Genomic DNA, 72,089 nt, shown 5'->3' on the forward strand with positions numbered 1-72,089 from the left:
GCATTTTGTTCTTCCTATTTTCTTTTCTCTTCTATAAGATTTCCAACCCCCACTCATGATTTGGAGTTAGTTCCCTAAATAGATCTTAGCAATTTGAGACCACAGAAAATAGTCAAAAGCTATATTGCTGTCTGAAAACAATTATGGACATCGAAATATTCATGTAAATTAGGGGACCCAAATAAAACCACACACGTTTCATTTGCTTTTCCATAGTAACATAAATTTCTCCTCATTTCAGAGATAATGACTTTTCCAGTTAAAAAATAGAAAATTTTCAATTGGAAGGAATCTTAGAGATAATTTTATGCATTGTTCAATTGCCTATGTTTTTACCGAGGCTATTGAAATTCAGACAGATTAATCCCAGATCTGGCAATTAATCTTGTCTGGCTTCTATTATAATAGTCTTCCAGAAGACTTGTTTCCTGATGTCTGACTATACTACGTAAAGTTATATTCATCATGAACTTGTTGAAACTTCAGCTGCAAGGCCTATCATTGGAATAGTCCTTCTCTATGGTAACTCTATTGATTTTGAAGTAGTGAATTTACATAATTTTATTAAAGAGTACTCTTCCAAATTGTGTAAGTTTTAAGTTCCATGAAACCTGCATCCCTCACATTGATATGCATACAATATAGAATTTAATTTTGTTATAACTTTTAACTTTGGGGGGAAGGCAAAGGTCCAGTCAATTAAAAAAGCATAGACTGGATCATTAGGGACTTATCTGTTTTAAAGTGTCAGTTTCAAGACATTTTATTACTTACCAATTAAAGTTTCTCTGTGTTTCATAGGAACTCATTTCTCACCATCACTCATTAAATAAAATTAGTAATATCAAGATAACTTCAGCATTCACAAATGTGCAAGTTTATTTAAATAGAAACAGTAGTTTTAAACGAAGAATAGCTTACATTTCTCTCTCTTTTTAAATTGATATGGCATAACTGAACCAAGGATCTTGCCCATGCTAGACAAGTGTTTTACCACTTAACTACATTCTCAGCCCTCTTGAATTGATTTTGACACAGAGTCTCTCTAATTTGCCCCAACTGGTCTCCAACTTGCAATCTTTCTGTTTCAGTCTCCCAAGTAGCTGCAATTGTATAAGAATATATACTTCAAGATAAAGAGCATGTTTTGATTATTTTATCACATTGAAATTAAACTTTAGCTTCTGTAGAAAAAGAGGTATTTTAATTCACTTTCTGGTGTTTTTTCATTGTTCACATGAAAGGAAATCTAGAAGACATTTTAGTATGGTGATCTTGAAATGTTGCTCTATACGTGCACTGAAAATACTTCTACTTCTTAACTACATACACATACTTAACTTTTAGTTTTCATTTCATGATTGACAGTAGGAATGAATAATGAAATACTTAAATATTTAGTGCATTGTGGTATGATTAGTGTACAATATCAATAAAAGCAAAAATAAAAACCAACAGGCAAGTATCAACATACATAGGTATAAAAATTTCAACATAAGTCACCACCAGCACAGCAGTGCTGCACCGCAAACACCTGTTCGCCCGCCCCATCCCGTCCGCCCAGTCCTCGGACTTGTTCCAACAATCTGTTAAAACATGGTGGGTTACCATGCAGTTATAGGCATGCAGAGACATGCCTCACCGGAGGATATCAAAAAGGCATATTGGAAACTTGCACTAAAGTGACATCCAGATAAAAATCCTGAGAATAAAGAAGCAACAGAGAGAAAATTCAAACAAGAAGCTGAGGCATATGGTGTTATAAGATGCTAAAAAAATGGGACATCTATGACAAGTATGGTAAAGAAGGCTTAAATGGTGGAGGTGGAGGTGGAAGTCATTTTGACAGTCCATTTGATTTGGCTTCACATTCCGAAACCCAGATGATGTCTTCAGGGAATTTTTTGGTGGAAGGGACCCATTTTCCTTCAACTTCTTTGAAGACCCATTTGAAGACTTTTTGGGAACTGAAGGGGTCCCCAAAGAAGCAGAAACTGAGGTGCAGGCTCGTTTTTTTCCACTTTCAGTGGATTTCCATCATTTGGAGGTGGATTTTCTTCATTTGATACAGGATTTACTTCATTTGGGTCACTAGGTTACGGTGGCCTTACTTCATTCTCTTTTACGTCATTTGGTGGCAGTGGAATAGGTAACTTCAAATCTATATCAACTTCTACCAAAATAGTAAATGGGAGAAAAATCAATGAAAAAAGAATTAGGGAGAATGGTCAAGAAAGAAAAGAAGTTGAAGAAGACGGCCAGTTTTACTCAGCCACAAAAAACAATGAAATCATGTTATTTGCTGTTGAATGGATGGAACTGGAGAAAAACATGCTAAGTGAAATAGACCAGGGCTGGGTATGTGGCTCAAGCGGTAATGCATGCTGTGCGGGGCGCTGGGTTCAATCCTCAGCACCACATAAAAATAAAATAAAGATGTTGTGTCCACCGAAAACTGAAAAAATAAATTTAAAAAAAGGAAGAAATAGACCAGACTCAAGAAGTCAAGGGCCAAATGTCTTCTCTCATATGCAGAAGGTAGGCCAAAATAAAGGGAAAAAGTGTGTGTGAAAATCCCATGAAAATAGAAGGGAGATCAGTGGAATGAAGAAAAGAATTTCCGGGAGAGGGATGGGAAAAGGGATAAATGGTGGAATGAAACTGACCAAATTATCCTATGTATGTATACAAATATACCAGAGTGAATTTACCTTTAAGCATATCTATAATGCCCTGATTAAAGGGAAAAACTATAAATAAATAGAAGAAAGTTTGCTAGAACAGAGAAAAGGGAATGGGGGAGGGAAAAGGGGAAATACTGGGGACTGAATTGGAGCAAATTATATTCCATGCTTATAGAAATATGTCAAAATGAATCCCAATGTTATGTACAACTATACTGCACTAATAAAAATTTTTAAAAGTTATTCTACAAGTAAAATAAATAAATGACTCTGGTATATTAACTTTAAAACGTAAGAATCTCAATTTCCTATGGCAGTTCTATGATTGAATCTTTATGTATAATGAGAGTAATATTCATGTAGTGTTTCCTAAAGCTTTGAATGTCAAATCGTTTGATTGTTTGAGTGGATTGATTTGAGGCAGAGGCATTGCTTAGAAATGTCAGTGCATGTCCTCAATCAATCAACAAGTACATGAAAAAATGCTCAACATCGCTAGCAGTCAGAGAAATGCAAATCAAAACCACCCTAAGATACCATCTCACTCCAGTAAGATTGGCAGCCATTAGGAAGTCAAACAACAACAAGTGCTGGCAAGGATGTGGGGAAAAGGGTACATTTGTTCATTGTTGGTGGGACTGCAAATTGGTGCAACCAATTTGGAAAGCAGTATGGAGATTTCTTGGAAAGCTGGGAATGGAACCACCATTTGACCCAGCTATTCCCCTTCTGGGTCTATTCCCTAAAGACCTAAAAAGAGCATGCTACAGGGACACTGCTACATCCATGTTCATAGCAGCACAATTCACAATAGCAAGACTGTGGAAGCAACCTAGATGCCCTTCAATAGACGAATGGATAAAAAAAAAATGTGACATTTATACACAATGGAGTATTACTCTGCATTAAAAAATGACAAAATCATAGAATTTGGAGGGAAATGGATGGCATTAGAGCAGATTATGCTAAGTGAAGCCAGCCAGTCCCTAAAAAACAAATGCCAAATGTCTTCTTTGATATAAGGAGAGTAACTAAGAACAGAGTAGGGATGAAGAGCATGAGAAGAAGATTAACATTAAACAGGGATGAGAGGTGGAAGGGAAAGCGAGAGAGAAGGGAAATTGCATGGAAATGGAAGGAGACCCTCAGGGTTATACAAAATTACATACAAGAGGAAGTGAGGGGAAAGGGAAAAATAATACAAGGGGGAGAAATGAATTACAGTAGAGGGGGTAGAGAGAGAAGAGGGGAGGGGAGGGGAGAGGAGGGGGGATAGTAGAGGATAGGAAAGGCAGCAGAATACAACAGACACTAGTATGGCAATATGTAAATCAATGGAAGTGTAACTGATGTGATTCTGCAATCTGTATACGGGGTAAAAATGGGAGTTCATAACCCACTTGAATCAAAGTGTGAAATATGATATATAAAGAACTATGTAATGTTTCGAACAACCAACAATAAAAAAAAATGTCAGTGCATCATCAAAAAGCATTCATTCTGCACTTCATGTAGTATTATTTTAGAGACTATACGAGTGAACTATATTAGTACCCAGAGGAATTTTAAAATCTAAATTTAAGAATATTTCTTATAGCTAAAAAAAAAAATTGAGATAAAATTTTTGCCGCAGCCCGGATGCAGCAAAATAACCGGGGGGGGGGGGGGGTGACATTGATACAGCAGGAGTACATTGATACAGCAGGAGTGGGAGAGCCCTTTATTGTAGGACAGGAGGGGTATATATACATTCCACACAGCTTATCTTAATTAACATAAACTAGATACAGCAGTCAACAAATAAGGAATCTCCATACTTAATGGCTCGCTGGCATTACTTCACAAACCACTCCCTCTGGCAAAATGCCAGGCGCCATCCAGACTTGTTTACAGATCCTAACAAATTTTCAGTATGAACCTAATTTGAACAAATAAATTCCATTTTTGTGGAAATTTTTTTTTAAAAAAATCTAGTTAGATAACAAATAAGTTATTTGTCTAAAGGTTCCTTAGATGGTAGGATTTTATTTATTTATTATTTATTTATTTGGTATTGGGGATTGAACCCAAGGGTGCTTAACCACTGAGCCATATCCCCCAGCCTCTTTCTATTTTTTTATTTTGAGACAGTGTCTTGGTAAATTGCTTAGGGCCCTGCTAAGTTGCTGAGGCTGGGCTTGAACTTGGGATCCTCCTGCTTTAGTCTCCTGAGTTACTGGGATTATAGGAATGTACCATCACATCTGGAGATGGTGAGATTTTACAAAATCGCTTTTGACTATTGGTCTTTTTTTCACTAAACACCTCTAATTGTAACAGTAGTAGTATTCTATCTAAAAAAATTCAAGCAGAGACAGAATTGAAGGATATTAAGCGTTCCTCTAAGTCTCACAAAGTAGATTCTCAATAAAGTTTGTTCAATGAAGAAGTCAAAGCCAGATATAATTTTAGAAACTAGTTTGAACATTGTGAGAGATTATTTTATTTATATATTTATTACTCAATTTAGTAGGCAAAGTGTTGATGACATGGATAAATTACTTTTTCTATTATTTGATCACAGAGAAACATGGCACTCTTATTTTGTTTGTAATAAATATGCACAGTAAATGCTACTAGTGTACTCTGAAGGTATATTAGCTAGGATAATACTAAATCTTTCTAAAACTGTGAATGTTTTAGTTATAATGCTCTTAAAAACTTTTGACAATTCTAAACAATGGATTATCTACTCCTAATCTCAACTTTTTGAAATCTTCCCAATCAATTCAGAATTTTAGTGGGCATATGTTCTCCAAGACAAATTCAAAGTTATTGTGGACTGTTATATCAGGTTGTATATTTTCACTTAGTTTTTTTTAAGTCTGTTTTGTAAGGTTTAAATTCTACTTCTATAGGATTCTGTTACAATTAAACAACATATTTATCTCAGATTCGTGCTCTTGATTTTGATCTATTTAAAACGAAAAAAGAGGGTCAGAAAGTGAGAAATTGCCAGTGTTGTGAATTCTGCCTTTGACATTCTTTCATATGAAATAATGAAAAATATTTTCCCAAAGTTCAGGTGGGCATGGATTTCACTTTCTCACTGTAGTTTGCCCAAAATACAACATAATATGACTCATATGTGAGTACTTCTGCCAATAGATAAGCATATATTCCATGAGAATAAGTCCCTGTGAACTCTAGAGATATACTGAAGCATCTCCCATATCCAAAAGATGCTAGTAGCTATGGTTTAATAAGAGCTAACTTTACAGTAGGCACTGAAAAAAGATTAAAAAACCATTTAAATAGTTCCTATTTTATCATCATCATCCCTATTTTGCAATTAATAAGAGAGATACATGTTTTCTTTGGTTATATTGGGTCGAGAAATTTCAGTAAACCTTTATTGAGAAGCATTTAGAAATCAATATCTGTATTGTACATTGTTCCTCTTTCAGAGTATTGATTTAAAGTATGCCTGTTCCACACTCCCAAATTCAATGTACAGATTCAATGCAATCCCCATCAAAATACCAATGACATTCTTCACAGAGTTAGGAAAAAACAGTCCTAAAATTTATTTGGAAGAATAAAAAATTCAGAGTAGCCAAATTACTTCTAGGCCAATAAAGCAATGATGAAAGAATCACAATGCCTGAATTCAAATTATGATACAGAGGTATAGTAACAAAAACTGCATGGTACTGTTATAAAACAGACACATATCAATGATTCAGAATAAAGACACAGAGACAAATCCACACATCTCTAGTTATCTGGTCCTTGACAAAGATGCCAAAAACATACAATGAAGAAAAGACAGCCATTTTAATAAATGGTGCTAGAAAACTGGCTATCCCTATGTAGAAAAATGAAACTACATCCTTACCTCTCACTCTTAAAAAAAACAATTCAAAATGGATCAAAGACTTAGGAATTAGACCAAAGACTGTGCAACTCCTAGAAGAAAACATAGGGTCAACACTCTAGCATATAGGCACAGCCAAGGACTTCCTCAATAGGACCCCCAAAGCTCAGGAAATAATGCCAGGAGTTAATAAACAGATGGCATCATATTACAAAGCTTCTGCACAGAAAATGAAACAATTAGGAATGTGAAGAGAATACCTACAGAATGGGAAAAAAATCTTTCTAGCTACTTTTCTGACAAGGATTAATGTCTAGAATATACAAAGAGTTCAAAAAACTTTATACAAAAATGTTAAATAACCCAATTAATAAATGGGCAAATGAATTAAACAGATACTTCTCAAAAGAATAAATACAAATGATCAACAAATGTATGAAAAAATATTCAACATCATTAGCAATTAGGAAAATGAAAATCAAAACTACACTGAGATCTCATTTCACACCAGTTGAATGGCAGACATCAATAATACAAAGAATAATAAATGCTGGAAAGGATATGGGGAGAAAAGAACACTTTTACACTGTTTTTGGGAATTAGTACAACCACTATGGAAATCAGTACAGAGGTTCCTCAAGTACTAGGCATGGGACCACCATATGACCCAGCTGTACCACTTCTTGGCATTTATCTGGAAAAATTAAAGTTAGCATACTATAGTAATGCATGAATACTTAAGTTTATAGCAGCACAATTCACAACAGTCAAACTGTGGGACCAGCCTAGGTGTTCATCAATGGTTGGATGGCTAAAGAAAATGTGGTATATATAAACAATGGAGTTTTATTAAGTCAGAAAAAGATGAAATTATGTCATTTTCAAGAAAATGAATGAAACTAGAGACCATTATGTTAAGTGAAAGTCAAACTCAGAAAGTCAAGGGCTGTATGTTTTCTCTCATATGCAGAAGCTAAAGAGGAAAAAGGAAAAGAAAGGTGTGTGTGTGGGGGGGTAGGGATCTCATGAAGATCAAAGGGAGATTAGTAGAAAAAAGGGATTAAGGTGTGAGAGGAGTGGAATGAGGGGTAAGTTCTAGGGAGTAATATTGGCCAAACTGTTATATTGTGTGCATGTACAAATAATGTATAACTATTATCATTATGTATAACTGTAATGTACCAATAAAAATTAGGGAAAGATAAAAAATAATAAAATAAAAATAAGAGTATGCCAATTAGTTTATTTTAACAAAATTTTGTCTTGTATGGTAGGTTCCAAAATATGACCACAAATTCCTCCCAACCCAGTATGCAATTTCTGTTAAGAGATTTTGCTGTTTTGCTGTTCTTGTTAGAAATAGAATCTATGTCCCCATTCTTCCATTCGGGCTGTAATTGTTCAACAAAATGAGATGAAGTGATGTTACAGCACCTCCTTAACCACCTGAAGTAGCTTTGCAGCATTCCTCTTGCTTTTTTGGAACACTGTCCTGAGACCACCATGGGATGGAGTCCCCTAGTGTGCTAGAGAATTAAAGGGAACAACAGTGTGTTATTTTTAAAACCAGGAAATTTCTCATATGTTTTGCCAGACTCTAAGTTTTTAGAAGTCTTAAGTAATTATATGCTCTTTCATAGGCCATTAAGCAGTAATAAAAGAGTCATCCCTTCCCCTGGGCAAATTTAATGTGTTAGTTGTTTTGTTAGAATTACTACATCCAATGGACATCATAGTGAAAGCAGCTGAAACTGCACAGATTATCATACCTCTTTTCTCTGTTTTTATTTTTCATGGGAAATGTTTGTTGCTGTAATATACAGCTCCCATCCCTGGTTTATGCATAGACCACTGGTTTATGCATGCCTACCTGCTGAGGTGGCTGTGCAAAACACAAGAAACCTATGCCCTGTCACATTGAATGTAGGAATGTAGGCTTCTCCGCTGATTCCCTCCACTCTGCCATCTCTGACTTGTTTTCCTCTTTTCCAATATGCATAGAGAGCTGCTTAACAATTCTAGGCATAAGAAAGTGTATAGATGCTAAAAAGGAATCCATTCTAGTGCCTAAACCCCTAAACCCTTCTTTCAGTAAGGGGGTACCAATTCTCTCTTGAGGAGGGAAGAAAGCAAACAGCCATAGGGTTCCCTCTTCCAGGTCCAAGTCTCACAACTCTGAGGACTGATTATCTATTCCTCTCTTCCTTACTTCTTAGTCTTCTGTAATGTGGACTAGGACTCAAGGAAGCACAGGTACATTGTGGGCAGAGGGGCCAGTGGGCCTCCAATTGCATTCATTTCTCTCTAGAAATGTGATACTTGATACCTTTATGTAAGCAACCAATTTTGGCCAAAGGAAAGTTCTCTTCAACATTATCTTACATTGTGAAGGGCAATTCTCAAATGACATTTTTGTTTTTGCCATTGCACTAAAATACTGTAATTAATGTGATGTTTTTCTTACTTCTAGACTTCTTTCACAAATGACTGATTCCCAAGTGTTTATTTCTATACTTTGGTTTGTATTTTAAAGTTCAAAAATCTTTTTAAAATCCTACTTTCAAATATTTATGAACTTCTGCTTAAATGACTTTGCACTTGTTGAAATATTTGCTATATGTGTGGATGCCTAAATAGAATTATTAAAAAAAAAACATATTTGAGATATAGCTTAGGACAGCTTTATTTTAGCCTATAGGATGGCTCAGTTTCCTAAACTAGGCATCTATGTGTATTAGCACTCAGGAACGCAATGACAACAAAAGCCAACCACGAACTATTTTAATCATCATGAATCCTTTGTAGTTTTATATGTTGCATAAATAGAAGTGCAACTAAATATCATTAATTCTGATTCTGATCATATTATCCTGTAGTAGCAAGTTGGTTTAAGTAAACACTATAGTCAAAATGTTTTGTTGCTCCAGAGAGAAAACTGTTAAATTATTAAGCTTTTTGATTTTTTGGTTGCTAGAACAGTGTGGTTTATTCAGTGATCTCAACTTCTAAAGAACTGATTCTTAAACTTGAATATTTAATAGAACACTTCAAGAAGATGAGCAGCCACATCCAAAGTGTTTGCTATTTTACTTTCAGGGCCTATGCTGAGTGATGCTTGAGTCAGTCAATCAACCAACCAATCAATATTAGAATAATTATCTCTTTCAATTTTGTCTAGTCATTATTTTTGGTTTGTAAGCAAATAAGCTACAAATAAGCAAATAAGCTACAAAAGGAATGATTACATTGGCCAAACTTATTTGTTCCCTTTTGTAGATGACATTTCTTCAATTCCTCATCTATTATTCATTTATAGTTTTCTTTCATATCAGAATGCTTTCGCTGGGTTACAGGAGAGAACAGAAAGGCAGTCGCTGGGTTCGTAATATTTGTCTTTACCTAATTATCCCTGGTAATCATAACCATAACCAGAGAAACCAAACAATAAATACAATGATATATAATAAGTGTTAAATTCTAAGAAACTGAAGGAGTTACATAGTATCTTGGGGTTTGGCAGGAATTATTTTTTTCTGCTTTAATGATCATAAAGTAATCACACAATTTTAGTATCTTTATTTCATTAATTCAACAAGTAATTATTGAAGACAAGCCTCTATCAAATATTCAAGAGACAACAGGGTGCAAATACAGGCAACTTCTCTGCTTTCAAGGTGGTAATAGATGAGTTTGGAAGAGAAATCATAATCCAACAATATCCTAGATATGTGCAAAAACTCGTAATGATGACAAATGGTTTTCATCCTGTGTACATTCATTTTCATGGTGTCTCACATTCAAACGCTATGTCCTTGAGATGGATCATAGGGGCTTTGTGCTTACTCCTATAACCCTTTAATCAATCACCCAGAATATAAGAGACATTCAGAGGACTTAGTAAACCTAATGAATTCCAGTGACAAAACCTCGACTCTGTCATCAAACTAAATCTACTGTTCCCTCAATTACACGGATCATTGCTTTGGCTCTCCACCTAGCTAGAGTGGCAGACATCTTTACTACTTAAAATAAGATAAAATCAGATGTAGTCATTTATTAAAGATTTATGAAAGAGATCTTTCTTATATACCCCCAAATCTGGATTAATTTTGCAAAAGAAAAATTAAAGGAAAAATAAATATGTTTCTTAAAAACTAAGACAGTTTATGACAATTCGTAGCATATATTAAATTGTGGCATACCTAGAGCAGTAACTTGTTTGAAGTAAAATGGTAATTTTGGATAATAAGAAAATGTTACTTATAAAAATATTATAGCCCTAAGATTTCTCATTCTTTGAATTTGTTAAGCTATTAGTGTCTGTAGTTGAGGTGTCCATCTCCACAATTTAAAAGTAAGTATGTATGAATCTGAATGAGGAAAAAATACTTGAATAGACAATTCTCAAAAAGAACACATACAAATGGCCATCAGGTATATGAAACAATGCTTGTCATCATTAATTACCAGGCAAATCTAAACCACAAGAAGATTTCTCCTCATATCCCTCAGAATTGCTGTGACTAAATAGACAAAAGATAACAAATACCGATGAGTATGTGGAGAAAATGGATTCCTTACATAGTGTGTACCTTACAATGTACCTAGACTTACTGTCATGATTCAGCAATTCTGTTTCTAAGAATATATCCAAAGGAAATGAAATCAGAATCTCAAAATGATATCTGCACTCCCCTATTCAATGCAGTGTTATTCACAACAAGAATTTTCAATCTACTTAAGCGTCAATCAATGGAGAAGTGCATCCATATATCTATATTGGAATATCATTCAGTCTTAAAGAAGAACATTTTGCCATTGGTGCCAACATTTGTGAACCTACAAGACACTAATGCCTAGTAAAATAAGTCAGGCAAATAGGTCAAATTTTACTGCAGGATCTCACATAAATGTAAGACCTCAAGAAATCAAATTCACAGATTTTGTGAGAGTAGAATGATGGTTGCCAGGGCCTGGGGACAAGGGAAAATGGGTATATTTTTTCAAAGGATACAAAGCTTCAGTTATGCAAGATGAATAAATTCTAAAGTTCTAATATAAACATGGTGACTGTAGATCATACTGTAGCATATACTTGAAATTTGCTAAGAGAGTTGATCTTAAGTGTTTTCACCATAAAAGAAGAAGAAAGAATGAAAGAGAGGAAGGAAAGAGGGAGAGAAGGAAAGAGAAAGAAGAAAAAGATTAGGGAAGGCAAAGAAAAGAAGAAAAAAACAGAAAATGGTAACTGTGTGGTGATACACGTTAGTTTGTGACACTAACTTTGCAACATATATCCATATCAACATCAAGTTGTACAACTTCATTATATACAAATTTTATCATTTATATCTCATTAAATCTGAAGAAAAATTAGAGAAATGGGTTCAATTCATATTGAAGTGTAGATGGTAGAAACATTTTACTGTGATTGTTACTTGTGTGGATAGATGCATTTGCATTCTCTGTTTTTACTGATTAGGTGCTATTTTAAAGAAATTGTCATGTTAAATTTTCCAAAACAAATAGAGCAGCAGACTTAATTCAATTCCATAATTTCTAGAAAAATTAGATTCAATTTCAAGAACATTGTACTTTGGCCTTTCTTAGTTATTAATCTTTCTAATTCATTTTTAAAAAAAGCGTTCTGGTTGTAGGAGAATACAGTCACTCAATTAGAAATGGTTTTGAATGTTAATATTATGTGATGGATTTTAATTTTATATGTAATTATAAAGCACAACATGTAGAGATTTCTGAGGAGAGAGGGGCATTTCTTGAGCGCTCCACTGGCTTCTCGAGGAGAGAGAGCTGCGCCTTGGCTCCACTCCGGATAGGGCCGAACCTCCAAGGGCCAGGTCTGGAGCTGAGGACTGGCAGGGGCTACAAGCATTCCGGAGGCGCTGAGCAAAGTGAGAGGGTGGTGGTGGAAAAGAAAAGTGGTCCGTGAGATGAATTGGATTTATCCTGAGTACCCGCAACAGAAAGAAGTCAGTAGGGCTTATAGAACTCAGAGCACTGGAATACTATTGAAGTCGCTTGAAGGTGTTACAATGAAGGAAAGACCTGCTCCTGAATCTGCCAATTTCCCTCTGAAGAGACTACCAATTTCTGTCACTGAAAAAGTAAACTACTGTTTGTCAGCTTCCCTGTGGAGAGGACTCGGTGACAATTCACTCTGGAGTAACCCAGCTACCATGTTGTAGAAATCCTCGACAATCCTGTAGAAAAGCCTTCATGCGAATGTCAGAATTTTTAACATCATATGATTTTGTTGAAGAAGATTTAAATGTCATAAGAAACCTCCTCCACCTTCCCTGGAATTCAGTGCTCTTTGTAAGGCCAATTTTCTTTTGCTCTGATTATCTTAGCTTCTCTCTGCTCACCAATAGCCAGATTTGATCCAGACAATTGTAGATAATCTAGGATATGCAGAGGAAGTAGACACCACATTTTTTAGACTTTAATGACTTTCCTCAAGCGTAAAATGTCCCTTTCTGGATTACTGAGCTCAGTTCCAAGTAGCATCATGGTATTGGGGAAGGTTGGAAATGACAGGAAAAGAGGCTGAGCGAGTTGCCTTCTCCTTGCACTTTGGGTTCCTAAGCTTGCTCTGCCTGTAGAACAGTTCTGAACTCTCATGCTGACTTCCTTATTCTTCATTCTAATCTTTGACCTTGCTTTTTTACTTTTTACCTCTGTTTTCTTTGTTTACAATATTTCAGTAACATCATCATAGAACTATTTTTGAAGAGGAAATGTACAATAATTAATGTGAAAAATAAACAACATGTTTTTCTTCTAAAAAAAAGTACAACATGTACACAGTAAAATTGTAAAATTTTGAGCATTCTAAGAATGAAAAAACTCTATGTTCCTCTCTTTGTACCACTTTATTTGTAAGAGGTAATTATAATTTATTTCTAAGAGGTAACTATAATTAGTAGTTTAGTGAGTAGTATGTTTCTAGACCTTGTTCTAAATATTTTACACACATACACATACACAATTTTGTGTTAACTCTTTTTGATTATGTAGAAATGCATAATCTTGCAACATTTACTTTTTCTTTTAAGTTTGGAGATTTGTTCATGTTATTCCTTTTCCTAATAATATAAAATTGAATACTCTATAAATTTGTCATTTTTATAAGTAATTCTCGAATAAATATTTGCACATGCTACCCTAATCATGTGATCAAATATATTTCTTTATTTAACTTTAGTTTTTTTATTAATGCATTATAATTTTTTTCCTAATAATGAGATTCATTTTGACATATTTATAAATGCATAATATATATAATTTAACCCATTTCAGTCCCAGGTACTATCCCTTTCTCTCTTCTCTTTCACCTCCCTGATCTAGAGTAAAGGTCTTTCTTCTGTTAACTTGTTTTATATTAACTGATTTTTTAAATTAGTGCATTATAGTTATACATAAAAGTGAATTCAATGTGATATATTCATACATGCACATAGCACAATTTGGCCCATTTCATTCTGCAGTTTGTCCCCTTTTCCTCTCCCTCCCTTTCCCCCCTTGGTTCTTTTCCTTCTACTTAATTCTCCTTTCTATTTTCATGGTATCTGCCCAACTTTTAAAAAATGAATTAATTATTTCTCTCTAGCTTCTGCATATGAGAAAAACTACTGGACTCTTGACTTTTGAAGTCTGGCTTTTTTCACTTAGCCTGGTGTTCTCCAGTTTCATTCATTTACCAGCAAATGTCATAATTTCATTCTTCTTTATGGCTGAGTAAAACTCCATATTATATAATACATTTTCTTATTCATTTGCTGACAGGCTGGTTCCATCACTTGGCTTTGTGAATTGTGCTGTTACAAACATTGGTATGCATGCATCACTATAAGAAAGGCTTACATTAGTACTTTTGGATAAATACCAAGAATGAAATAGCTGGATCAGATGGTGAGTCTACTCCTAGGCTTTTGAGGAATCTCCATACTGTTTTTCAAAGTGATTGTACTAATTTTCAGTCTCAACAAAAATCCATGAGTGTACTTTCCTCCTCCATCCTCACCTTCATTTATTGTTATTACTTTTCTTGATAATCACTATTCTAACTGGAATGAGATGAAATCTTGGTGCAGTCTTGATTTACATTTCCCTGATTACTAACGATGTTGGATATTTTTTTTCCATATATCTGTAGGCCATTTGAATTTTTTCTTTTGGAAAAAAAATCTCCTATTCAGCTCATTTGCCCATTTATTGTTTTTCTTTTTTTTGAGGGCGGGGGGTATGTTTTCTGAATTCGTTATGTATTCTGAAAATATGTCAGAAAAGTAGTTGTCAAAGATCTTCTCCCATTCTCTGGGCTCTCTCTTCACACACTTAGTTTTGTGCAGGAATCTTTCAGCAGGAAGCCATCCCATATAACAGCATTTTTATTATGTTTACATTATAAAGATATATTCTTTTTTTCTTTAAAGTATCAAAAATAAGGTATTTCAATTTAAAGTATTTTTACTGCCTTTTTAATGGTAAAGAATGTGATGACTCTCATTTTACAAAGTTGGGCATTATTCCTTAGCCTTTTTTATATCTTTTTATATTTTTATTTTAAGACAGGTTCTCGCTAAATTGCTGAGGCTGGCTTTGGACTCATGGTCCTCCTGCCCCAGCCTCCCTAGCCACTGGGATTACAGGCTTGTGCTACCACAGCAGGCCAGAAATCATCTTTATAATCCTAAATAAATTTGAGCCGATTTTAGAGAAATTTTTTAAAAAAGCTGAATGTTTATTTTCAAAATATTGCCAGTCATTATTTTAGTGTGGTAAATCATGATTTTCTTTTTCCATGTTCATTCTCAAAATTTCTATAGTAACATAATCTGTTCTAATTCATTCCCGAAGACTTCCCCTTTCCTACCCGGTTCCCTTCCTTTCCCTCTATTACTGTACTGATCTTTCTGCTATTTACTTATAGTTTTTTAAATTAGTGTCTTGTGGTTATCCATGATAGTGAGATTCACTTTCATTACTTTTAATATCAGCAAAATTATTATTTAGATAGTGCCCCATAAACTAAGTTTTACAACTCCTTAGCAATTACTATGCCAGTTCATAACAGTCACTCCTTTCCCCACATCTGGTTTGATATGTGAGCTGCATTATCAGAATTAGCACATTAAATTGACATCAGAGTGAATGAGGCTGAAAGTGCATAGGTTTCATCAGTTCTTTTTTCTTACTTTCTATCTGTCTTGTTCTTTGTCCTAGTTACTAGCTGATGAGTCTCCAGTACTAGCTGGCTTTTTATCAAAGGCTGAGTCATTAAACAAAGCAAAGTGATGAATAACTTTCATCAGAGCCCACTTACAAAGTACATTAGGTCCCCTCTGTGCTCATAGCATTTCCCTTCAGGCTCTACTGCATTATCCATGATCCAATATAAAAACACATTTTTTTTTTAAATATTTCTTCTACAAGAGAAACCCTCCTTCTCCTCTAATTCGATATAATGAATCCAGACTTATTCTACTGCCATATATGCTAAGAGACCTTAAGAATATAGTTTTGATAGGTTGATTCCCAAGTATTTTATTTTTTTGAGGATATTGTGAATGGAGTGTTTTTCCTCATTTCCATTTCAGAGGATTTGTCGCTGATATACAGGAATGCCTTTAATTTATGCGTGTTGATTTTATATCCTGCCACTTTGCTAAATTCATTTATTAGCTCTAATAGTTTCTTTGTAGACCCTTTTGGGTCTGCTAGGTATAGAATCATGTCATCTGCAAATAGTGATAATTTAAGTTCTTCTTTTCCTATTTTTATGCCTTTAATTTCTTTCGTCTGTCGAATTGCTCTGGCCAGTGTTTCGAGAACTATGTTGAACAGAAGTGGTGAGAGAGGGCATCCCTGTCTTGTTCCAGATTTTAGAGGGAATGCCTTCAATTTTGCTCCATTCAGAATGATGCTAGCCTGAGGCTTAGCATAGATTGCTTTTACAATGTTGAGGTATGTTCCTGTTATTCCTAGTTTTTCTAGAGTTTTGAACATAAAGGGATGCTGTACTTTGTCAAATGCTTTTTCTGCATCTATCGAGATGATCATATACAATGAAAACTACAGAACCCTAAAGAGGGAAATTGAAGAAGATCCTAGAAGATGGAAAAATATACCCTGTTCATGGATAGGCAGAACTAACATCATCAAAATGGCGATATTACCAAAAGTTCTCTATAGGTTTAATGCAATGCCAATCAAAATCCCAACGGCATTTCTTGTAGAAATAGAGAAAGCAATCATGAAATTCATATGGAAAAATAAAAGACCCAGAATAGCAAAAACAATGCTAAGCAGGAAGTGTGAATCAGGCGGTATAGCGATACCAGACTTCAAACTATACTACAGAGCAATAGTAACAAAAACAGCATGGTACTGGTACCAAAATAGGTGGGTGGACCAATGGTACAGAATAGAGGACACAGAAACCAATCCACAAAACTACAGCTTTCTTATATTTGATAAAGGGGCTAAAAGCATGCAATGCAGGAAGGAAAGCATCTTCAACAAATGGTGCTGGGAAAACTGGAAATCCATACGCATCAAAATGAAACTGAATCCCTTTCTCTTGCCATGCACAAAAGTTAACTCAAAATGGATCAAGGAGCTTGATACCAAATCAGAGACACAGTGTCTGATAGAATAAAAAGTTGGCTACGATCTACATACTGTGGGGTCGGGCTCCAAATTCCTCAATAGTACACCCATAGCGCAAGAGTTAATAACTAGAATCAACAAATGGGACTTACTCAAACTAAAAAGTTTTTTCTCAGCAAAAGAAACAATAAGAGAGGTAGATAGGGAGCCTACATCCTGGGAACAAATCTTTACTCCTCACACTTCAGATAGAGCCCTAATATCCAGAGTATACAAAGAACTCAAAAAATTAGACAATAAGATAACAAATAACCCAATCAACAAATGGGCCAAGGACCTGAACAGACACTTCTCAGAGGAGGACAATCAATCAATCAACAAGTACATGAAAAAATGCTCACAATCTCTAGCAGTCAGAGAAATGCAAATCAAAACCACCCTAAGATACCATCTCACTCCAGTAAGATTGGCAGCCACTATGAAGTCAAACAACAACAAGTGCTGGCGAGGATGTGGGGAAAAGGGTACACTTGTTCATTGTTGGTAGGACTGCAAATTGGTGCAACCAATTTGGAAAGCAGTATGGAGATTTCTTGGAAAGCTAGGAATGGAACCACCATTTGACCCAGCTATTCCCCTTCTGGGTCTATTCCCTAAAGACCTAAAAAGAGCATGCTACAGGGACACTGCTATATCGATGTTCATAGCAGCACAATTCACAATAGCAAGACTGTGGAAGCAACCTAGATGCCCTTCAATAGATGAATGGATAAAAAAATGTGGCATTTATACACAATGGAGTATTACTCTGCATTAAAAAATGACAAAATCATAGAATTTGGAGGGAAATGGATGGCATTAGAGCAGATTATGCTAAGTGAAGCCAGCCAGTCCCTAAAAAACAAATGCCAAATGTCTTCTTTGATATAAGGAGAGTAACTAAGAACAGAGTAGGGATGAAGAGCATGAGAAGAAGATTAACATTAAACAGGGATGAGAGGTGGAAGGGAAAGCGAGAGAGAAGGGAAATTGCATGGAAATGGAAGGAGACCCTCAGGGTTATACAAAATTACATACAAGAGGAAGTGAGGGGAAAGGGAAAAATAATACAAGGGGGAGAAATGAATTACAGTAGAGGGGGTAGAGAGAGGAGAGGGGAGGGGAGGGGAGAGGAGGGGGGATAGTAGAGGATAGGAAAGGCAGCAGAATACAACAGACACTAGTATGGCAATATGTAAATCAATGGACGTGTAACTGATGTGATTCTGCAATCGGTATACAGGGTAAAAATGGGAGTTCATAACCCACTTGAATCAAAGTGTGAAATATGATATGTCAAGAACTATTTTGAACAACCAACAATAAAAAAAATAAAACAACAAAAAAAAAGAATATAGTTTTGATTGCAACCTTCTTGTATATGTGAATTTGAACATTAAGGTTTAGTATCCTTATTGCATATCTTTCCTCTGCATATCCAATGAATCATGTCCAAAAGCCTGTTCTCCTGAAGTATCATCTAACTCCATTCCACTTTTTTTTCCCCTAATACCATTGTGTCTGCTTAGTTTCTGAATCACCTTTCACTTTCTTTGGCAGTTTCAACAGCTTCTTCAATAATCTCTTCAGTTTTAATATCACCACCCTTTCCTTCGAATTTTGTAAACACTGTCTTTTCTGAGCCATGATATAATCATGGTTATAATCTTAATTGATGTGACTCACATGGCTCCACATTTTTTGCAAAACGAAAACCTGCTGTTGGAAGGGTAGTCAATATCCCCTGTAGATTTAAATCAACTTAATTTTTTCTAGCCTCAATTTTATTTCTCATTCTTCCCCCAAACTGATATATTCTATATGGCAACTACAAGGCATGACGGATCTGTTAGTTCATACCATCTTTGACTTTTATGTTCTTCCTACCAAAGTGTAATAAATGAAATGTCAAAGTGAATTTTATTATTCAACCACAATGGAAATATGCTCAAATTATGAAACAACTACAATAAAAATGTTTCTGTTCTTAAAAGGCAGGGTTCCCATCTTCTCCTATTTATTTTTATCGAATAAAATGTCTAGCCTAATTGGAAACTTAATCTTTTCTCAAAGTAGACCGTGAAAAAAAATGAATTAAAAAAAAACTCCTTCTATTGGAAAGCATTAAGGAAACAACCAACCACAAACTTGTGAGGCTAATTACCTGGAAAGAGAGGAAATGTAATTACACTGAATTAAGCACAGAAGCGAAGTGATAGAAAGCGGAAGGCATCCTACTATCGACTAGCATGGCAGGTGTAATATGCTAAAATAGAATAAATGTCAAGCAAAATTTATATTCCCAGTAAAAATATTCTTCAAATATGAAGATAAAATTAAGGCATTTTCAGACAACAAAAATGAACTATTTATTACATGATATTGAAATAAATAATGAAGACAAATCTAAGCAGAATGAAAATGATCCAGTGTGGAAACATGGAAATACCGGATTCAATTAAGGACACAGAAAAGGATAAACATAAGGGTAAACATTATATTGAAAACCAGTTATAAGAATAATGACTATAGTGTTTTATGACATTTTAAACACATCTAGAACTAAGATAGGTAAAACAAGGTGAAGAAGAAAATAAACACAGTTAATATGTTCCATGATTTTATAATTTTTGGTGAAAAAAATGAAAAAAAATTAATTAACTCAAATAGTGAAGTATGTGTGTTGTAACCTTCTGAATATAAGATACTACTGAAATAATGCATAAATAACACATTAGTGGGAGAAAGAAAATATGGTTAAAAAATGAGTAATCTAAAGTAAGTTGAAAAAAGGAAAATAAAATCACAACACAAGTGTATTAAACTGAAAGTTAATAGCAGACAGTAGATATGAATTTATATGTTCCAATAATACGTAAGTGAACCAAATAATATGTACAAGTCAAATTTTAAGATTTTCTGCATGATAAAATACAAGATTTAAGTATAAGGACATGGACATTAGAAAGCAAAGCCTGAAAATCATATATATGGCATATTAATTATCTATTATTTAAAATATAACCCCCCACCCCACAATTTAACATCTTGTAAAAGGAAACAGTTATTGCCTCATAAAATCTTTGAGTTAGGAATCTGAGAGGCCTTGGCTGGATGGCTGGGACCAAAGTTTTCTCATCCCGCAATCAAGGTTTAGCTAGAGTTACATTCCTCTCAAAGCTTGATCAGGGGAATGTGTGCCTTTAATCTTCTGTGGTCTTTTCCACAAAGCTGCTTTTCAAAATGGCAGCTGGGTCCTCCATAGCATGTGATTTAAGAGATACTGAAAGTACATACTGTAGTCTTTCAAAAACTTAATATCAGAACAGTTATCACATCCCCTTTGCTTCATTCTGTTTTTTAGGAGTAATTACATCTAGCTCACAATTAAGAGACTAACATTACACAACAATTACTAAGCTACTGTTGAGTTTGATTAATTATTCATTTTGTGTTGTTAGTGTAGCAGGTTCTCAAAAGAGAAACTTTCAGGAAGTCTGAGCGATAATTATTTTCATTACAAAAGTAAGATATTTGCTTTTCTCTCATTTTCTCACAAATATATAGTGGGGTTTTCCAGAGGTAACATGATGTAATATATTATCACTCTGATAACTAATGCTAAAATGGGTTATTGTGTATTCTTTGCTTTTAAACTTTTTCAGTTTTGATCTTCATATGCTAAATATAAATTTATATCTATATATCTATTTCTATATATCTATATATATATATATATATTCCATGTTATCATGGATTCCCAGTAGTTGGGAAGAAAGGAAGGAAATCCTGGGGTACATTTAAACTAATATTTAGAATAATTACACTAAATGAATATAAAAAATAACTAAAAGTAATAGAAGGAATAACAAAATGATGTTTAAAATATTTTACCACTCAAAAAGAAGGCAAAAAATGAGAGACATGAACAAAGAATTGATAGAAAATAGTAAGACTTTAAATTCAAACATATCAGTAATTAATTACTGATAGTTATGTGTTATAAATCTCATAAATACAAAGTCAATTAAAATAGGACATTATATATGATTCCACACATAGGAAGTTCAAAAACAGCCAAAACTAATCTATTGTACTGGAAGTTCAAATAGTTGCCGCCTTTGGAGTAGGTAAAATTACACATAACTGAAAGTTTTGATGTATAAACTTTTATGCATATTTTATGCACATAAAAGGTGTGTTTAAAGAAATCAGAGGGTAACTCATATTTGATTACTGTATCTAAGACTTACCTATGCTGTAACATTGTACCTTACAAAGCTATACTATTTCATCTGAGGTACTAGTCCAGTATGTCACTTCTGAACTCCTGTGCATACTGAGTCAGAAAAAAAATAGTTTTAAAATTAATTTTTTAATTAAATTTTCTTAAAATTCAGTTCAGTTCTCTCAAGCAAATTCAAAATGTAGCCACGCAAGTGTAATGAGGTTTAGAGCCCTTTGCTTAATCTTGGCTTAAGTTCTAAGGTAAATTTGCAGAGAGATTATTTCCAGTGTAATTCAGATATTCACCATCCTTTTAAGGATTATTATTATTTTTGCTTAAAACTTATAGATATGTGGTCATGTGGCTAGAAAACATGATTTAATGTGAGCAAATTGAGATCCAGATGTTTAAAGAGGTTATTTAAGGCTACACATCTGGTTGACTACTTCCTGTCTTCATTTCTCTCATTATAAGTTCCCCTTATCAACTTGACCCAGGTTCCTGTCTTCCTCATTGCATTAGCATACAGTCCCTTTACCACTGGAAAGAAACTGAGTATGTATTGGCTTTGTATTATTAGTGTGGACATTTATTCTGCTCTAATTACTCTGTGTAATCTTTTGGATCAGTGACTTTGTCTCATGCTGTTTTTCTGGGATCTATCTTTATTCTTTCATTCTATTAATTAGTAAACATATTCATTAATGCATTCATTCATTTAACATATATTTGTTGAGACCTACTATGTTGAAAACAAAAAGTCTATCCCTTGTTAGAATGTAGATCTTAATCTAATTAAGTAAGAAAGTGAACTACTGTATGTTTTGTGTTATATTCTGACAAATGGCCAAATGCTTTGCAGAAAACAAAAACAGATGATTGATTAACTTTCAAGTACAGCAATTTTTATGCTGTTTTGAGATTCCTGGGCTTGTATGGAAGCCACTTTGAAACTGATGGAATAAAAGGCAGTTCAAAAAACTCACCACCACAGACTGGCTTCATTTATTTTATGTGTTTACATAAAGTGTCACCATATAAAATTCCCTGCAACAAAGCACTCCATAGATGAAAATTAGTTCAACACATCTTTTGGGTTCCAAAACATTATAGCTTTTCAGAGGGATAAATGATGTTTCCAGACTGTAAAGCTATATATATATATATATATATATATATATATATATATATATATATATATATATATATAAAACATTTTGTATTTTATCTATCTGCTCCATAATTACAGGGTATATATAAGCAGGTAAGTTTATTGTATTGAGGACGGTGTAACCCTTATTTTCTCCACTCTAATGTTTGTTGAATGACCTGATAGAAGAAAGCAGTGTGCCCTGTGTGCATTTGTCTGCATTTAAGTAATAGAGTCCTTAGATGATTAAGGGAATAACTAACTGTCTTTCAATGATGATTTATTTACCCTTGTGCAATACTGATTAACCATGTAGAACCAGGTTGGCTCTTTCTTCTGAACCCAATGCCTTCATTGGTAAGTGCTGGCTCATTTCAATAAACTTTTCTGTCACTGATCTGGAGGAGCTACTATTACAGATATGAAAGGCAAACAAAACTTACTTGAGAGATAACAGTTGTATTTTTAAAAAGGGAAGCTGTCAGGGCTGAATGACAACAGAGACAAAAGGAAAGACTCATTTTATCTATGTCTAATTGAATTGGAGCTGAGAATAGCTTCCAAGATTGATGATAATCATATCAATGATGCTGATGCAAAGGCTATTAAATGTTCAAAGTGTTCTGGGAGTCATGTGGTACATGTTGCATTGAAAGATAATATCTTTTCCATCATATATTTTTGCCTCTAAAAATAGGTTTAAAAGCGTACATTATATATATGTATTCTGTAATACAAACATATGCATATATTCTTTAAAAACATAATTGAATCTATGTTTTGTCATTGTTTTGCATAGTTGAATGACTAGAAATAGGATAATGAAAAAAGAGAAGGACATTTAAAGGGTAAAAAAGTGTGTGGTGTATACTTGGTAAATATAGTTGGAAAATGGAAGAGGATAGTATTCAAATAGAAAATGTATTTAAGAACATTTCAATTTGTATATATCACACCTTTGATTATGTTAAGTTAAATAATAATTTCAGCTCATGCATTTGAAGACAATCTACAGTGATCTAGATAGTTTTGAATGGCTACTAATCATCCGGTTTATTTATTTTTTTCTCTATTTCATCAGGTTTTTGTAGAAAACCAGAACTTATTCCAATTTTTATGATCCAAAATAAACTGTGAATATGAAGCAGGCACAAATATAGAGATGAGAGTTTCCTTTTGACTACATTTCACATACAATTGGCAAACATCATTAATTCAAATAGGCAAATGGCAATACCTAAAACTTAGTATGACCTTTATTTTTTACTTTTTAAGATTATAATTTATGATAGCATTTCATTTTTGTTGGAACCAACAACACTTGAAATGAATTACTGAACATTTGGAACTATTTTAAAGATTTAACAACACAAGGGGGAAACCCGACACGATACAAGCTTGCTCCAGAGCAGTTGTGCTCCTCAGGTGCATTCCCCAGATCAGAAACATCAACATTATCTGAGAAGTGCAAATTCTTAGGCTCCATGCTAGACTCAGCAAATCAAAATCCCTGATAGTTAGGCCTAGAAATCTATGTTTCCACAAGTTCTTGAAGTGATTCTCATGTTTAAGTTTGAGAACTGCTCTACAGCAGACCCTGGGCTACAGTACATTCTCGTAATACAAAAACATCTTGAACAACTTCCTTGAGAAGTCTCTAGATTTGTTCAAGTCATACTGAAAAATAGATACTTCACGCCAGTTCTGAGTCCCTATGAGTTGATGGCTTGAAGAAGTGTATACTAACCTTGCTACTCAACTGCAAACATCTAGAAAATGGACTCATTCATTCTATTTTCTGTCTTAATTGTGTAATCAAGACCTTAAGGACAGGATCACTATTTTTAAAATGTTTAATAAATAACTCCTTCAAATTTGTTTGGGTGAGAGGGGTAAGGGGGATAAAAAAATTAATCAAATACTCAGTGGTAACTTTTGAGGAAATGTTACAGAAACTTTCTTTAAGTAATTTCAGCTAGAATAATATTTTAGATCCTGTTCTCAACTTCTATCAGTTACCTATATAATGACAGTCAACACTGTGTTAATGAAATATAATGATTGAATCTAGTAATAATTTATTGCAATTATTCTTCCTATTACTTAATAGAGATTTCACATATTTATAATAATATTTTCTTAGGTGAACATAAAACTCCTTTCAAATCTTCTAGGGCAAATGTGAGGCCAGCCCTTTAGGCTGATAAGAAATAATAAAAAGTTCTTTAGTTTGTAATGTTAGGGAGGAAAATTATAACTGTTAGGTATTTTTGCTTTTCCCAACTATTCTTGAGTCTGGATCTGTGGGATGAAACCAAAACTACTTCATTTCATGCAGATTATTTGAAGTCCTTTTCTTTTTTGTGCTGCATAACTTAGGCTGAGTCATGGATATGGTGATTTGGCCTCCACTACTACACTGACAACACTGAAGACAGAATTGAAACAGATTATTTTGAGCACATGGTCAAGGGCTTAGTGAAAGCATAAAATTATTAGCTACTTTCTTAATATACTATTTGTAACCTATATAAGCATAAAGATTTAATAGCTGGTAACTATGACCACTTTAATGATATACTTTCATTGGGTTTTAGAAGTAAATATTGAATCTCTAATGAATCTCTAAACAAATTTCATGATAACAGTAAGGAGTATGGATGAATGATGAGTACTAACTTCTGAAATATATATATTTTTTAAAGCCAAAAAGCATTTACTATGCTGGGAAAAAAGTCATGCTGAAATTATCTTGAAACAATTTTGAAGAAGTTCAGAAGTTCAAGATTTTGATATTGGATTTTATACACTGAATATAGTCACTTCAGATTTCAAGGTAAGCTTTGAAAACTTACAGAAATGAAAACTAGAAATGGGAGCTTTAAAAGTCTGCTTAAACATAGAAAGTCCTTTTTTCCCCCAAAGTTTCATTTCTTCTTGATTTAACTGAGAATAGATTAATATTCAATCAGATAGCCACAGAAGCTTTGTTCTTTCTAATTACATTTCCCTGATCATGAGATGGTTCCACAATTATAGGCCCTTGCCTCATTAGATGAGGGTTCCTCATTTCCTCCTCTCTAGAGCTCTGAGTCACTGCAAATCACTTGGATTAGTATTTTGGTGAATCACTGTTAATATGAATTAAGTGCTCAAATAATGTCACAAGGATCTATGGAAATTAAATTGCATTAAATAAAGGACCAACTGAGCAAATTTTAATTTGTACAAGAAAATCCTCAACATGAGCCTGCTAAATAACTTTTCTTTTCAATTAATTGGTACTTCTAAAGAATCATGATACCCCCATCCTCTTGGAGAAAGAAGAATTTAGTTGTTATGTTGCTGAAAAGTAAAGAGTAACATGGATCATTCAAGTCACAGAGCATTTTAGGTCATCACTCTTGAGTTCTAATCACATCTCTCAGTTGCATCCCAAATGACTTGTTTAACACTTAAGCAATATTTAATTAAAAAGCCCTAAATATAGAAACATATTTATTTAAAATTATAAAACAAAAATAGTCTGGTTCCAGAAGCTTGGAATCTAAATGAAAATATAGCACATGTATTTGTCAATTAGGAAAATAACTGAAGGAGAAGGGGAATAGCAAGGATGGGAGAATGTGATGGTCATCACTATAAAAAATATATGTATGAAGATTTGAAGTTGGTGTCAACATACCTTACATACAAACAGAGGTATGAAAAATTGTGGTATATATGTGTATTAAGAATTGTAATGCAAAAAATGTACATGTATAATGGCATAATTTGGCGTGAACATACTTTATATACAGAGTTACAAAAACTTGTGCTGTAAATAGGTAATAATGCGTGTAATGCATTCCACTATTGTCATGTATGTAATAAAATAAATAAATAAATAAATAAATAAATGATTTTACTTAAGGGTACTAAATATATTTTGGATCCCAATGCTCGGGAATTATGAGTCACTAACTTAAGATTGCTTGAGAGTTAATTTTAACTGTGAGATTAAAAAAGGAAAATTTAACATTTAGAGTCCTATGTTTGACACTGGATTAGGTACTTTCCCACAAATATTACTTAGTCCCTAAGACACAACTTTATTAATGCAAGTGCTGTGCTTAGAGACGTGAGACCTTCCCTGACATCAAAAGTCATCTATGATCTTGACCAACTTGCTTTTCTAAAATTTTTCCTCTGTCATATGCTGCTGCTAGTCCCATATTCCTACAACTTGGTGAATAATCATCTTCATGAGTTAACACAAACTATTTTCCCTGGGAAAAGAGAAGAAAACCTTTTGTCTTTTTCTCCACTACTTAAAATACATTCTAGTTACTCAAGGGTCCCTGCAGTCAATCCTTGTTCCAATTAAATACAACTTATATGCGAATTCAGAGTCTTAATATTTGTATAATGACTGATAATGGCCATTTTTAACACTAGTTTTCATTATCTGACATTGAAAGGTAACAGATGGAAGAATTATCAATTTTATTAAGTATCTAATATCAACTTTTAAAAATAATGGAACATTATTACAGCAGTTTTATGTTACAGTAAATTGAGCAGATAGTACAAAGAGTTCCATATAACATCTCTTCAGTGCTCATTTTTCCTATCATTAACATCTTGCTTTAGTATGATACATTTGCTTCAATTAATAAACCAATGTTGATACATTATTAATGAAAGTATATAGTTTACATTAGAATTTCCTATTTGTGTTTCATGGGTTTTGACAAATCTATAGTACCATATAGCCCCCATGAGAATATCATATAGAGTACATTTACTAATCTCAAATCTCCTATGCTCCATGCCTACTTTATCCATCTTTCATCCATCCCTACTCCATTTCCCCAGACGACTGGCACCTGCTGATCTTTCTACTGTCTCTATAGTTGTGCCTTTTCCTGAATGTCATGTATTTAGAATCATATATAATGTACCCTTTTCAAACTGACTTCTTATTTAGTGATATGCATTTAAGTGTTTTTATAACTAGATGAGTTCCATTGTATGTGTGCACATTTTGTTCACTCATTACTTGGGGAAGGACATGCTTCCAGTTTTGGATAACTGTGATGAAAGTTGTTATAAATAATTTGTATTCAGGTTTTCATATGGATAAAATTTCTGGACACATTTATTTGTGTAATTATCTGGGGTACTATTTATTGAATTCTGTTAATAAGACTATGTTTAACTTGCACAAATATTGTCAAACTCTTTTCTAAAGTGGCCACACCACTTTGCACTGCCACCAAGGAGTGAAATTCAGTGTTTGGTATTGATAGTGTTTTTTTCTTTAAATTTATAATTGTAGCCATTTTAATAGACTTACAATGGTATATTATTGTTTTGCTTTACAATTCCCTAATAGGCAACTTTGTTTTTGTTCATTTTTTTCTGGGAAAGTGTCTGCTTAGATCTTTCCCCATTTTTTAAAAAAATGGATTGTTTTCTTATGTTGAATATTAAGAATTGTAAGTGTTCTTTGTGTATTTTGTTTTTTTAAATATATATATTTTTAGTGGTCAATGGACCTTTATTTTATTTATTTAAATGCAGTGCTGAGAATCTAACCTAGTGCCTCACACATGGTAGGTGAGCATCCTACCACTGAGCTACAACCCCAGCCCATCTTGGTATATTTTAAATACAAGTTCCATATCAGACATATGTTTTTGTAAATATTTTCTCCCAGTCTGAGTCTTGCTCTTTTATTCTCTTAACAGTGTCTTTCACATAACAAAAATGTTAATTTTAATGAATGTCAACATCAATTTTTTCCAAGAATCATGCTTATCATGTCATATCTAAAAATCTCATTGCCAAATTCAAACTCAGCCTGATTTTATCCTATATTATTTTCCTGGTAATTTATAGTTTTATATTTAGGTTTAAGTATTTGATATATTTGAGTCATTTGGTAAAAGATGTGAGATCTCGGTATAGATTTTTTTTTTTTTTGCTTGTGGGTGTCTAGTTGATTATTTGTTTAAAGACTATCCTTGAATTGTCCTTTTGTCAAATATCAGCTGACTATATTTGGTGTGTTTATCCTTAAGTGACTTTCTGTTTCATCCCATTGATCTATGTGCCTTTTCACTAATATACATTGTTGTGATTACAGTAGATTTTATATAATATACATGTATATTCACTAATATACATTGTTGTGTTGTGATTACAGTAGCTTTTTAGTCAGTCTTGAAGCTAGGTAGTGCAGTTTTTCTATTTATTTTTCCTTCTTCATTATTGTATTGGCTGTTCTGGGTATTTGCCTTTCCACATGAACTTTAGAGTCACCTAGTTAATATCTATAAAATCAATTGCTAGGATTTTGGTTGAGATTGCACTGAGTCAATATATCAGTTTGGAAAGAAATGACTTGCTAACAATATTGACTCTTATCTATGAATGTGGACTATCTCTCCATTTATTTAGATCTTCTTTGATTCTTCCTTCAGAATTTTATAGTTTTCCTAAAATATATCTTGTACACATTTGTTAGATTAATGCCTAAACATTTAATTTTTTAGTGCTATTGTAAATGGTACTGTTTTAAATTTCAAATTCTAATTGTGCATTACTAGTAGGTAGGAAGAAATTGGCTTTTGTTGTATCTTGAAACTACACTAAAGTTGCTTATGGATTCTATTTTTGTCAATTGTTTTGGTTTTCTACATAGGCAATCTGTTATTGGTGTCTGTTATTTTTTCCTCCTAAATCAATCTATAAAACTTTTATTTCTTTTTTATAACTATTGTGTTATTTAAAATTCCCAGTATGATGCTGAAGAGGAGTGGTAAGAAAAGATACCCTGGTCTCCTCTTAGGAGGAAAGCACCAATCTTCTCTCAATTAAATATGATGTTAAATATGTTAAATGCGATGTTAAATATGATGTTTTTGGGAGGAGTGGAGTGGTGAAGGCGATCCCCCACTCACTGTCTTGACAGGGTCACGGTGAGGATGAATGCTGGCAAAGCCACGCTGGTTGGTGGGAAACCGAAACCATGAGACCCTTTTTTATGTAATTGGGACTTTGCATTTTCATGCTTATGTTTCTGACAGGAGGCATGAGTATGTTAAATGCCAAACAAATTAAATTTCAGATGGCTAGAACATAACAGGTAGTTCATGCCTTGGAGGCTGTTCTACTACCCCTCAGCATATCAAGGACAAAGTAGAAAGCTGTTCTTCTATCTCAGTACATTGAGGACAAACCTGATAACGGACAACAACCATCCTTTGAAAGGTCATGAGAATTTTAGGCACCACATTGATTATATCAACTAGAACCCAAGCCCATATTTCCGGCCTCTTAGAAAATCTAATCATTATGCTTATTTCACAAAGTTCACCACATGCAGTTTCATTTTTGGTTAAGGAAAGTTATATTATACACTTAGGAAAGTTAAAACATATAAAGATATATTCTTCTCTTTTTATAAACCCTTTCTTACTTTACATAGGGATATATGATGAGCATAGTTAATATTGGTGGAAAGTGGATTGATGTTTAGAACTTACTTTCCATTGAGAAAGATTATAAAGATATGAGAACTAGTGCACCTTGACTGAGAAACAAAGAAACTCTTTGAGAAAGCAGCTCAACCAGTTTTATGAGAATAAATTTAGGAATTAATTAAAATAGCTTTATAAGACACAGTTTTAGAATAATGTTAGAAATATTATTTTATTTAGATTCTTAAGTTTAGAAATTCTTAAATTTTAGTTGTATAGGTTTCTGATATGTTTTAAGAATGATTCATAAACTTTAGGATATTTTAAATATAAGATTTAAAGGGACTTTTTTAGATGGGAATTTTAGATTAGAAATAAAGTACAAGTGTACTTTAGGTTAATGATTGGTTAGGAGACTTAGAGTCTGGTTACGTAGTTTGGCATTAGTTAATAAGAAAATAACATATCTTGGGAAAAATAGTAAATCTTGGGAAAATCTGAAAAATGTAAATTAGTGACATATTTTATTAATGATTCTGTACTTTTAATAATTACATAACTGAAGGACATATACTGGAAAAATGTAATTAATGTTACATTGTTTGTACCCCCAATCATGGTTAAGGAAATGTCATGTCTTGGCAAAGTTTTAAATTATATAATTAATGACGTATTCTGAATCTATAATGATGAGAAAAATTGTAATAAAAGATGACCCAGAGAAAGCTGCATTAGCTCTCTCTCTGGAGATTGCTCGAACAGAACGACTCCTGTCTCATCTTTTCGCGGACGCCACTCATCCTTCAGGACTCTCTGGACCCCGCTAGGGCAGGACTCCGGCAGGGGAGTTTTTAATATTCTTAATTAAATTGAAGAAATTCTCCTCTATTTTTAGTTGCTGAGAGTTTTCATGATAAATGTATGCTGGTTTTTGTCAAGAGCTTTCTTTATTGATGTGATCATAAGGTTTTCCTTCTTTTTCTTATTAATGGAATGGCTTACTGCTCCCACCCCAACAAAGGAAATATAGTCCTTCATGACAACATGAATGAACTTAGAAGACACCAGTAAGTTTAATAAATCAAGCATAGGGAGACAAATAGTGAATTATTTCACTTAACTGTAGAATTTTAAAATGTTGATTTCATGGAAATAGATAATAGAATGGTAGTTATCAGGAGCTGGGGAAAAGGGTAGTAACCAAGGGGGAAGAATTAACTGATTTTTGAATACTAAATCATTTTTATGATTTTGTAAATTCTATCAAATATTTAGAAGACAAATTATATAAATTCTTTACAATGTCTTTCAGAAAATAGAAGAAAAAAGACTAACTTGAATCTAGCATTACCAACTATTCTTTATTTATTTTTCTTCCTTTTTACCATGTTTTATTTTAATTGAACATTTTATATTGTTTTCTATACTTTCTTATATTTTAATTCTTAAAAATTAAAATAAAAAATAATTATTGCTATAATATGTGTATACAACATACATTTACTACTAAATTGAGTCTACCTTCAAACATCATATTGTATCATTAGTTTGCAGGCAACTTGTAAGAGTATTTCTGATTCCTTCTGATCTTTTTAAATAACATTGCTATAATTCACTTTGTTTTTCCTTATTCTATAAACATACAATGCATTTTTGATATTATTCTATTGAATAGTTGTTGCTTAGATAAAGTAGGGAAAAAAGGAAGAGATAATATTTTACCTTTAGTTATTCCTGTTATTCCTTCTCTGGTGCTTTTTTTTAAAAAATAAACCTGTTTTTAAACAATAATATTTTCTCTGAAGTATTTTTTTAAAAATATGTTTTACAAGGGATGTGTAATGACATCAAATTCCCTCAGTTTTTGTTTGTCAGAGAAAGTTTGTTTCTGCCTCACTTCTGAAGGATAATTTCACAGAATCTGGAATTCAGCTAAAGTTAGCTGTGTATTGTTTTGGTTTTCCTTTGAATACTTGATATATTTCACCCTATGCTCTTTCTTCTTACATGATTTCCGCGAGACCCAAGGGAATTCTTTTCCCTTTTCATGTAAAGTTAAGGGAGGTTCTTCTCCATCCCAATCCCATTTTACAACTTTCTCTTTGCTTTTGTGCAGTTTGAATATGAAATACTAGATTAATAATTTATTTTTTATAACAATTATATAACCTGCTTGGTTTTCTCTGAGCTTCCTGGATACATAGTTTGATGTTTGAAATTATTTTTTTCATTCATTACATGTCAAATATGTCTTTTTTTTGTCTTTCTACTCTTTCTTTTATATGTATTTGTAAATGTCCCCCAGTATTTTATTATTCTGTTTTCCTTTCTTCATTCTTTCTTTGTATTTCAGTTGAGGAAGTTTCTGTCGGCTAATTTTGAAGCTCACTGATTTTTTCCAAACTACTGATGAGCTCATCAAAGGTATATCTCATTTGTAACCTTATTTTTTATTTTTAGCTTTTCTTCTGTATTCTCAAGTTTTATCTTTCTCCTTAGATTACCTACCTGTTCCTGCATATTATATTTCCTATTTTATTTAAACACTTAGCATATTAATCGTAGTTTTTTTTTAAATTTTCAGACTGATAATCTAGAATTGCTGCTATATCTGAATCTCATTTTATTATTTGTATCATCTTTTCACACCATGTTTTTTTTTTTCCTTCTAGAATGACTTGTAATTCTTTTGTGAAAATCTGGGACTGATAAGCAGTATCTTAGGAACCAAAACAATTAGGTCTTTTGTGTGAGGTTTTATGTCTCTCTCTGACTAGGAGGAAGGCTGTATTTACTATGTAGGTAAGAAGCTTCAATTTTTCTCTATTGTCCTTGTTTTTGTCTCATATAGTTCTTTGTATTTCTCAAGAATCAGCTTCTTAAAAAGAGTTCCAGTCTTTTAGTCACCTATTATAATATATTGTATAATATATTATATTATACAAAGCATTGTTGATGTGGTGGCAAATTGTAGGGGGAAGGAGAGTTCTATAATTTCATGATTAGGTTTAAGTCAGATGGCCGGCCAGTACCCCAGGACTGTGACCTTCATAAATGCTTTTTTTAAAAAAAATTTCTTTCCTCCTTTGGTGTGATAGGAAGGCTAGAAGGGGTTGGAGTTTAATGCTTTCCTTCTCTAGGTTTGTTAGGCTCTGGTAAAATAGTTTCTTTTGAGGCCAGGCCTTTGTATGGGAAACAGAATTCCATGTCTATATTGCAGAATGATTATTACCCAGACACTTCCAGTTTGCAGTAAGAGGGGATAGCTCTCTGAATTTTTTTGAATTCTAATTAGCTTTTCAAAAATCCTATTGTAATGACCCCTATTTTGTGTCCATGTTTTTTGTGCTAGGTTATTCCTTTGATTTTCACCATAACAACCTAGTGAGTCTCTTATAAGTGAAATTACTCAGTGTGTTTTCTTCTCCAAACTGGGCCCCCAGGAATTTTAACTCTCAAGCAAATCCACTCAACCTCTGAAAAATTTTCCATTGCTGTTTTAAGTATTCCCACCATTACTGGCTCCAGAGTCTTCTACACCTTGGTAAGCTCTGATTATATCCATTTACTTGCCTCTTAGTGGTCGGGGCAGTGGTTTTCTTATTATCTCAATTTTTTGATGTATCTCAGTAGGTTGTTGATATTCAGTTGATTCTCATATTTTTTTTTTAAAGAGAGAGTGAGAGAGGAGAGAGAGTGAGAGAGAGAGAGAATTTTTAATATTTATTTATTTTTTATTTTTTAGTTCTCGGCGGACACAACATCTTTGTTGGTATATGGTGCTGAGGATCGAACCCGGGCCACACGCATGCCAGGCGAGCGCGCTACCACTTGAGCCACATCCCCAGCCCCTGATTCTCATATTGTTCAGTTTTTATTGTTATTGTAAATAGTAATAGTGATGGAATTTTGATGAATTCAAAATATTTTATACATGAAAGCAGAAATTCAGTTATTCTTTTTTCTTCTTTTTTATATAATAAATAAATGGAAATCAAAGGCTGAGTTTGACACTGGATAGAATCTGGATAAATTATAATTACTTTTTATTTCAGGATATTACATATATGTTAGAAGGTGAAAAATAGGGGGCTGGGGATGTGGCTCAAGCGGTAGCAAGCTCGCCTGGCATGCGTGCGACCCGGGTTCGATCCTCAGCACCACATACCAACAAAGATGTTGTGTCCGCCGAGAACTAAAAAATAAATATTAAAAATTCTCTCTCTCTCTCTCTCTCTCTCTCTCTCTCTCTCTCTCTCTCTCTCTCTCTTAAAAAAAAAGAAGGGGAAAAATAGAAAAGTTTCCTGTAATTAAGAGAAATAGTTGATAACAGCATAGTAGTTACACAGTGAGATTTTACAAATGGAAGATATTAAAGGAGAAAAAGTACTTTTACTAATAGAGGCATCAGTTGAGTCACTCCAATCCCCTGTATATAATAAACCTACTTCACTATATCTCATCTGTAATTTCCTTTTGCCAGATTAATTATTTGTATGTTGTAGAGATAAGAATAAAGCAACAGAAAAAGCAAAAAATCAGACTGAAGTCTGTTTTTGTGCTTCCTAAACATTTTCTCTATTCTTGGATTAAAACTTGTAGATCAAGATGCCATCTTTTGAGATTTCAAACAATCATGGTATGCTTTGGATCTCTCTAAATGTTATATTAGATCCTTTGGTACAATTATATATTAGTTTTTTTTTATTGGTTGATCACAACATTACAAAGCTCTTGACAAATCATATTTCATACATTAGATTGAAGTGGGTTATGAACCCCCAATTTTACCCCAAATGCAGATTGCAGAATCACGTCGGTTACACATCCACAATTTTACATAATGCCCTATTAGTAATTGTTGTATTCTGCTACCTTTCCTATCCTCTACTATCCCCCCTCCCCTCCCATCTTCTCTTTCTACCCCATCTACTGTAATTCATTTCCCTCTATGTTTGTTATCCCATTCCCCTCATAACCTCTTATATATAATTTTGTATAACAATGAGGGTCTCCCTCCATTTCCATGTGATTTCCCTTTTTTTTTTTTTAGTTTTTTAATCTTTTGATGAAATCTGCACTGGAAGCTACATATTTCACTGAAGACTTTCTTTCTAGCAGAAATACTAGCAGAAAACTTCTCCAGTGTTGCTTGTTTCCTTGACTCTATATTTAATACAAGATAATGTCCTGTTAATTATACCTCCTAAATATCCTTAAAGTGGATCTGTGTATCTACTTTCCTCAATCTCTGTGTCTTATATATACAACTAAATTATGTGCATTTCCTCTAATTTTCATATAACTCACCACATTATGGCTAGAATTATTTTATATGTCTGCTACCTGGCTTTAAGACCCACCAAAGACCTAGTGGTCATTTTAAGGTGAAATCATGGCTTCTAAACCTAATCCTCCCAGCCTTTGTGTGCACCAAATTGACAAAGCCACTCGGTCTAAATACTGCTTCCCACCCCTTCCTTCCATTCTTATTTCTGCTGAGATGTTCAGTTCTCTCCAGAACTCCTGTAATAGCTACTTCTCCCACCTCCTCCAACAGTTCTTTTAGAACCAATGCAGAAATATCTTTAAGTACAGCTCTGATCATGTCAGGTCCTCTCTTAAGAACTCCCATGAAAATTAAAAAATTAAAAACTAGTGTTACCTGTTTAATGTCTTTGTCTCATATTTGAAACTAAATTCCCCTTCAGAGCAGGAGACTTGTCTCATTTACCATTGTCTTACATATGCCTGAAACACAGTTGGAAGTTAATGACTATTAAATGAATAAATAACTGAATGAATATCTACATATGTATTCTAATATATTGTAATTAAAAATAATAGAATTAAAAATACAAGAGAGAGTGAGAGAGCAGCCTCTTAAACCTCTAAAAGATGGTCCTATAGTGAGATACAGATAGAGTGATGCACTGTGTTTCTAAGTCATGGGAGGAGAGCAGGCTCTGGGCATGGTAAACTACATTGCTGGCTCTTCCTCAAGAAGCCTGGGCTCAAGAGGTGGCATGCAGAGGCACAGGTACTCTTCATTTTCCCTGCTACTGTCATCAATCCCCAGTTTAAGATGCAGTGTGAGCAGCAACTGAAATCCATTAGAGGCAAACTGATGAGAAGTGAGTTTCCAGAAAAGATGACTGCAATAATAGGAACAAGAGGCCCCTGGTACATGATGAAAAGTGTTGGAGTCTGTTTAATTCCCAGAAAAGGATTTATTACTGAAATAAAAGATTGATTCCATTGCTAGAATTGCTTTTTCACAAATGATGTCTGGCAACCTTTGTTAGCTGATTGAATCAAAACTGTGAAGTTTTATTTTTTTTAAACTGCATATCCCAATAAGCTGTTTTCCTCTAACTTTGGTTGAATACATGAAGAACTAAATAATGGTAAATGTGTGTGTGTGTGGGGGGCAAGTATATATGTAATTACATATTCAAAACTCAATAAGGTATATATAGTCTAATCTCCTTATTTGTGATGTTTTATAAAGCCACCATAAACAATGAATTAATGAATAATGAATTATTGCTCTTAGGGGACAAACAGGGTCAGTTTACAGCAAATCTATGACCATATTTTTGTCAAAAGATCAGGACATTACTTGATTTTGTGCGTTTCTGATTATTGACACCCTAAGTAACATATTGTTAATTCATTATCATTAAATTCACAATAAATAGCACTATATCTCATATCTGAATGAAGTATATCTAACATAATTATTTTCTTTACAAGGCACAGCCCAACTTTCTTTTACCTCTGAATTCTAGACAGCATTTTAGCACTATGTTTGGAGGACATTGAAACAGAGAAAGAACCAACAAAAAAAATGCAATAATGAGAAAAATGTACCACTAACACACTGAAAATGGGAGAGCTAAAGCACATTGGTTGATCTCGAATGTGGGAATCTTGCATGGGGCCAATTAAAAAATTTTCCCCTCTGTGCATATTTATTCATGGATGACCACAAAACGACTACAAGTATTGAGGGTCACAAAAAATTTGAACAAGTAGTCTTATTTACAAAAATAAAATACATAAGAAAATAAGGATGGATTATATATACATATGCACATATGACATAAAATATGATGTGTATGTGCACACTCATATGCGTGCAAGAGAATATAAGGATGCATTTGAAAGTTGGCAATATGGCTGAAGTAGACAGCAATAAAATAATTTTCTCTTTAAAATTCATTTACCAATTAATTATATAAAGTTTTGTTTTAGTTTACTTAGATATATGTGATTTATTAGAAAGTGACAACATATAATGCTAACTGTATAAAATTATAATTACCTCCCAAATTATTCTCTAAGAATGGAAATACGTAAAGATGATAGTAATAAAAAATACTATCTCAACCATTGCCAGAACCAATCTCACTGTTGTCAGTCTGTCAGTTTTCTTTTTCTTCAGGCTCTCATGTCCCTGAATTTCTGCTTTTCTTAGTACTTTGGGAACACTATCATGACACCTATGTATAACTTAAGCTGACAAAGTAAGTAGCTCAACCCTAGAATCATGAACTTAATAAAATCACAAGGCAAAAACTAAAAGGAAAAGCAAGAGAGCCAATCTTAATATAGAAGACAGAGTTAAAAAGGATAGCACTTTGCTTATGAAACACAAACCATTGCCTGGTCATTGATTTGGGTAGGTGGTGGAAGTGAATCCTTTTAGGATTAATAAGAAAGTTAATGTGAAGAAAGGAGAAAGAAAGGAAGCAATCATTTTCAACTCAACTGCAACAAAACAAAAGAAAGCACAACAAAACAAACCCCTACAGGGTCATTTAGAAAAATAAAATGTTATTATAAAATCACATATTTAGAAATTAAAGAATAAGAAAGGAATGTTTCTGAGAAAAAAAATGATAGCACTGGAAAATTAAGTTATTTTATAAAAAATAGATAAGGGAAAGTTTTCTGGTGAGCTCATATAGATTCTCAAAGGAGACATTAATTCATTAAAGAATTTAATTATTTTATAAAGAAGACAAATTCACTCAAATAATTCTTTTTAAAAGTTTCTGACAACTCTTTTATTATTGTTACAAATGCCATTTAGAGGCCGAATCTCTGTTGGCATTCAGCAGTGATCTGAACTTTTCCAGAGTCAGAAAACATCAGAAATAGAGCAGACCGCCCAAGTCAGACTTGTAATTAACCATTAAACTAATCATTCTAAATTGCATGCTTCTGCAAAAACTGCATAGTCTAGTAGGTAGAAAAAAAAAGTAAACATTGCAAAATAAAGACTTGATTTTATAGTTCTTTGCTTCCTATGTTATGAACTATATCCAAAATGGTAATAATAAGCAGGAAGAGACAGAGTTTAAGCAAAAAGAAGTATAAAAATTGCAAAAGAGAAAAGATACTTGATGATCATCTGACATGCATATATCAAGTTCAGGCAGTTTGAGGCTCTTTTAAAGCCAAAGCCCAAACTAAACCAAAACAATCTCCACTCAAAAGAATTTCAAACTTGCTTGGGAATTTAAATATAGAAGTTAATTCTGCAGAAAAGACAAGGTTCAAAGCAGAGTGACACTAGCTACTGCAATTATTAATTTAGGATAGATTAATTAAATAACACATCTACAATACATTATTTTTAATTCTAGTTATCCTGCTGTGGATGTGCTTGTGACCTCAATTTGTTCATTATACAGTATATTGATATAGCAAAACAGCACACTGTGCTCTATAAAATACAGTTATTATGTGTCAATCAAAACTTTTAGAAGTGAAAATATATCCACATATACACACACTAATTATCCTTTTGTCAATTTTTTAAAAATCTTCATAATGCTATAATGAAGGGGAGCTCCATTTTAAAAATAAAATTTGAAAACCACAGGTTGAATATTTTCTCTGATATGTGGAAGCTAACCAAAATAAGTTGGAGGGATATATATATATATATATATATATATATATATATATATATATATATATATAAAGGAAGTTCAATGGATTAGACAAAGGGGAATGGAGGGAAGGGAGGTGAGATGGGAAAAGGAAAGACAGTGGAATGAATCTGACATAACTTTCTATGTACATGTATGAATATACCACAGTGAATCTTACCAACCAACATGTACATCAACAAGAAATTAATTAAGAAAAACAAACCAAAACAACTACAGGTTATGGCAGAAAGCTCCGTAGATGGAAGGGAGCATGGGGATGGGGAAAGGAGGGGGACTAAATTAGAATAAGATATATTTCATGCTTATATAATTATGTCAGGATGAATTGCAATTGAATTCTAATGTGATATATTAACTAAAAAGAATCAATAAAATAAAAAAAATAAAAATTAAAAATTAAAAAAAGTTCACAAAAAATTTACCAGTGTAAAAAATATCTTTACCAAAAATTAGTACTTGGATAAAATAATATAATATTTAATATTTATTTATTGCTTATGGCACATCAGACATTGTTTTAGTCACTTTACAGATATTTAACTGATTCATTTCTTAAAATAATACTATAATGTATATTATTTTCCTCATTTTCTTAATGAGGAAACAGATTTAGAGAAGCCAAGGTCCTGGGGTTGATAAATACCAGAGCCACAAGTTGTGCCTTTAAGCAGGGCATGGTCTGTAATTCCAGCAGCTTGGGAGGCTGAGGCAGGCGGGTTGCAAGTTCAAAGTCAGTCTCAGCAGTTTTGCAATACCCTAAGCAACTTGGTGAGACCCTGACTCAAAATAAAAGATAAAAAGGGCTGGGAATATGGCTCAGTGATTAAATTTAAAAAAAAATGTTTCTTTGAGCCATTTTCTTAACTATGATTGAGTCTCTGGAACTTTTCTCTGATGTACCTTTTACTTCTAATACTCTTAGCCATTATATTTCCCCTTAACTCCCTAATTACCTAACTCGTTCAATTTTTATTTCCTTCTTTCCTATTTCCATCATTTTCTCCTAGTATTATTTCCTTTCTCCATCTCTTTTATCCTGATTACATTTCAACTGTTTTCTTCTCTATTTTAATAGCTTATTCAGGGAAATAAAATGCATTTTAAAACATGAATTAAATAATTTAGTAGTCCACATTATGTCATTCCCTCTTCAAAAACCTAATAGGTAGTAGTTCATTAGGATTTTTGTGTGCTTCTTGATGTTGTAGGAAAGAAACTGTGTTAGTGAGGTTTGGTATGAAGAGCTTCTTTCCCATGTACATAAATCATAGTCACACATTGGACTGAGCTGAGAGCTACAGTTCAGGTCATCAGTACAAATAATCTTGAGGCCCATCACTGAACGTACTGGATTAATAAAAAGAGAAGTCAAAAATTAGTAGAATATAGGCAAAATTGGCTCAATGATGTGTTGACAAAGGCTGTATTTTAAATTTTATAAAATTAGTTAAAAATGCTTACAAATCAAAAAAATTACTTGAGAAAACATGCATTTCTGGTTTCATGTAAGAATTTAAGTCCTGAATTTTTCAGAGCATACAATATCTTTCTCCCTTACATAATCTTAGGATTATGTAAAATCTCCAGTTTTTTTTTTTCCCTGTATACATTTTTATCTGATGGCTTCTGTGGACGGTTGATTTTGTGGAACCCTGACTTTAAACATTTATGAGTTGTGGTACCAGTTCCTAGGAATAGAATGGAAGGAATTAAAAATTTATTATAATTTGATTTGTAAATACACACACACACACACACACACACACATTTTTGTAAATTTATATTTTTTACCTGTTATTTCAAACTGGTTCTAAAGTTGATCTAGTTTGGAAATTCAATAGTCCTTTTTTAAAGATCAAGAATGACACTCAGGAACACTGGAACTGACAGTCTTGCATAAAATAGGAAAAATCCAAGAGCAAGCCCAGAAGATATAACTGTAATATCCAGAGCAGACATAATTCTTAAAAAAAATAAAGAAATATCAACCATAAATAATGAGTCAGTGAAACATAATAATCACGAATTTTCATGATTTTCAGTATGTGCAGAAGTTCTCTTTGTTCACCCCAAATGTACTTGGCTAAAAAGCATAATTGAAGGGTGTCTTCCAAGGTTTTGAATGCGGAGAGCTGAGGGGTGATAACCCAGGTTCTCAGAGAGGAAGCTAGTGGACAGGTCTTGAGACATTTCCAGATTGAGTTAATATTTTTATTGACATTATATGCTACAGAGTTTGGAATATTGCTTTATTTTTATTTTATATAAATATGTTTGAAATAGGCAGTTTTCAAAATGTATCCCTCTAGTATGCTGTTTTTAAGTCCTTTGGGTATAGACTGAGGAGAGGGATAGCTGGGTCAAATGGTGGTTCCATTCGCAATTTTCCAAGAAATCTCCATACTGCTTTCCATATTGGCTGCACCAATTTGCAGTCCCACCAGCAGTGTATGAGTGTACCTTTTCTCCCCATATCCTTGCCAACACTTATTGTTGTTTGTCTTCATAATAGTTGTCATTCTGACTGGAGTGAGATGAAATCTTAGAATGGTTTTTGATTTGCATTTCTCTAATTGCTAGTGATGATGAACATTTTTTCATATATTTGTTGATTGATTATACATCATCTTCTGAGAATATAGAGGTAGAGAGTTCAGTACCAAGTTTCCTTAATGTTATATTCTAAGATTTTTAGAGAAAAATGCTACAAATTAAACTCATACCCACTGGAGGAGATGAATGTGGTTTTTCAAATTCATATAAAACAAAAAATAAAATTCTACAATTTAAAAATTGCTGACATTTTCAATTAATGCTGCATTCTTTTGTGTTTCCTTAGAGAAATTACTCATGATAAGATGAAATCTGACTCCAGTAAGCTTCTCCAGGAGCTGACATGACATGGTATAGGATGCTGAGAGTTCTGCTGCTCTTCAAGAATGACACTCAGGAACACTGGAAAATTAGTTGAAAGTGCTTAAAAATCAAAAAAATTACTTGAGAAAACATGCATTTCTGGTTTCATGTAAGAATTTAAGTCCTGAATTTTTCAGGGCATGCAATATCTTTGCTGTTTTTGATATCAAGGCCTGGAACTCTATTTGCTGTTAATATCATCCTTTTTGTATTCACATTCTAAATGAAATTCTTGTTGAGTCATTTTTATCTTTCTTAATGTCAGAAAAAGTTGGTCCACAAGCAATTGTTTTTTTCCAGTTTTCACTATCAGAGAACTTTGTGTCCCTATTGTATTTGAACCGTTGAAAAGAGTCCAGGTTCTACTGAGAAAGCTCCCAGAGCAGGTAGACTCCAGTAGAGAGAAGCATTCTCTTTTGGTCTGTGCTTCAAATGTTTCCCAGTTGCCTGCATGACCCAAAACTTTCTTAATCTCAATTTCATGACTTTATGTTTGATATATATGGTGTTTATAGTTCATGCGTCAGTAATAGCTATTTCTTCATTGTCCTCAACTTTTAACATTCTACATTGTGAAGTCTCTTATTATAGAGAAATAATATGTTTACATAATCTGCTCTTATGACAGGCTTCTTGGCTCCTGAAGCAGAAAAAAAGGTATCTAGAAAAAGACTCTGAAAAGAAGCTAAAGAAAACAAAGTAAAGAACAGTGAAAACTGGATCAGGGGAGAGATCAAGGCAGTGAAGATAGAAAGCATTAGATACAAAGAAAAGTAATTTATGTTTGTGGGGTCTTATACTGCCCAAATCAGTGGTGAATGCTATGTGTGTGTGTGCGCGCGTGCATGTGTATAAAATACATGCATACATAATATATATGAGCATATATAGCATACACACAGATCCATACATTCATGCATTATTTTACATATATAAACATATATTATATACATGTATAATTTCGTTCATTTCCATACAACCCAGTAGACTATATTTTATCTCTTTTAAGCTAAATAAACTGGAACTCAGAGAGATTAATATATCTACCCAAGATTATATATTCACCAAGTTATAAAACTAGAATTCAAAGCCAGGTCTGTCTATATTTTCTAATGAAGCACACTGCTCACACATAAAATTTTCATATTTTTTAAAAAAGGATGCCTAAGTAGAACCTGAGACAGTGATTTCAGTGAGTGAATTTACTGAGGGGGTTCTCCAGAGAAAAATATTGATGGAGGCAGGATGGGATGAGAGAAGGAGGTATATAAGGATGTATTCTTAGCTGGGCTCTAGCTGCAGCTTAATTCCATGGACACTACTGGAGTATGAAGGCTGCCAGAGTTGGTTCCACCCGAGGGCAAGGGGCCTGAACTTTTATAACCCCATATCAGTTAATACTTGACTGAGGTTTGTCAGGGAGGGGAAGGATTGTGAGTAGTTAGCACCAAGTGACCACAGCATCTGGGGATGAAGCAGGACACAGAGTACAAAAGCTCAAGAAGATATAGTTGAAAACAGTTCATTAAAAATGTAAGCTCTGGCTGGGGATGTGGCTCAAGTGGTAGTGCGCTCGCCTGGCATGCGCAGGGCACTGGGTTCTATCCTCAGCACCACATAAAAATAAAAATAAAGATGTTGTGTCCACCGAAAACTAAAAAATAAATAAAATAAATATTAAAAAAATCCCTCTCTCTCTCTCTCTCTCTCTCTAAAAAAAAACCCGTATGCTCATCTTATATTTTCCTTCTGAAACATGGCTCTAAAATCTCAATGTGAGTTTTCCCCAGAGAATGCAGAGAAATATCCTTCTCAACTACAGTTAAAAAACAGAATATGGAAAGTAATTATCACAAGACTCCAACATTGAAGGCATGGACTTTCTTCCATAGATGAAAGCCTTGTGAATTAGGAATAGTTATTTTCTTTTTATGATCAAAGAAACCAAAATTCAAATGGTTTAAATACCTTGAATAAGATTGCAGAGCAGAGTGTGGTGGTGCACACCTGTAATCCCAGCGGCCAGGAGCTGAAGACAGGGGGATCACGAGTTCAAAGCCAGCCTTTGCAACAGTGAGGCACTAAGCAACTCAGTGAGACCTTGTCTCTAAATAAAATACAAAAAAAAATAGGACTGGGGATATGGCTCTGCAATCATGTGCCCCTGAATTCAATGCCTGGTACTGCTCCCTTCCCCCCAAAAGATTGCAGAGACAATAAATGGTAGAGCTAGGTTTCAAGCTCAAGTTTATATGATGCTAAAGTATTTTGCATCATAAGTAGGCTGTAAATTTCCATTACAAAACTTTCTTATAAATGAGCTTTTGAAGTGACTAAATAGAAATAATGATTTCTAGTTACTTAAGACCACAGAGCAAAATCACTCTGATTCATATCATTTGATTTGTTTCTCAAAGCCGAATTTCAGAACATATATTGTTTTAAAGAATGTAGAAATCCTACACTTAAAAGAATATTTTAAATTTTGTTGTCTTTTCATATTTGGTAGGTAACAAAATTGTTAATATTGTAGTTTCAGTGCCCAGATAGTTCAGCCTTGACAATTGTAATCAAATAATTTATTATGAAAGAGGAACTATGATATGATATATATTTCCTCTAGGGAAGAGAATGATCTTCTGGATATTTAGATTTCAAATGACTTGGTAAGGCAGAAAGTCAATGAAGTACAATAAATAGACCCAGTGGAAACATTTTCCTTAAGCAGCCCAGTCTAAAACATTCATTCTTCAGATAATGTCAAGATTAGATTAGCCTGGTTAGGAATCCCATTTTCTAAATGAAATTTTGCAGCTGAAATGCCAAAGTTTTTACCATGTTATTATCCTTTTGAGAAAAATAGCAAACATACTCTTCAGTCTCTTCTAGATATTTGATATGAAGTTACTATGATTTGAATACTGTTTCTTCCCCCAAACTTATGCAGGAATATTGTCTAAAAGTCATTTATAAATAATGGTATGAAGAGGGTGGGAAGCTTCTTTGACTATGGTGTTTAGAGACGGGGGTCTTTGAAAAGAGATTATGTTTAGAGAAGGTCATTAGAGTAGAAACTTGAGTGAATCCTAGTGGCTTCATAATAAGAGAGATAGACCAGACACAGATATAGACACACATGCTACCCTTCTCTTGCCATGTAATATCATGTGCCTTCTCAGGACCCTGCTAGTAGGAAGGCCATCCTCCATGAGTGACACAGCAAGTGAGGACACTGGTCAGAGCCTATGCCATTCTATTTCAACTGTTAGCCTGCAAAACTGTGAGCTAAAAGAATTTCTTTTCTATTTGACTAGCATAATATAAAACAACTAAAGAATGTATATAAAAAATACCTCAATTACAACTGTGCATAGTCTTCAGCATTTATATATTTTATATTCAAATAGTAGAACACTTATATGTAAAGACTTTAGAAACAACCTAAACAGCCAAACCAAAGAGATGAGCAAACATATCCCTCACAGACAGACATGTACACCAAAGCCACAGTCAACTCAGCCTAAACTGAATAACTATTGCGATCTTTGGGCCTGGAGTTTTGTTGATACTGAGTATTTTGAAAGGGAATAATCAATAGTAATGAGTATAGGGTCAGGGAAATGGATAACAAGATATCTTCAAAGGAGTCTGATATATTCTAGGGGAACGGTAAATAGAGTGCCAGACTAAAACAGGTAAGAACAGAGACAGAAATATCACTGCTCCTTGGGTATTCCTCTCCAGATGACTATACTTAGGTAAAGAGGTGAACATGGAATAGTACAACCCTATTTTATGTTGACTTAGCAAGTCTTCAAAAAAAAGGATAGTTTTATTCAATTTTATATCAATATTTCCCCCAATGACAGTTTTCTATCTAAATAAATAGTAACAACAATAAACAAACCAAAAACATGATCAATATCCAAAAAATTCTCTTAGAAGAAGAAATGACAACTTTTTTTTATAAGAAAAAATTAAAACATAAGACCTTTGGTAATATTTAAATAGAACATATATTGGTTGATTTACTTGGGAAAGTATCAAAGGAAGTTTTGTTCAAGAGGAACAAATTCCATGATATTGGCACCCCATCATCATGCCATCTCTATGTCAACCTTAGAATTTCAGGATCTAATTCCAAAGCTGCCTTTTCCATGAAATTTTATTTGATCTCTTAATCCTGAAATAATGTCTCATCACATTATTATTCCTTATTCTGTACTGATTCTTCTGCTATACCACCAAATTCTTAAAATCTGGGATTATGCCTTAATTCGTTGTAATAACCCAATACCCAGTCAAATATACACTATTTTCCCATTACTTCTTTTGTGAAAGTAAACCATATTACAAAAATTCAAAGGTAACTGAAATTCCAACCAGATGTACTAATATGTTCTTTTTTAGAATATGGTAAAGATCAATGGAATACTTACAAAGGTACTAAAAATGTATAAAGGTCTAAAGAATATAATATGGTTCTGCTATTGTAATCATCATTATCACCACTGAGTCAGAAGTACAATCTCAAAAATAATGTAGAAAGAATGTGCTGCTCTGATAGAGGAAAATTAAAGCAGCATTAATTCTTTTAAAATATTATTTGACCATCATGAATCATTGCTATTTAATCATTTCTAAAGTGCATCTCCATCAAGAGGTCTTGGAATAACTTTAAGAGAAATGCCTACAATTTCAAACTAATACGATTTTATAATTCTAGGCTATTTCAGAGACTACAACAGCTATTTCTTCAGCTAATTAATAGAAGAGACTGTGTGCTGTAGGAGTACCAGAACCACACTATGACATAAGAGTCTAAAACTCTAGTTCCATCTTTTTACCAATAAATTCATTTGATTTTTATTGGTCAAGACTTCGGTTAATGCAAAATGAGCCAATATAAAATATAAAATGAAAACTTTACCACATTTTCAATGTTTAACACGTCTAGGGATCTCAGTTAATGGCTGAGAAAAATCTATGTGTATGAAACCTGATGTAGAAACTCTGGAGAGTTACAAAAAGGAATGCACAATTTCTACTTTAAAGGAATTTAAAAATATTAGGGTACACAGATTTGTCACACAAACACCTGAAGACATTTTCTTTATCTGTCTCTCTGTCTCTCTGTCTCTCTCTCTCTCTCTCTCTCACACACACACACACACACGCATAATTACAAGAAGGAATAAGAGGCTCTAAGGACATTATTTGGACAGTGATGATATATTGAAGTTATATTAAAAATACTGAAGACTCAGGCATGCAGAAAGTAATGTTTCACTCAGTTGTTTAAAATAAGTAGAGTAGGTCCATAAAAACTTACATGAGGAAAGACAACTCAAGGAGAGATGGGGTAGAGATGGATGTTTGAAGTTAATTGGGTTTGATCGATTGATTATATTCAATATGCAAAGGTAATATAGATGCAATTATGTGTATTATAATGACATTATTATAACTTGTTTAATCATTACTTGTTTTTACAAGTTATAAAATCATCTGCATAAAGTCCGATAGATATGGACCTTCAAGATAATGTCTGTTTGTGTTCAACATAAATATTTTGCTCTAGCCTATGATTTGAAAAAAAAAAAACCTTTATTAAAAAACTTGTAATTATTTCTAGTAATTTTTTTGTCTTTTTTTTTTTTTGGTACTGGGGATTGAACCTAGGAGTGCTTAACCACTTAGCCACATTCCCTTTTTTTAAAAAAAAAATATTTTATTAGAGATAGGGTCTTGCTAAGTTGCTTAGGGTCTCAATAAGTTGCTGAGGCTGGGTTTGAACACTCTCCGTCCTTCTGTCTCAGCTTTCCGAGTTGCTAGGATTATAGGCAAGTGCCACCGTGCCCAGCTAGTAATACTTATTTTGAGTTTTTCTTTTCCCTCATTGGGAGTGCCATTTTTAAAAATGTTTACTGAGTAATCAACATGGTAAAATTATAAAGTACTAGTTAAAAAACTAGGCAAGGATCACCCAAGGAATCATAACCTTCCTTCCCTTCACTTATTTGATGACTAACAGTGATAAAATTGACTAAAACTTCTGGGGCTTAGTTTTATCTTCTAAGAATTCTCCTTTTCATTCATTTACAACACAATTTCATTTATAAAGTTTGAGACGTTATACTAGTCACTAAAAGTACAGAGATAAAAGATACAATCATGGCTCTAAAAAATGTATAAGTTGGCTAGAAGACAAGAAAGGAAGCAAGTCAATAAAATGAAGAAGATTCATTTGAGCAAAATTCAAGGAACAAATAGCAACTGGCCAATTATTCTTTTAGGCTGGAGGCCATCACTGGTTATGAATGCACACCCAACACACCAGATCTCCCCAATAAGGTGTCCTCATCCACGTGAGAATAGTAGATGAGTCAGAAAGCACTTACCCCAAATATATTTAAGTTTGAAGGAAAGAATAAAAAGACAAGAGTCTGAGGAAAAGAATCCCAACATTTAAGGGATATGCAGCATCTACAGGAAGTTGAGAGAAATGTTAGAGTTATAAAACAAAAAGGGAATGATTTCATGTGCTGAAACTGTATAGGGGTCCAGAGAGGAAAGACTCAGAATTCTTAATTGGATTTCAGGTTAAAATATTATTAGTGGCATTTACCAGAACAATTTCAATAACATGGTAATGTTAGAGTCTGGAGATGTCTTAGGTAAGACTACTGAATCTGTTCTCCTTCATTATTCCCTCTATCTTCCAGCTGCTCTAGTTTCATCTATTTTCCTTAGCCCTGTCATTCACCACCCCCACCCCAACTAGCTTGAAAAATGTTTAGGGCCATGACTGTATGTTTTATCTCTGTATTTCAGTGACTAGGGTAGTACTTCTCTTAAACATGCCCTCTGTGGACCCAATTCTCTATCTCATTCATCACTTAGACCATCAGAAGAAATACCACCTCCTACAGGAAATTCCTGGCAAGTCTCCTGCCTCCACTTTTGCCACTACCACAATCCATTTTCATATCACATACAACCAATCCTTTAAAAGAAGAATCAGATAGTCATGGCATATACTTCCTTATATAAAACACTATTTCTTACCACTAATATACTGATATGGAAAATCCCCATAGTTTTTACCCTCATAATCCTATGTTCTACTCTTCTCTCTCCATTCTTATTATATTTCACTCATATTGTACTTATTTTTTTTAGAGAGAGAGAGAGAGAGAGAGAGAGAGAGAGAGAGAGAGAGAGAGAATTTTTTTAAATATTTATTTTTTATTTCTCGGCGGACACAACATCTTTGTATGTGGTGCTGAGGATCGAACCCAGGCCGCACGCATGCCAGGCAAGCGCATCCCCAGCCCCATATTGTACTTATTTATTTCAATAACTCCAGCATTGTTCCCAACCTAGCAGTTTCCTAGTTTGTACTGGCTGGTTCCTAGTTTTTAGCATTCTCTTGCTTAGGTAACCAGCTTCTTATGTCTACCTGAAATTCCCTTCCCACAGATTTCATATTGCTAAGTTTTAAAAGAATTGAAGCCTTCCCTGAATATTGAAATGCATAGTCTGTTATTTTTCTGTCACAAAAACCTGCTTGAATTCTTCACATCCTACTAGTCAGCATCTGCTTTTTAAATTTTCTGTCTCTCAAGATTCGTGCAGATATATTGCCTTATTCATAAATAACTTTCATGCTAATAACTATTGGCTGAATAAATGCATAGATCCCTGTGTTAATTGCAGTGAGATGAAAAATAAACAGGACAAGGAGCGACTAGAGATTTTGTAGGTAAAAAAAATAAATTGTTAAATTTTGACTAGAACCAAAGAAAAATGATGCAGTTCTTGGAGTGAGCAGGCTTTACTGGTGATTCTTGTGTGTGTTTGGGTGTGTAGATTGGATTGCAGTGATTTTAGCATTTTTTAATCTGATGAGAATGAGAGGTGGGAGACCAAATAAAACAGAAGATAGAGGGAATAATGAAGAAAAACAGATTCTGAGAAAATGGATGGTACTATATTCAGAGTATGGGTGGACTTACTAGCCATTGAAAGAAAAAAAGAGAGAGAGAGAGCTCTGCCACTTAAACTGGTGAGAAATAAGGATATAAATGCTTGACTGTTTTCCCTCTTTTAATTTCCATACCTGCTACTGTATAACCTATTATTTCATTTTATATGCCATGCATATTTTCTTCTCTCATTAGAAATTCTCTTCTTTTTAAAAATTTAAAAAAAAACACCATTGGTTGATACTTTTACATGACAATGGAATCCATTTGACATAATCATAAAAGCATCTCATTAGAGATTCTCATATAGTGTCACTGTATTTGGCCTTATAAGTGCTCTTTATGAGAATGCTTCATGTTTATTTAACCAGCATTCTTTTTTTTGTAATTTGATGAAAGCAAGTCTTTTATTTTTATTTGTTCTTTTTAGATATATATGACAGTATTTTTAAGTTATTGGTAGTAGCAAGTTTGTTTCAAATTGTTCATTCTTAAAATAGGATTGCATCAAACTCTATATAGATCTCTCTATATATATCTATATATACATATGAGATATATATTCTTTTTTCTTAAATTTTTATTTGTTTTAATTAGTTATACGTAATAGTAGAATGCATTTATGCACTTTGATATATCAAACATAGATGGGATATAATTTCTCATTTTTCTCACGGTACATCTTATAGAATAATATTGGTCATGCAGTCACATATATACATAAAGTAATCATGTCTGTTTCATTCTACTATCTTTCTTATCTTCACATCCCTTCTCCTTCTATCCCATCACTTCTCTCTACCTAATCTAAGGTAATGCTATTCTTGCCTAGTGCCCCCTGACTTATTGTGAATTAGCATCTGCATATTAGAGAAAACATATGGCCTTTGGTGTTTGGGGATTGGTTTATTTCGCTTAGCATAGTATTCTCCAACTCCAACCATTTATTGGCAAATGCCATAACTTTACTCTTCTTCAAAGCTGAGTAATATTCCATTGAGTATATATACCACATTTTCTTTATCCATTCATCTATTGAGGGACACATATGTTCCACAGTTTAGCTCTTATGAACTGAGCTGCTATAAACATTGATGTGGCTGCATTATTGTAGTATGCTGATTTTAAGTTCTTTGGGTATAAACCAAGGAGTGGGATAGCTAGGTCAAATGGTGCTTCCATTCCAAGTTTTCTGAGGAATCTCCATACTGCTTTCCAGAGTGTTGTACCAATTTGTAGTCTCACCAGCAATGTATGAGTGTACCTTTTTCACCATCCTCACCAACATTTATTGATGCCTGTATTCTTGATGATTGCCATTCTGACAGAGGTGAGATGAAATCTTAGAGTAGTTTTGATTTGCATTTCTCTAATTGCTAGAGATGTTGAGCACATTTCATATATTTGTTGATCAATTGTATTTCTTCTTCTGTTTAGTTCCTTAGCCCATTTATTGATTGGGTTATTTGCCTTTTTGGTGTTAAGTTTTTTGAGTTTTTTATATATCCTAGAGATTGATGCTTTATTGGAGGTGCATGTGGTAAAAATTTTCTCCTAATCTCTAGGTTCTCTCCTCATGTTACTAATTGTTTCCTTTGCTGAAAAGAAGCTTTTTAATTTGAATCCATCCCATTTATTGATTCTTGATTTTACTTCTTGTGCTTTAGAAGTCTTGTCAAGGAAATCAGACTCTAAGCTGATGTGGTGAAGATTTGGGCCTATTTTTTCTTCTGTTAGGCACAGGGTCTCTGTTCTAGTGCCTAAGTCTTTGATTCATTTTGAGTTGACTTTTGTGCAGGGTGAGAGATGGAGGTTTAATTTTATTTTGCTACATATGAATTTCCAGTTTTGCCAGCACCATTTGCTAAATAGGCTATCTTTTCTCCAGTGAATGTTTTTGGCACCTTTGTCTAGTATGACATAATCATATTTATGTGGGTTTGTCTCTTTGTCCTCTATTCTGTACCACTGGTCTACAAGTCTATTTTGGTGCCTATACCATGCCTTTTTTTGTTACTGTAGTATAGTTTAAGGTCTGGTTTTGTGATGCCTCCTTTGTCACTCTTCTTGCTAAGGATTGCTTTAGCTATTCTGGGTCTCTTATTTTTCCAAATCAATTTCATGATTGCCTTTTCTTTTTCTATGAATAATGTCATTGGGATTTTAGTAGGAATTGTATTATATCTGTATAACGTTTTTGGTAGTATGGCCACTATGACAATATTAATTCTGCCTATCCAGGAGCATGGTAGATCTTTCCATCTTCTGAGGTTTCCTTCAATTTCTTTCTTTAGTGTTCTGTAGTTTCATTGTAGATAGAGTTCACCTACTTTGTTAGATTGATTCACAGGTATTTTATTTTTTTTGAGGGTATTGTGAATAGAGTAGTTTTCCTAAATTCTCTTTCAGTGGATTCATTGCTAATGTATAGGAATGTGTTTGATTTATGGGCATTGATTTTATATCCTGCTACTTTGATGAATTCATTTATTAGTTCTAGAAGTTTTCTGGTGAAATTTTTTAGATCTTCTAGACATAGAATCATGACATCAGTGAATAATGATAGTTTGAGTTCTTCTTTACCTGTTTATATTCCTTTAATTTCTTTCTTTTATCTAATTGCTCTGGCTAGAATTTCAAGGATGATGTTGAATAGAAGGGGTGAAAGAGGACATCCTCCTCTTGGTTCCAGTTTTTAGTGAGAATGCTTTCAATTTTTCTCCATTTAGAATGATGCTGGCCTTGGGTTTAGTAGTATAGCTTTTACAATGCTGAGGAATGTTTCTAATATTTCTAGATTTTTTAGTGTTTTGAACATGAAGGTGTGTTGTATTTTGTCAAATGTTTTTTTTCTGCTTCTCTTGAGATGATCATATGATTCTTGTTGTTAAGTCCATTAATATGATGAATTACATTTATTGATTTCTGTATGTTGACTGAACCCTGCATCCCTGGGATGAACCCTGCTTGATCATGGTGCACTATCTCTTAAATATGTTTTTGTATGTGATTTGTCAGAATTTTATTGACAATTTTTGCATCTATGTTCATCAGGGGTATTGGTATGAATTTTTCTTTTCTTGATGTGTCTTTGTCTGGTTTTGGTATCAGGGTGATATTAGCCTCATAGAATGAGTTTGGAAGGATTCCCTCCTTTTCTATTTCATGGAATACTTTGAGGCATATTGGTGTTCATTCTTCTTTGAAAGTCTTGTAGAATTTGGCTGAGAATCCATCTGATCCTGGGCTTTTCTTGGTTGGTAAGTTTTTTATTGTGTTTTCTATTTCGTTACTTGAAATTGATCTGTTTAAAGCATGTATGACCTCCTCATTCAGTTTGGGTAGGTCATATGTCTCTAGAAATTTGTCAGTGTCTTTGAGATTTTCTATTTTATTAAAGTATAAATTTTCAAAATAGTTTCTAATTATCTTCTCTATTTCAGATGTGTCCATTGCAATATTTTCTTCTTCATTTGTATTTTAGTAATTTGAGTTTTCTCTCTTTTTCTCTTTGTTAGCACAGACAGGGGTTTATCTATTTTATTTATTTTTTTCAAAAAACAATTTTTTGTTTTGTCAATTTTTAAATTGTTTCTTTTGTTTCATTTTCATTGATTTGTGCTCTGAATTTAATTATTTTCTGCCTTCTACTGCTACTGCTGTTGATTTGTTCTTCTTTTTTTAGGGCTTTGAGATGTAGTGTTAGGTAATTTATTTGTTGACTTTTTATTCTTATAATGAATGTACTCAATGCAATAAACTTTACTTTTAGTACTGCCTTCATTATGTCCCAGAGATTTTGATATATTGTATCAGTGTTCTCATTTATTTCTAAGAATTTTTTTATTTCATCCTTGATTTCTTCTACTATCCATTCATTATTCAATAGTGTATTATTTAGTCTCCATGCATTACAGTAGCTTCCATTTTTTATTTTATCATTGATTTCTAATTTTATTCTATGTGGTCTGAAAGAATGCAGCAGAATACAACAGACACTAGTATGGCAATATGTAAATCAATGGAAGTGTAACTGATGTGATTCTGCAATCTGTATACGGGGTAAAAATGGGAGTTCATAACCCACTTGAATCAAAGTGTGAAATATGATATATCAAGAACTATGTAATGTTTTGAACAATAAAAATTTAAAAAAAAAGAATGCAGGGTATTGTCTCTGCTATGTGTATTCAATAAGAGTTGCTTTGTAGCATAAGATATGGTCTGGTTTAGAGAAGGGGCCATGTGATGCTGAGAAGAAAGTATATTTGCTAACTGATGGATGAAATATTTGATATATGTCTGTTAAGTCTAAATTATTATTTGTATTATTTAGTTCTATAGTTTTCTTGTTTAGTTTTTGTTTGGAAGATCTGTCCAGTAGGGAGAGAGGTGTGTTAAAGTAACTTAGTATTATTGTGTTGTGGTCTATTTGACTCTTGAAATTGAAAAGGATTTGTTTGATGTACCTAGGTGCTCCATTATTTGGGGCATAAATATTTAGAATTATTATGTCCTGCTTATATATACTTCCATTAAGATGTATGAAATGGTCTTGTCTCTTCTGATTAACTTTGATTTAAATTCTACTTTATCTGAGATGAGAATAGAAACCCCTGCTTTGTTTACTTAATTCATATGAGTGATAAGTTTTTTCCCATCCTTTCACCTTTATACTATGGATGTCTTTGCCCATGAGGTGAGTCTCTTTAAGACAGTATATTGTTTGGTCATGATTTTTAATCTAATCTGCCAGTCTATGTCTTATGATTCATGAATTTAGGCCATTAACATTTACAGTTATTATTGAGGTATGATTTGTATTCCCTGTCATTCTGATTTATTTCTGGTTTTTGATTTATCTTAGTTTCTCATTTGGTTGAATGTCTCTTTAGTGTAGATCCTTCCTTTGCTGGTTTTCATTTTGTGTTTTTCATTTCATCTTCATGGAATATTATGTTGAAAATGCTCTGTAGTATAGGCTTTCTACTTGTGAATTCTTTAAATTTTTGTTTATCATGGAATGTTTTAATTTTATCTTTAAATATGAAACTTAATTTTACTGGATATAAAATTATTGGTTGGCATCCATTTTCTTTCAGAGCTTGGAATATATTATGCCAGGGCCTCTTAGCTTTGAGGGTCTGGGTTGAGAAATCAGTTGAGATCTGAGTTGGTTTCCCCCTATATGTAATTTGATTTTTTTCTCTCACAGTCTATAAAATTTTACCTTTATTCCGTGTATTTGTCATTCTCATTATAATGTGTCTTGGTGTGAGTCTGCTGCAAATTTGTACATTTAGTGTCCTGTAAGCCTCTTGTATTTCATTTTCCATTCCATTCTTTAAGACAGCATATTGTTTGGTCTTGGGAAAATTTTTGCTTTTATATCATTGAAAAGATTATGCATTCCTTTGGTTTGTATCTCTGCTCTTTCATTTATTTTGATAACTCTTAAATATGATCTTTGCATCTTTTCCCATAATTCTTAGATGTTCTGCTCATGATTTTTTTTTTTTTTTTACCATCTTGTCTGCATGGTCAACTCTACTTTCCATATTCTCTATATTTTGTCTTCATTGTCTAAGATTCTGTCTTCCAAGTGATCTAGTCTGTTGGTGATACTTTCTATTGAAATTATAATTTGGTTTATTGATTTCTTCACTTCTAGGATTTCTTTCTGCTTCCTCCACCCCGACCCCCGCTGCAATCTCTAACTCTGTATTGAAGTGGTCTTTCACTTCCTGTATTTTTTCTTTGATTTAAGTCCTTATACTATTCTTTACTTCACATATCAGTTTAACTATGTACAATCTGAACTCCTTCTTGAACATTTTTCTACTATATTTTCAGATGTTTTTCAACTATATTACCAGATGTTGTTGAAGCATCTTGGTTAGTTTGGGGGCACTTTATTCCCTTGTTTTTTTCATGTTTTAGTGTGTTTTCCTATCTAGAAATATGGATCTAAGGCAGGATAAATTCTACCCTGTAGACCTATAGTGTCCCTGAAGGTTTCTAGCACCTCACCTTTACTTGTGAGATCAATATCAACAGCACCCTGTGTACACAGTATATAGCCTTATTAAACCTGATAACTCCCACTAAGGTGTCTACTGCTTTCTTGCATTAAACCAAAATGATGACTTCAATAACTATCTATACTACAAACAGAAAATTTGTTTAAAAGATTTATAATTTCAGATGGTGGATGAGAGAAAACAGAGGTAGTGTAGTATGCAATATTCATGAGGGAGGAAGAGAGAAGCTAGAAGTAAAAATTCACAGGAAGAGTGGAAGAGGAGCTGAGAGAAACTGGCTGTTGGTTGGAGAAAAGAAAATACACAAGAGAGAGGAAGAATGTAAACAAAGAGAAAAATTAAATACATAAGAATACAACAAAAATGCAAAACACCATTCGTAAATCATTGTCCTCTACATACTGATACATAAAAACATCCTGTTCCAAATATGGTAGAGAGATTAGTGAATCAAAAAATAAATAAATCTTGCTGGAAAGTCAAACTATCTCTGTCCATGTTCAATGGTGTCTCAGCCCTGTCTCTGATGTCTTTCAGAATCACCAATCCCAGATCAGCCCTCGCAAACCCAGTCTCTATCCCACCGATCTGGGCCTCAGATACCTCAGGCTCAGTCATGCTGCAGTCCCAAGATATCAATGCTGCTCCTACCTACATAGAGACCACCAGGGATACACTCATGCAAAGGAGCAACCCCAAGATGCTGCAGCAAGACAAGGGCTCCCAGCACTCTCATCAGGAAGACCCCAGGCTCCTCCAAACCTACAAACACCCCACGCTGGACCTGCAGATCCCATTTGGAGTCCCCAGACAGAAGCTCTTGTGATAGTAAACCTGCTGGTACCTGAGCCCCCGGCCCTGGCTGGTGTTCCAAAATGGGTGCACACATGCAACCAAACCTGAAGTCTCCCCGAAGCAGTCCTCTAGGGCATGATGGCAGCTGTAGTGGTGGTAGTTGTTAGCAGCAGGCAGCAGGTAAGCAGTAGTAGTGGCTGCAGTGGCAGCTGCAAATGCAGCTGTGGGGGAAGTGACACCAGGCAACTCCAGGGGTCAGCAGCAGTGTTGGCTTCAGTTGCATTTGGGACAGTGGTTTCTTCTGTGGCAGCAGCACCCAGAAAGAAGACCTCCAGGTGACCTCAGTCTGGCAGCAGTGGAATCAGAGGCAGCAGCAATGGAGGTAGCGGTGCAAGTGGAAGTTTGAAATATATAGATATTCTTAATATAGATGCAGTGATATATGTAATACATATGCATATACACATGGAATAAAGGTACATGTCTTTGCACAAGTCTTTGAATATTTTTGTGGCAAGAATTCCTAGAGTCAAAATAATTAAAGACTTTTAAATGTTAGGAAACATTAAAAAACTGGCTTCCAAAAGTGTTTTTATCTCCAGATCGATTCTCTTTTACTCTCATAACTGGTGGATACCATGTATTTGGTACTTTGCCATTTTCGTAGTTGAAAAAATTAGTTTTTTTTTAAATTAATTTTTAGTGGTAGTTGGACACAATATCTTTTTTTATTTTAATGTGGTGCTGAGAATTGAATCTATTGCTTCACACGTGCTAGGCAAGTGCTCTAATGCTGAGCTATATAACCCCAGCCCCTTAAAAAATTAGTTTTTTAAAAATTATTTTCTTTGATTAAAATTAAAGTTGAAATGTGTATACATATATTGTCAATTCAGATTTATTTTGTGAGTTATTTATTTCAGCTTTCAATTTTCCTAGAAGGAAAATTGTCTTTTATTCAGGATTTCTCATGATTTTGTGCTCCCATTATAATTCAGAGTAGCATAAAATAAATTATTATAATCCATAGATTTACATTTTCTGGTAATATGTATTACTATATTATGTAGAACAAGAGGGACATTGCTGCCAATTAGAATATGACACATCACTGATTTTAAGATTTATCCTATTTCAAGGATGTTAAACTGTGAAAAATAAGTAGTGTATTGCTATTATAGACAGATTAATGTTTCCCAAAGATGCTGTATTAGCCAGGGTTTTTCAGGGAAACATAATCAATATATAGGAAAATTTGTTATAGAAACTGACTCACAGGACTATGGAGGGCAAGAAGTCTCACAGTATACTCTCTCAAAGAATGAGAACCAGGAAAGCTAGTGATATTAATTCAGTCAGTGTCTTAAATGCTAAGAACCAGGAAAGCCAAAGGTGTAAGTCCCAGTGGGAGACTGAAGGCTCATGAAGGGAACTGTCACTTGTGTGAGTCCTAGAGCCCAAACACGGACAGAGAGAATTTGTTCATGTAATTATATTACTAAACTTAAATTAAGGAGATTACCCTAAATTATACAGTTAGGCTTGAACAAATCAATGAGTCCTTGAAAGAACAGAACTTTCTCTGACTGAAGACAAAAGATATGTAGCAGTAGGGGACTGTAAAAATATTCCAAGGGTGAAAAGAAGTCCATGTGCCATCACTGGCCATGTAGAGCCCATGTGCAGAGTGACCTCTAGGAACTAAGTGCAGCCACCAGCTGACAGTCTACAAAGAAACAGGGATTACAGTCCTTCAACTGCATGCACTTGATTTTGCTGACAGCTAGAATGAGTCTGGAAGCAAATTCTCCCTCAGAATCTCTAGCTAAGAGTCCAGGTTGGTGGATGCCTGATGACCTATAAGGCCCAGAGAAGAGTCGTCTGAGACCATTCAGATTTCTGACCTACAGAATTGTGAGGAAATAAATGTGTGTTATTTTAAGTCATTAAGTTTGTGATAGTTTGTGGAAGCAGCTATAGAAAACTAATATAATTATGGAATAACAAAACAATGTCTATATATTCAGGAGGACAGGTTGTAAAATTCAAAATTCACCAGACTTAGATATGACTGATTTTAGAAAACAGAGAGGAAGTAGAACAAATCCTATATTAAATTAAATAAAGGAAAAATTTGAAAGATCATATGAATTTATAGGCTAGAAATATATTAGAACTTGAATGCTTGTATATTCTTACTGTTTTTGAAGTTTTCTTCCTTTTTTACCAGTTTGAAAATTATCCAGTTGTCTCTATAAACTATGCCTACCTACTAATGACATATCATTATGACAATCTAAACTAGTAAGAAGCTGCATAGTTTTGCTTTTAAGGATGAAACATAGAAGAAAAATAGAAATATAAACATATTCCTGATACAAAATTCTAAGGAGATAATTAAAACTAACCCCTATTATAAATGTCCTTTCCAAGTTATAACTTTTAAGATGTAGAGAAATTATCCTGAGATTGGAAATCAAGTAAAAGAAATGCTTATAAAAACATGAATATGACAGTAGCTAAAGATTAACAGACCCAAGACGTGATAAACTTTTTCATATAGTGATGCATCCCACCATTTAGTTGCTACAACATTAACTCAAAGAAGTTGTAAAACATTGTTTCTTCCTTCTGTACTTCTCTCTATAGTCTTAGGTAAATACTATGATTTCAGATATGCACTGCTTATCCTGACTCTCATATTTGATGATAACTTATGATCATTATATTATTCTCTTATCAGAAGCATTTTTAATATGCACAAATTGATCATTAAAATTCATTGTTAAAGGTCCAAACTGGTAAGACACAGAACATAGCCCAGCAACATGGGATCACTTTGAAAAAGATGATTCTAGACTAGAAAATGATGCAAAAGTGGTAGTTTTTAACAGGACTTAATATGATCATTTTTCTAAAGATATACCACTATACCAAATCTCTACATAGTAATTGGCTGCAATGTATTTCTCACTTTGTTTCTACTCTTATCTTGTACATTTCCCTCAGGGACAGCTCAGCCCAAGTGAATGCTGGGAAGGTACACCAGAGTAGGGGGTGATGGAGTGTCTTTCAGTTTTAAAGTCAAGGATCTGAGGGCACAACTTTGATAAATTTAGTTAGTAATTACTTTCAACAAGCTCAGTCTCAAGAGAAATACTAATGGATTGGGGAATTCTGTGGTTCTTTCAAGTAATTTATTTAACAAAATGATGATATTGACTGGAGATGATCTGACATTATTTTGTAGATATAATATAATATTACTGAAAGGCAAGTACTCTGTTGTAATTTCTTCCAGCCAAAAGACTTGACAAAATATTTAACACAAATATTTCTTTGGTAATCCTTAGAGATACTTTGGGCATAGCATATAGGAAAGAAAATTTTAATAACACAAATATATATGCCATTAAATGAATAAAGCTATAATTATTTCCTTCTTAGATGATACCTTATTCATTATTTTACCTCTAGTACTTAAACTCTATACCTGGCACATATTAGATAATGGATGCAAAGGTGTTTAATAAATTGATGAATGACGATAGCCTTCCCTGTTTTTTCAAGGAAATAAATGTTATAATCAAAAGCAGAAAATACTCTGTGGGATAGGTCTTCCACACTGCTTAATTTCTGTAAATACAATTAGAAAATTAGCCAGGGCTAAGAACCAAAAGAACAAAGAAAAATAACTGGGGCCAGACATTCAAAAGCTGCAAGGTTATCTTATAAGGGATTCAGAACTCTGATTTTCATTTCCTTTCTGTCAGGTATTGTTGGTTGATCTTGGGCAAGTAATTTAGTGACTCAAGTTTTTTTTTCTCATTTTTCAGTGGTGATAATCCCCAATTAATAAGATTCTTGTGAAGATTAAATATAACATTATCATTAGTTGCCTTGCACTGTGTCTAGCATGTAGTCTAGAATAATTATTACGAATATTTTGAATATTTTGAACTAAAGTAGCAAAGATGGTTTTAGTATAGTTACTTTATAATAAATATTTAAGAAGTCATTTTTCATTTCTCTTCTGTGCTAAGTGGAATTCTTTCATTAACTTCTCTTGGAACCTCTCTGATTTGCATTATGTCTCTCTAATATAGAATGAAGCCAACCATCACTGATTGCATTATGATTAACTTTGCTAGTTTGTCATTTTCAAACAGTAAAGGATGACATGGTAATGATATCCCTTAATTAGTTAAACATTTCTCATTTATAAATTTGAAGGTATATTTTGTCTCAATGAATTTAAATGTGTTTTGACCCAAAGAGGCTAATTTTCCTATTCAGAGATGTGGGCTGTTTGAAATTGCTTTCATTAGGGGTGATCAGGTCAGGGAGAATTATCACTTTGCTCAAAGGCAGAGCAAGTAGTTCTGTGAAAGGGCTTTGTCAATATCTATAGTCTGAATTACTTAGTCAATGTCAGAGTAAATGAGGGGGTCAGGGTCCATAGTGAAAACTGGGAAATCTCACCCAAGTGAAAATGCTACACTGTGCTATGGGACATCACTCTATTTCTCTCCACACTTTTACCCCAGGAGTAATAGGTTTTCACCACTCTATTAATAAAAAGTCCTGCTTTATGTTAGCCTAGAATATGCTTTCATGGAATATTTGCCTTAGAGATACAGTTGCCTCTGGAGTCACAAGATTCTAGAAGTCTACAAATATTGAAGGAAATATTTTAACTACTAATTCTCCTTTTTTAAATTAAAAGATCAGAATCACCTTACTCATTACTCTTAAGATATGTATCATTGTGTATGAGTGAGTACGCCCTCATGTGTGCATAAACTTTCAGATGGTTCCAATGTGGGAAAAGTGGGGCCTAAAAGAGAAGCACAGGCCTATGTAGATACTTCTTTGCACCTAAGTGTGGTGTCACCCTTCCTAGACACAAAATTCACCAGTTAATTCATTAAGAAAAAATAACTAGTTTAGAAATTAAACTTTAAAAAACAAAATGTTACATACATTGTCAGAACCAAGAATGGTTTCCTTTTATTTGCACTGCTCACTGAAATGGAATACATTTGGATAAAATAGCACCTTGACTAGATGGAGGCATTGATTAAATGCATTGGCACAGCTCATTCTTTAGCTGAACACAGTCCATATATTTGTCAGGTTCTGATGTGATGTTTGCAAATTCCTTCCACTTGTAGCTTTAGTTTGTTGAACTCAACTTCCAAATAAAAATATGTAAAACTAAAAAGAATAACATAATGTGACAGGGTTTGACTTTATTCAATCATATGAAGTGTTTGCATTACTTTCAGAATTTTGTCTCAGAACACTGATATATCAGAACCTATGGATTCCAATGTTTCATATGATGGTATTCTGACTAAATTACAACAAATCAGAAAGCTTGAATTTTCAGTTTTTAAGTGCACATTAAAAACGTTTACTTTTAAACACTCCATCTTCTCTAGCCTGTAGGCTTGAATTATGTCTCCCTCCTCCCTCCTGCCTTCTTCTCTTCTTCTCTCCATTCTTTCCTTTCTCCCTTTGCAAAAAAAAAAAAAAAAAAAAGAATCAAACTTAAGCGTTGTTTGGTTGATTTATTGACTTCAGTGTGATTATGATAAAGTATGATTCCCAATATTCTGGTTATTTAAAAAGATTGTGAGTTTGGGGTATTAAAGGTTCAGTATGATCAAGGTATTGTCAAGTTTTCTAATACTTGGAAGTGTATTAGATGAATTCCATGAGTTTGTTCATCAAGTTGGCTGCATTGTCAACGTCTTGCTGTGTTCAGATACTTTGGCCTCCACTTTCTGGAGACTAAAGCTTCTTTATTTCTCCATCACAAGCTTTAAATTCTTAAATAAATATGCATTTCATGTTGTAACTTAATTTCCTTATGAAATAAATACATTTTTTATAAAGCTTTGTGCCAGGAAAAAATGAGGGAATCCAACACAGTGCTAGCATTTAATGAGGATTTATTGAGAAATTTAATTTTGAATTCAGGTGGGATTTTTCTAGAATTTATTCAGAAACTTAGAAAGGTCAGCAGACAAATACAGTGACCCACAGGTAAGTTGTAATGCACAGACTTCATAAAGATTATATGTGATATTATTTTGGTATATATGTAAGAAACAAGAGACTAATAAAGATGTGGAAGAGATTTTTGACTGTAAGAACAATGAGAGCTGGTTGGGCCTTTGATTTTATTTGTTGCAATAGAAAGACATTGAAATGGCTAAATTACTCCTCTTTGTCAGTAATAATTGAATCATTTGTACGGAAATTAATTATTCTGGGAAATTACAAAGAGAATTTAGGGAGGGAGAGACTGACATGTTTAAGCAGTGCTAACTATTAATTAGATATCTGAGGTTTTTCTAATGGATCCCCAAAGATTATTTGTATCAATATGAACAATATCCATTGTCAAGTTACACCAATGTTTCTTGCAAAGAGCAAGCAAATAGTTGGGTCCATAAAACAACATAAGTAATTCCATGAAAGCTGGTGCCTGAGCTCTTTGGGAATATAGCATCCATTCTTTGAATTCCTGGTAAAAATTGGAGAGACTGTATTTATAGTTAAAAGATATTGAAAAACCATTTTCTCAGCTCTCATACTACTTTTAAAAGCTACGTCATTCTACTCATCTTCTCCCCTTGTGAGAGGCCATCACTAAGAACTTCAGCATCTTTCAGCTAGTGCTAGGCTGAAGTCAAGTTGTTACTCTTAGTCTATGAGTTTATTAAAGTATATTTTCCTTGATAGCTCTGTGATATTACAGAAAGAATGTGTTTAGATAAAAACAACAACAAAAACTAATTTAAATTTCCACTCTCTGCTCTTTACTGCCTTGAGATTCTTCATGTGTTGAGAGGGATAAATTGCAGGGTTGCTGTGAGGATTTAATTACATTGTGTGGACTCATTCATGATTCCCCTCATTCCTGCATCCCTCACATCTATTTCATTGGGAATTTCTTAATCTAAAGTATATCTTAGTCCACTCTACTCATCTTCCCTTCTGTCACTCCGCACAAGTCAATTATTCTGGTTCACCTCGATGCCTCCATGATTCTAACTGGCTTTTCTCTTTTACACCTCTGTAGTCTTGTCTACCCATTCAAAACATTTATTTCACAAAAGATTTCTTCTTTTGGATATTCTTTTATCCAAAAAGATTGCTCTTTTCATAAAACATATTATCACATCCTTGCTGAACACCCACACGTGGGTGCCCATTGGACTTGTAAAAATATCAACCCATTAGATTGATCTGTAAGACCCATGAGCTTACTATTGTCACCGTGGCTCTTGGATCATTATTCTCTAGTAATACTGGATTTCTTTCTACTCTTCTAACATGTCATGGTGATTCCAGCTCCAGGACCTTTCACTTGCTGTCTCCTTTGCTTAAAATGTGCACTCTTGTCATTTGCATGTGAGCTCAAATGTCATTCCTTCAGAAATCCTATTACAGCCCAGACTAGATTGGTTGCACAGTCACTCTCCACCAGGGCACCCTGCATCACCTTCTTCATTGTACTTCTTCTGAAAACACTTTGTCAATCACGGATTCATTCTGTATGTATATTTTTGTCTGTACCCCAATGCAAACTGTAAAATGTTCTTTTTTAGAGATATTTTATGAATACTACTTTAGCCAACCCTAGTGACACAATGTTCCAACCAGAATATTGGCATGGAACTCAATCAAGGACAATCAGAATCCTTAGTCCTTTGAAAGGACTGGTGTAGATTCTCTAATAAAATTTCTAAGGATAAGGTAAACCTGGAGAAATCATAGACAAATTTTTGTAACCATGTGGAAAGAGACTGCCTAAGATGGGGAAAAGCCAAGGGGGAAACAAAATTGGGAGACAAGAAAGCATAGTCTAGGCACCGTCACTTGAAACACTATGTCTAGGCACAGCAACAGGCAGATGCCTTTCTGGATCTCCACTTTGCATGAACCAATGAACCTGTCATTAGTAAGACACAGGAGCTGTTAGTTCTGCAAATATCTGGTAAAAACTGGCTAAAATAGTGGTTGGTAAGATTACTATAGTCCAGCTGTAAATGTACATGTGATATTTATTATGTAGATGGATGCTCTGGTTTTGAAAAATTATATGCTTCCTATCACTCCTCCTCCTTCAAAATTCCAGTTCTTATAAATTATAGAGTTGTTTATAGATTAAGATCTCAACACTAGGTTTTCTTATACTTTGTTTAAGACAATATGACATTTAAGCTACTTTAGAAGAAAATTACAAGAAACATTCTGCATTAATTAAAAATGTAAATGAAGATGTAAATGAAGATAGTATTTTTAGAAGATCTCAATTATTTCTTTACTTTTATAATTCTTTGCAGAGAAGTAAATACCATTTTGTAAGAATATGTCAAATTGTATTTTATTATTTCACCAGAGTATCCCTAAGAATCTTTTTTTAAAGAGAGAGAGAGAGAGAGAGAGAGAGAGAGAGAGAGAGAGAGGGAGAATTTTTAATATTTATTTTTTAGTTCTCGGCGGACAGAACATCTTTGTATGTGGTGCTGAGGATCAAAATCAAACCCGGGCCGCACACATGCCAGACGAGCGCACTACCACTTGAGCCACATCCCCAGCCCATCCCTAAGAATCTTAAAATACAAAGGAAATATAGATGAGATATTATTTTATTGTATCTTTTTACTTCTGATTAACTCCTGTCATACATTAAATGAAACGAAAATAGGTCTTGGGTATACTTAAACATCTGGACAGAAATTCAATCTGCATATGTCTAAACACAAATTGTAAAAACCACTTATTTCCCTATTGATGTTTAGGACTACTAAGACCCTTTATATATTAATATTGATAATAATAAACAGTTTAATTTATGAACAATAACACTGAAGGAAAATTGATGTTTTGTTAAATGTTTTTTTGGTAGAACTCATATTTAGAACTCCCAAATACTGAAGAAATATGAGTATCAAATGATGGGGTTGACACTACTGCATATAAAGCACTGACCTTTCTCAATAACCTAGAGGGAATATGCAGTGACCTCAAGAAGGCAATGGGATCTATACAGAAAAACAGTTAAAAGTTTTTTCTAAATAAAATGATGTCAAATGAACCTGTTCTTCACTGACTTCTTCATATATGAGTGGGAGCAGTTTATTAGGGAGGTTACTGTCCATTAAACACCAACCTGAGCCCTGAACTTTACCCTCCTCTCATAGATCCAGGAAAGGTGAGACAGGGAAAAGACAGGAAGAAATGGAACCAATAAAGTAGTTCTAATTTATGCTACAAATAATCCCAAGTAATTAGAATAAATAAATAGTGAAAAGCCCATGAGACAAATCTCCTCTGCCTCCAGATTTATGCCTAAGTGGGATGTCATGGAACATGCATGTAGTCCCAGCAGCTTGGGATGCTGAGGCAGGAGGATGGAGAGTTCAAAGCCAGCCTCAGAAAAAGTGAGGCCCTAAGCAACTCAGTGAGACTCTGTCTCTAAATAAAATACAAAATGGGGCTGGGGATGTGGTTATGGTTCAGTGGCCCAGTGCCCCAGAGATTAATCCCCAGCACAAACAAAACAAAACAAACAAACAAAAAAACCAAATAACAATAACACACACACACACACACACACAAACCCATTTATGCTTCAATTGGTATCTCCCATCCCTCTTTAATTTCACTGGCTGGCAATACAACGTTCACTGTTTTTGTCCTATTCATTCTATAACTTGACATACTACAATTAACTTTTATTAGACAAAACATCCTGTTTTCTCTATAAGGAAATCTGTTGATTTCATCAACAATGAATGTATCATATTCTCTCAAAGTTTCTCTCCTGAAAATCTTATGGCACATCAAACATACTGATTTCCAGAAATTTCTCCAAATTCTGGCTACAGAATTTCTTGGTTTAGGTAGCAGAGAAAGAATCTTCTTTCCAGAGTAACTGAATCTAAGAAGCCAAGTAGTAAAAACAGTCTATTGATCTTTTAAAGAATCCATAAGGAAACAGAGGAAATGTCAAGAAGATAACTACATGAATTAGAGGAGAGAAATGTTATTGAAACATAGGAAGACATTGAAACTGCTTAATTAAAGAATTCCTAGCACATTTAACTATTGCAATGTTCTCTAATATTTTTTTCTCTCAGAAATCTTTTCCCCAATATGAAAAAGGTATATAACGGACTGGAACATAGGTGAATATTAAATGAGCACAAAAATCTGTCCTCAGTAATCATAATTATGGCACTTTTCCCACACGAGGTCAGACTTTAATTTTAAGTACTTTCATATTTTCTGGCTATCAGATGCCATGTGTCACTTCATTGTCCTCCTGCTGTTTGCTGGCAACCTCCACTCCAACAGGGAGAAACCTGGTTCCATCCTTCCTCAAACATTCACCTGATTGTTAATTCCAGTATACCTGTGTGGTGGATACGAGAATTGTATGCACAGTTTCTTTCGCCTGCCTTTAATCTTACAGTCTACACTCATTTTCAGTTAACTTGGGTCAGTATCTTTTCTCCTTACTTTCCTTAATGAGGCTGTTTCATCTATTTGTCACACAGCTAGATTCTCCCATCCTTGTCTGTGTTCTTTCCAAGGATCTTCCAACTTCCTAGCTAATTTTTTTCAGAATTTGCATACATTAAAGTTCACTCTTTATGCTGTAAAGTTTTATGGGTTTTCACAAATGCATAGTGTTGTGTATCATTGCGATATCACGTTAAATAATTTACCACCATAAAAAACACCTTGAGCTTCACCCATTTAACCATTTCTCAAAACCTCTGAGAATTATTAATAATTTTAAGGTATCTATACTTTTGCTTTTTCCAGAAGGTCACATAATTGGAACCCTATGGTATGTAGCCTTTACAGACTGGATTCTTTAATTCATCAGCTTTGTTTTTCTGTTTGTATTCCTAAGTATATTTTGTGTGTGGGGAGTGTGAGGGGTGGGATACTGTTGATGTTTGGATTCTCTACTATTACTGACACATGTTAGCCACTCTGGAAAGAGTTATAATAGCTAAAAATAGATTCTAGGAGATTGATAAGAGTTATTATAATTTAGTAGACTATCCTAAAGGACTTTTAAAGGGGGAAGGAAAGGTAATGAGACAGAGACAAACATAAACACAGAAACATACAGATATTCAAGTTAATAAATATTAAAAGAAAGCTGAGATGACTAATCCAAATATCACCACCTTCATCTCTAGTATACAAAATATTTTGTTACTCTGTTAGTATATGAATGAAAGTAGACTCAGGTATTATTATATGCCTGTACTTTAATGAAAGTACTACCAATTACTGGTACCAATACTTGAGACAAAATAATTATTTTAATTGCTTTGGCATCTGTTACTAAAATTTATGAGCACTGTTGAGTGGAGAGGAAATGAGTGCAGATGGGTGGGATTGGAGAGGCTGCCTCCAGTGTCGCCTGTATTTTTCTACAGGTAAAAATATTTTTCCTAGAAGAGATGATTTTCAATATCTATATGATTACACACACATTTGAAAAGCATTCATATAATCCTGTAAGAACCCTTAATAAATGAAGTGGAGCAAGATGGCAGCTGAGTAATATCCTCTGGCAATTTCTCCTGACACCAAGCTGCAGAGCTATTCACACACCAACATGCTTAATAAGAGGTAGGGAAATCAGGTGAGAGACCTAATAAGACAGTGCCTGCTTTAGTAAAATAAAATTAAAACCCTATTAAAGAAGGCAGGAAGGAAAGAGTTGCTCATGTCACCTCTCTGTGAACTTCAAGCATCCCAGCATGAAGAAAGATGACTCCCATTTGGAGGAGGGAGAGATAAGTTTTAAGTCCAGAACTTGGACTTGAAACCCTTCAATAGTGAAAACCCATGTGGGGCAAAGCCCCATGACTCCTACCAGCAAGACAGTGCTGACCACAGTGGCCCAGTAGAAACTGAAGGCCTCAGCACACATACAAAATCTCTAGATCATCTCTGGCATGAGGTAGAGATCTGTGCATTGAAGGGAGAGTAGCTGGCAAAGATTTTCTCCCTTTTTGTAGGCAGTCTTTCACTCTGTTACTTGCTTTCTTTGTTGTGCCTTTTAACTTGATGCTATCTCATTTGTTGATTCTTGGTATTGTTTCCTGAGTTATAGGAGTCTTAGAAAAAGCAGACTTCTTAAAATGGAGGAGCATATCCTGGGGGAGGGGGGGGAACCTAAATAATTTCTGCAAGAAGAGAATATACAGGTTAGTGACAGGAAATTTGAAAATAGGTTTTGTTCTGAGAAGTAAAAGAGCTAAACAATCACCACAAAAAGCCATACTTCCATGGAAAATTCAGAGAGGAATGAATCAGTGAGGGAAAAGAAAAACTGCATTGTTTAAAATCCCACAGCTCTCTGGTTTCATTGGTGAGACACTAAAAGCTAAAGGAACTCATACAAAAGTAGTTTATATGGAAAATTCCTTCTAGACCAATACATGCTCTTGATCCCTCCCATACATAAACCGCATGTAAACAGTTTATTCAGAAGAAACTTTTCTCCATCACAAATGAAAAGTAAAAAGAGTACCATCATGCAATTTATGCCAACATAGTATATGAAAGATCAAGAAAAGAAACAGAAAAAAAAAACAGTGGCAGAATACACTGAGAAAAGTAAATCATGAGAAATAGATGGAGTTTCAGATCAAATATTTAACCCTGATTTTTCAAAGTAATTTACTATATTGGTCTTCTATATGAAGAAGAGCAAATGAATGAAGGAAAGGAAAGATGGGTTACTAAAACCCACCAAGAAGTAGAAAAAGGCAAAACTCTTACATAAGTGCTGAAAAAGCTAAAGGAATAAAAAGAAAATGAATCATGATTTTGAACATAATAAGCAAATTATTGGAATGAAAATCATTAAAATAAAAAATATCTAAAAATAAATAAAACACACACACACACACACACACACACACACACACACACACAATAAAATAAAATAAAGGATGAGGGAGAAAGAGTTCCTGAACATCATCAGCACAAGGAAGTCTGCATGCTCTTTCCCCAAAAACAACTGACAAAAATTATTATTACTTTTTTTTTTAAAAAGCAGTCATTTAAAATTTCAGGAAATTTTCCTAACAGCATACGTAAAATTAAGAAATACTTATTCAAAACTCCTGTCGAATCAATGTAAATATAGAGATATTTTGGGAGACCTGAACCACAGCTTTTTGCCCAGCCTCTATCTCAACATGACAGAAGCTCAAGCTCTGGGTGCAGCTGAAAAGATAGGCTGTCTTCCCAGTACCCCAAAGGGGAAGACCACCAGCATTTCTTTTTTTGCGGTACTGGGGGTAGAACTCTGGGCACTTGGCCACGGAGCCGCATCCTCAGCCCTATTGTGTACTGTATTTAGAGACAGGGTCTCCTCGAGTTGCTTTACACCTTGCTTTTGCTGAGGCTGGTTTTGATCCTACTGCCTCACCTCCGGAGCCACTGGGATCACGAACATGTGCCACGCACCCTCAACCACCAGCATTTCTTACCCTACTCTACCACAGCTCTATGCAGAAGGTAATGTCCAAAAAGTGCAGTAGAGTTTGAGGGCTTCCTTCTTCTACCAGCTTCCACTCATAGAATAGAGGGTATATCTTAGAAAGCCTTCCCAGGAATACTGCAGACCAAATCACCCTCACACAGTGGCTAACAAAGTAGTAGTTCCAGGCTGGGAGAAGTAATTTAGGAAAGTCAGGCATCACTTCCCCACTTAATGCTTTGTGTTAGTCCAAAAAGAAAGGAGGCCATTGTTCCTTCCTCTAGCTCTGGAACAGTGTGGCAGAGACTGTGTGCCCAATAAGGCAGGCAGACTCTAGATAAATTCCATGGTTGTCCCCAAGGGAATTAAGCTCATTGGACCCAAGCAAAAATTTCCTAAGGTTTTTAATAGCATTTTTTAATCTTTATTTTTTTTACCTTTATTTTATTTATTTATTTTCATGTGGTGCTGAGGATCGAACCCAGGGTCTCACATGTGTGAGGCAAGTGTTCTACTGCAGAGCCACAACCCCAAACCGGATTATTTATTTATTTATTTTTTAATTAAAATAATTTTCTCAGAGTGTGGGGATGATAAATCTTAAGGGTACATTAATAAATCATGGAGATGAAGGGTTCATTATCTGAGGCGTTAGATATTAGAGGTAGGTATACACAGCTGGTAAAGTTGCCTTGTGAAATCCTCAGAAATTCAGGTTCATTGTACCTTTCTGCTCTATCATAGTAACTTGCATTCTCAAAGTCACCTCATAGTCCAGCAGGGTTATTGAAGCATTCTGCATTCCATATGGAAAAAAAAAAACAACAAAATAATAAAGGACAAAGGAGCCTCACAGGTGATTATCTGCTTTAAAGGAATTCTCTTTGAATTACCATTATTATATCTCATTGGCAGTAATTCAGTCACATGGCTAGATATTGCTGCATATGAGAAAGGAAAAGAATATATATTTAGTGGAGTATATGTAAAAATTTCACTTTAAAGCCTCCAGTGATTAAATAAAATAAAATAATTTTCTGTTCATCAAAAATACCTACTCCAAATCATTTTTCTAAAATAATTCTTTCTGATATGGTCAGCCTGAGAAGTAAAAGATAATATCTCTGTATAATTTTCATTTGTTTATTTTTTTAAAAAAATAATTTAAGCATATTTTTGTTTAAAAGTCAACTCTACATAGTGTTCTGTTAACTGTTGGTATTATTTGCTTTTATTTTATTTCATTTTTTAAATTGGGTTGCTTGTTTTCTTCCTGGTCTCTGGTGTGACTTAAAACATTTTCTCAGGTTGTAGTTTGTCTCTGATTTTACTCAAAGTGACATTTGATGTACAAGACATACAGAAAACTAAGAATATATGCAGCTCCATAGAAACTTTAAATGACAGTACAAGGTTATTCACAGAAATTGATAACATCATATGTAGACTGAAAACAATGTAGTTCATTTTTTAATGGGATTAAATAAGTTCAATGCAGCAATAAAAAATAAGAATTAGATGTTATTTGTTAGTATGCTGCTATTTGTGTAAATAAGAAAGAAAATAAACTATATACATATATGCAGCTAATAAGCAAAAAATCTTAAGAATACATACAAATCTGATTGCAGATATTCACATATGTATGTAATATGTATCACCTCTAGAGAAGGAAACTGAATGGCTTAAAGTGAGTTGAGAAGAAGAAAGAATTTTCAGCATATCCATTTTCCATTTTGAATCATGTGAATCTATTACTTGTTAAAGAAAAATAATTTAAAACTACCA

General features: G+C 33.8%; 1 pseudogene across 1 annotated transcript; it reads left to right on the plus strand.

The window, feature by feature from the left end:
* The first annotated feature begins 1,509 nt into the window (after nucleotides 1–1,509).
* Nucleotides 1,510–56,792, plus strand: LOC308653172 (dnaJ homolog subfamily B member 6-like; annotated as a pseudogene). The gene is made up of 2 exons: nucleotides 1,510–2,294; nucleotides 56,504–56,792. The product of its transcript is annotated as a dnaJ homolog subfamily B member 6-like (transcript).
* Nucleotides 56,793–72,089: the final 15,297 nt, after the last annotated feature.

This window comes from Spermophilus citellus (genome assembly GCF_964194105.1).
Source record: "Spermophilus citellus genome assembly, chromosome: 1".
NCBI lineage: Eukaryota > Metazoa > Chordata > Mammalia > Rodentia > Sciuridae > Spermophilus > Spermophilus citellus.